At 43.5% G+C, this 72089-nt stretch overlaps 4 protein-coding genes across 5 annotated transcripts; all 4 read left to right on the forward strand.

The window, feature by feature from the left end:
• Window positions 1-13613: 13613 nt before the first annotated feature.
• Window positions 13614-18523, forward strand: LOC127327436 (peptidyl-tRNA hydrolase, mitochondrial). The gene is made up of 8 exons (XM_051354208.2): window positions 13614-13876; window positions 14281-14365; window positions 15161-15228; window positions 15308-15358; window positions 15439-15512; window positions 17738-17796; window positions 17878-17954; window positions 18138-18523. Exons 1-8 carry the CDS (start codon window positions 13643-13645, stop codon window positions 18303-18305), a joined length of 816 nt encoding a protein of 271 aa, XP_051210168.1. The 5' UTR covers window positions 13614-13642; the 3' UTR covers window positions 18306-18523.
• A 474-nt stretch (window positions 18524-18997) lies between these two features.
• Window positions 18998-21300, forward strand: LOC127327437 (glycosyltransferase BC10-like). Of its 2 annotated transcripts, none has more exons than XM_051354209.2 (4): window positions 18998-19120; window positions 19236-19354; window positions 19447-20062; window positions 20487-21300. In XM_051354209.2, the coding sequence occupies exons 3-4, from the start codon at window positions 19454-19456 to the stop codon at window positions 21135-21137; spliced, it is 1260 nt and encodes a 419-aa protein (XP_051210169.1). In that variant the 5' UTR covers window positions 18998-19120; window positions 19236-19354; window positions 19447-19453; the 3' UTR covers window positions 21138-21300. The 2 variants fall into 2 exon arrangements, with proteins under 2 accessions (XP_051210169.1, XP_051210170.1); XM_051354210.1 differs by having other exon boundaries at window positions 19093-19120; window positions 19236-19350.
• A 28785-nt stretch (window positions 21301-50085) lies between these two features.
• On the forward strand, window positions 50086-51919 carry LOC127327438 (threonine synthase, chloroplastic-like). The gene has a single exon (XM_051354211.2). It carries the CDS (start codon window positions 50107-50109, stop codon window positions 51661-51663), a length of 1557 nt encoding a protein of 518 aa, XP_051210171.1. The 5' UTR covers window positions 50086-50106; the 3' UTR covers window positions 51664-51919.
• An 8987-nt stretch (window positions 51920-60906) lies between these two features.
• Window positions 60907-62605, forward strand: LOC127327440 (uncharacterized). Its single transcript, XM_051354212.2, has 2 exons — window positions 60907-61987; window positions 62083-62605. Exons 1-2 carry the CDS (start codon window positions 61292-61294, stop codon window positions 62323-62325), a joined length of 939 nt encoding a protein of 312 aa, XP_051210172.1. The 5' UTR covers window positions 60907-61291; the 3' UTR covers window positions 62326-62605.
• Window positions 62606-72089: the final 9484 nt, after the last annotated feature.

Here is a 72089-nt window from a genome sequence, read left to right on the forward strand (position 1 = left end):
CATGTGTGAATGATCTTGACTTTCATTGCATATATTGGCATTCAAAGCCTAGTGGAGTTTCCTCTAAAGATTCAACTATGCAAAGCAACAAGATGCAATGCAATGAAGGCACATGCTTAAGCACAAAGCAAAGACATAACCAAATTCCCTTAAACCCTCCAAACTTCTCCCCCATTGGCACCAATTGCCGAAATGGGTGAAAAATTTAGAAGGCTAATATAGTGAGAGTTCCTCCATAGCGTGTGCATTTCTCATAATTTGAGTGGAATCAAATGCACATATCCAATTACGAATATTCGGAAGGAATCACACCATAGATAGGATCAACAATTGCAAAAAGATAACAAAGTCAAGACGCTTCAACAAATGAAGCAAGCAACCAAATGAACCACAAAGAAGATATCAAAAAGAAAGATAGATATTATGATAAGATCAAGAAGATTGCTCTAAATAATATGAGGAAGCTCCCCAAGGTTTGTGCACAAAACTATACAATTTGTATTGGAGTATAAAGTGCACAAACATGGAATCATCACTCCCATAATATCATTCAAAAACAAAATATACCAAGTGAATCAAACTCTAATGATCACCACAAGATAGTGCTCTAAATCAAATGAGGAAGCTCCCCAAGGTACATGCATAAATTAAAATGTTGTCTTTGAATACAATATGCATAACATGGAATCCTCACTCCTCATTACCATTTAAAACACAAACATTTGGAATAGATCATAGATAGAGAAATAAGCTTAACACTTGCAACAAACAAATAGTTGAGCAATAAGTAAGAGGCACCATAATAAAAGGCTCAACCAAGAGGATATGTGAAAGGCATGATAAAGCATATTATAAGACTATTATATGGATGAGCAAAAAGCATCATCATAGTCTTCAATGAATTATATTTCTTAGCATGACCAATCAACATGCAACAAATAAATAAGGTATCAAATGGAGATGTATCATCTCTTATGTGTATAAGTTTCTCTAAGTGGACAATATCACAAAGATATTTATCCACAAAGAAACATGCACACACCAAATAGATACACAAGAAAAATAGCATGATATCCAAGACGAAGTCATGCAATATACCAATAAGATTTTTGCTTAATAGCATGGCCAAAGGCTCAATATTATCTTATTGTACATTCATGAACTTCAACCACAAACAACTAAAATACATCACAAATATCAACAAGGGATAGAAGATAGTTGGGATGCATTTGAGAAAGGCAACAAGTATCACAAACGGGGATACCAAAAGAAGTAACTAAATTTGCACTTTCATCTATATTGCACATGTGAGAGCCTTGAGGAATTGATATGCAACAAAATTGCTAGATAGGCATAGTTGGGATGGATGAATCATGAGCATGATTTAAAATACTTCCCAACACATGCACTCATCTCAAATTACTCACATTCACAATAAAGAGGTTTCATTAAGACTTTTGCAAGAAGCACAACATTTGCAAATCAAGAGATTCATGCCAAGATGCAACCATAAGGTTGGATACAAGAAAAGTATGCATGAGAAGATACTTGTTACCAAGATAGCATTGGTGTGGATGTAGTAGATATGTGTTCGTTGATCATCCTAGCTTGCCTCACGTTACCATTGAGTCACCACTTCTTTCCAAGAGTGAGACAAGCATTCAATGCATATCCATTGTACCTAACACAAAGGTAAGTACAAAATGGTCCCCAAACTAATTGGGTCCGAAGTAGTTAGACACACTACAACATATAGGACAAACTCCACAATTCTATGTGCATATAGATATGAAATTGAATTTCATGCACATCTTAGCCAAATTAGGATTTGATGGAGTTTACCCTATATATTGGATCAAAGAAAGTGACACATGCCATAAGATATACATATATTAAATATGCATGCACAATACTTTCAAGAACCAAAGGAAGATACAATTTGGACAAAACACCAAATAAACCAAGAGACAATGGTTGTCCAAATTATATCAAAGAATCAAATCAACACAAGATTGACTCCAAAGACTTATCTCATTATAAGAAGCTAATTAAACCTAAGCACAAAGGAATGAGATAACCAACTCCCAAGAGAGCAAGGTTCCAACAAATAAACCAAACCCTCGACACTTTTTATGATGGCTACAGCACCAAAAAGAAAATTTATGACTCCCAAAACAAAATTTTTATAAAGATAAAGAGAAGTTTATATAACAAATATAGGAGAGCTCCCCAAGATTAGTGCATTATCTAGGATTTAGAATATGGATACAAAATGCACACAACTAGGATCATCACACTACCTATATCTACAAAAAAGAGCTAAGAAAGTTTGAATAGAAAAAAGAACACATGGGAGTCAAAGCACAACAAATTCATGGCAATAAATAAGGCAATTTAAACACAAGATCCATAAGATGCAAGGAAGACACATGGGAGTCAAAGCACAACAAATTCATGGCAATAAATAAGGCAATTTAAACACAAGAGCCAATGTAGATATGATCAATAAATATCTACCTCATAATTGATTACCAATTGTCCTAGGACAAGAGGTATTAGGAAATATTTCGGTGGTAGTTTGTAAGTATACATAAGATCATATTTACAACGAACAAAGCATATGGTAAAAGATAAGAGTTAACCATCATGCAAAGAAAGTTTCTTGATAGCTTCATTTAGTCATACCAACATGCAAGGCAATTAATAGTATTCATACCAACATGCAAAGCAATTAATAGTATTCATACCAACATGCAAAGCAATTAATAGTATTCATACCAACATGCAAAGCAATTAATAGTATGACTTGAAGCACATGGTTTTCCAAAAATGTATTGAGGGACACGTTGTGAAAAACCATGCCAAGAAAAACTTACACAAATAAGATCCACAAAGATATTAGCAATGAAGCCATTTAAGCAAATTGGAGCTTGTTTGAGCAAACATGCCACATAGGAGAGATAATCTACAATATCAATTCTATGTGACACAACCTCAAATGTTCACATTTCCTAGGCTTGTAATATGCACAAAGCTTATTACTCCCCCATAATGTGATAAGGAATTTATTTTCACAAGAGGCAAATAAGATCCAACTAGAGATATTAATGAACATTAGAATTTGAATTTCTCATGAAGATGACATACCACATAGAGACTAGATAATCTTGCAATATCAATTCTAAGTGATATTCCTCATGTACACACATTGTTAGGATTGTGAAATTCCTAAAGGCATATCACTCCCCCAAAATGTTATAGTCCAATAATCTCTCATAAGAGCCATATAAGATACAACAAGATGCAAAGAGGCTCCAACACAAGCACAAATACATGGTGTGCAACCTAACATACATAGCCTTGATTTCTCAAGAAAAACACGTAGGATGCACAACATATACAAACACATGTTAGGAACAAAACTAACACATGCAAAGGGGCGAGTAACTTTCAATATAAATGAGTTGAGCACATGTTACCGCAAGGAGGAACATTGGGTGTATGATAGAAGTAAGATAACCAAAAGACTTGGCTTGAGATAGTATAAATGATGAAGATCCCTTAACTCTTCATGATGTAGCCAAGTCTCCAATGCCCTCCAAAAAGCACCTATTGATCAAGTTTTGGATTGTTGGTCCCCAACTAAGTTGGGTCCTAAGAGGTTAGTCACAATAGGCTTGGCAACCCAAATGGTTCTTTTCTTGACACCACTTTGAGCACCAACATATTTGGCAAACACATTGCCACCCTCATCCTTACAAAGAGAATAAACATCATCAATGGAGATAGAGTTGGATGAGGTACCAATAGTGCAAAAAGAGGAGATGTGGCCCTTCTCACGGCATATGTAGCAAGTTCTTTTCTTCTCCTTCTTCTCACTAGATTTCTCCACAATGGGAGCATTGGCTTGATTCTTCTTGGGAAGTGGAATTTCTTCAACTTGAGGTTGAATATGAGTTTGAGCTTGAGGCCGCTTCCCTTTTTGCTTCTTCTTCAAAGGGCAAGATCTAACATGGTGCCCTTCAATTTTGCACTTGAAGCAAACAATCTTGGCCGGGTCTTTGACTTGTACTTGGCCCTTCTTGTTGTTGTTGTTCTTGGACTTGTTCTTGTTGTTGGATTTGAATCCAAGTCCACTCTTGTCATTGGGGGATTGTTGCACACTTAACATCGTGTCAAGTTTGCATTTCCCTTCATGACTCTTTACCAAGTCGGTCTTCAAAGAAGTGACTTGGGCCTTGAGCTCTTTGATTTCCTCTACATGGTTAGTAACAACACAAGTACTAGAGGAAGTAGAACCTTCATTGTTAGAGCAACAAGGCAAGGAAGATAATTCATCACAAGATTTAGCAATACTATGAGTGGATGAATTACTAGGACTAGCACATGGCAATATAGCATTTTGGGTAGTAGTGCTAGTATCCACATGAGGCTCACAAGGTGTTGCCTTCGATATGATAGTCTCATGAGCTAACTTTAGCCTATCATGGGAGGCTAGAAGATCCTCATGGGAGCTAGAAAGCTTTCCATGATTTTCTTCCAATTTCCCATAATTGCTAGTTAGCAATTCAAGTTGAGCCCTTAGCTCAACATTCTCCTTCAAGATAGATGCTTCACAAGAAGTAGAGTTAGTAGCACAAGCATCATCACAAGACATATTAAGAAGAGAAGGTAACATAGCATGCTCTTTTAAATATGAAGCTTGTAGTTGCTCATATGACTTGGTGAGGATAGAGTGTTCGCTCTCCAAGGCCTTGTGGGCCTTGTCTAGATCATCTAGATCCTTAACAAGTTTATCATGGCCAACACCAACTTTGAACTTTTCATTTTTAAGCAATTTTAATTTAGCTTTAGCATGGTCTCTTTCTTTAGTGAGTTTAGCAAATATTTCATTTTGAGACACCTCAAGGGTTTGAAGTTGCTCCTCAAGAGAGGCTACGGTCTCTTGTTCTTCTTCAAGATCATTCTTTAAAGATGCTACATCATCGGCATACTCTCGTTCAAGAGCACCCTTTTTATCAATGGTGTTCTCATGCATCCAAATAAGTTTTTGGCTCTCAATAGCGGTAGTCAAGATTTCAAAGAAGTGAGAGCTAGCAATTTTATCTTTGTAAAGAACCTTGAATACACTCTCACCTTTATCGCGTAGAGAGACAACCCAATCCTCTTCTTCATATTCATCCTCATTCTTATCACCACGAGACATATTAGGTTCCATGGTAGGAGGTACCGTGGAACCCTTGGCCATAAGGCATATATGAGGACCGTGAAATAAAGATGAGGAGTTACTTGAGGCTCCTTTCAAGATCTTGTCTTGACCAATAGAATCTTTGGTTTCCTCTACATTGTTAGACACACAACAACTAGAGGAAATAGAATCATTTTTATCATGGCCACAAGACAATGCAAGCATATCATCATTAGATTTTTTCAAGCAACTTACACATGATATGCAAGGACTATCAACACAAGCATGTAAATCATTTCTAGTGCTAGATGTGTTTAAGTCCAAAGATGAACCATTGCAATGAGATATAGATGAAGGATCATCAATAGTAAGCTCAATACCAACATTGCAATTTCCATCACCACTCACCATATCATTACCTTGTGTCTTGAAACACTTTGGTGAAGTGGATGAAGATGAGAACTCATCACGGCCGGAAGTGGAAGCAATACAATCATCCTCAATGATATTGGACACATCATATTTATCTCGAAGCTTTGTCCATAATTCATGAGCGCTCCCAAAAGGCATGATTGAAGAAGTAACTACATTGCTCACAACAATGGAAAACACATGAGAAGCAAGAGCATCGAGACAAGAGTTTTTCTTCTCCTCATAAGATAAATTTTGGGGATCCTTAGGAGAAGAAAAACCCATGTCAAGAAATCGCTCCATGTTCGGGGAAATACCCCGCAAAATATTAAGCACATAAATTTTCCATAGATCATAATTTGTGCCATCAAATATAAACAAGTTATTGTGATCTAATCCCCTAACCGACATCTTTACTCTCAAGGCGGTGAAGCCTAAGAATGAGAGACCTTGCTGCGATACCCATTGAAAGGACACGGATGTCGCCTAGAGGGGGGGGTGAATAGGCGATTTAAAACTTTTACGAGATGGGCTTAACAAATGCGGAATAAAACTAGCGTTTACTTTGTCAAGCCCAAAGCATATATACTATGGTTCACCTATGTGCACCAACAACTTATTCTAAGCAAGAGTTCACCTATGTGCACCAACAACTTATGCTAAGCAATACAAGCAAGTATGTGATAGCAAGATATATATAACTTCAAGCACGATGGCTATCACAAGGTAAGGTGCATAAGAAAAGAGCTCGGGTATAGAGATAACCGAGGCACGCGGGAGACGATGATTTATCCCGGAGTTCACACTCTTGCGAGTGCTAATCTCCGGTGGAGAGGTGCGGTTGCTTAGTGCTCCCGAACGCCACAAGAGGCTCACCTTGAGGTGTGGTTGCTCGATGCACACCAACGCCACAAAGGCCTCACCCCAAGATGCGGTACTCACACCACACACCGAACGCCACGAAGGCGCCTCACCTAAATCTCCGGTGACCCTCGCCACAAAGGCCTAGGTCACGGTTCCACTAAGGGATTTCCTTCGAGGCGGAAACCGGGCCTTACACAAAGATTGGGGCACACATCCACAACTTAATTGGAGGCTCCCAACAAATCGCCACAAAGGCCTAGAATCCGTCTAGGGTTCCAAGAACCCAAGAGTAACAACTTCCTTGCTTTCACCTCCACGAATCACCGTGGAGAACTCAAACCGATGCACCAAATGCAATGGCAAGAACACCACAAAGATGCTCAAGTCCTTCTCTCTCAAATTCCAACAAAGCTACAAAAGCTATTGGGGGAATAAGAGAGGAAGAACAAAGGAATTCACAAAGAACACCAAGATCAAGATCTAGAGAGTTCCACTCACAAAGAGATGGATTTGATTGGTAGAAATGTAGATCTAGATCTCCTCTCTCTTTTCCCTCAAATGGGGGCAAGAATCATGGAGGGATTGAGAGATAGAGCAAGCTTCTCTAGTTCAACAATGGAGGAGAGAGAGAGTGAGAGAAGCACAGCCCAAGGAGGAAGAAGGGGGTATTTATACCCCCAAGAAAATCGAGCCGTTTGGGCAAAAACAGGGGCGGATATTCCGGCCCAAGTTGGGGCCGGATTATCAGGGGCCGGATAATCCGGCCTCGGGGACAAAACCTGGACAAAATCCGGCCAAAAATCCGGCCCCTATCCAGAGCTGCTTTTCTTCCGGTCCTTAGACGATTTCGGGGGCCGGATATTTCCGAAATATCCGGCCCGGATAATCCGACCCGGATATTTCCAAAATATCCGGCCTAAGAAAGCTGCAGAAACACCAAAACTAAAACGGGCATAACTTTTGCATCCGGACTCCGATTTCGATGATCTTGGGCTCGTTGAAATCACAACAACGAGCTCTACAACAATATGCATAGAAACATCATAGTCCAGCAAAGGAGGATAGAAACAAATGATGAAAGGTTTGACCTATCTCAAAAAGACATACCGGTAAAACCTCCAATCTTGAAAATGCAACAAGTTGCCCATGGATAAACCATTCTCAATGAACTAGAGCTTGTCATGAGAATAAGCACAAGCTCTAAAACATCACATGGATAAGATCCAAATAAAACCAAGAAAGATGATGAACCAAACTCGAAAACGCAACAAGTGATCTATGCGAAATCCGTTTTCGATGAACTAGAGCTTGTCATGAGAATAAGCACAAGCTCTAAAACATCACATGGATAAGGTCCAAATAACAACCAAGAAAGATGATGCAAGGATGCAAAGGTTTGAGCTCTCTCCGAACGATACGATCGAGTTACTCACTCGAGAGCCCTCTTGATAGTACGGCAACTAAACTATAAACCGGTCTCCAACTACACTATGAGACCGGTGAGAAACAAACCCTATCAAGAGCAAACCTTATACTTGCGCATTCCACTTGAGCTCGATGACGACGATCTTGACCTCAACAAGATGGAACGCCTTTCTTGCTTGTGCTTGCTTGACGAAGTCTTGTGGATTGCTCCCCCATAATCCACCATGGGAGAGCTTCTTCTTCGGCGCATCTTCACATATCCATGATCACCATATGGATGGCAAGACTCAAGCAAAGGATCTCTTCGAGATGGCTCATCTTGAACTTGCACTTCATTTCTTCATTCTTCATCATGTTGATGTCTTGAAGTAGCTTGAGGGCTCACTTCATCTTCATCTTCAAGACATACTTGACACTTGATATCCTTCATCAATTTCTTCTTATTGCAACCTTGAAGCCAACATATGGTTCAAGAATTGCCTATGGACAACTCCTACAAATATAACTCAATGCAAACATTAGTCCATAGGGATTGTCATTAATTACCAAAACCACACATGGGGGCTCCATGCACTTTCAGTGTGCATCCGTGTTAGTACTTGGTTTATGCTATGATCATGATCTCTTGTAGATTGCGAAGTTAACTATTGCTATGATAGTATTGATGTGATCTATTCCTCCTACATATGCATGAAGGTGACAGTGTGCATGCTATGTTAGTACTTGGTTTAGTCGAATTGATCTATCTTACACTCTAAGGTTACTTAAATATGAACATTGAATTGTGGAGCTTGTTAACTCCGGCATTGAGGGTTCGTGTAATCCTACGCAATGTGTTCATCATCCAACAAGAGTGTAGAGTATGCATTTATCTATTCTGTTATGTGATCAATGTTGAGAGTGTCCACTAGTGAAAGTCTAATCCCTAGGCCTTGTTCCTAAATACTGCTGTGTTACTACTGCTTGTTTACTGTTTCACTGTGTTACTACTGCTGCAATACTACCACCATCAACTACACGCCAGCAAGCTATTTTCTGGCACCGTTGCTACTGCTCATATATATTCATACCACCTGTATTTCACTATCTCTTCGTCGAACTAGTGCACCTATTAGGTGTGTTGGGGACACAAGAGACTTCTTGCTTTGTGGTTGCAGGGTTGCATGAGAGGGATATCTTTGACCTCTTCCTCCCTGAGTTCGATAAACCTTGGGTGATCCACTTAAGGAAAAACTTGCTGCTGTTCTACAAACCTCTGCTCTTGGAGGCCCAACACTGTCTACAGGAAAAGGAGGGGGCGTAGACATCAACCTCCACAAATGAAAGGTCTGCTGAACTGGTACAAGGGTTACATAAAACATAAAAACGCCAAAGATTATATTTATGCGGAAGTTGGATATGAGCATCACTTCAAACAATACTCTGTACAAATTCATCTGAGTGAATTGTTCCAGCTTTTCAATCTGCGCGAGCTCGACAAATCTATCATCAGTTGCTACGTTCTGTAAGTGATTTATTTCTACCCCATCTCGTTCATATTGCCTGCACTATATATATATATATATATATATATATATATATATATGTCCTAACTATATTGTTGTGTCCGCTATTATACATGCAGATTGAAGATTAAGGAATGCAGAGTAAGGAGCATCCATGATGTTGGGTTCATTGACCCACACATCGTTAATGGATATACGTTAAAGCATCACCCCGCCGACGTGGAGAAAGACCTGTGGCGGTTTCTTGAAAAGCAGGAACTCAAAAGTGATATTCTATTTCCTTACCATTTTGGGTGAGTGTTTATGTCTTGAGCACATTCTCTTTTGTTTACTCCATGCATGGTATGTGGCCGGCTAATCGATGAGTTATGCATGACATACTGTGCATGTATCGTGTCCGCAGGTTCCACTGGATTCTGCTAGTAATTAAAGTTGACAAATCAGAATGTCTCGTCCACGACTCTCTGAATATGGATAAGGCGGAGTGGGCCGACATGAGACAAATGATTCAAAAGTAATTGTTTTCATTCATTTGCGTTCTATATCGATCGGCCTATTTCGTTCATTTCCTAATTAAGCTTCAAGTAATTAACTAATAACTCTCTTGTTCATTTAATTTTCTTTGCCTCGTAGGGTTTGGAGACGGTTCTCAGATACAAAGGTCGGTGAATTCAAAAAAGAGCTAAATTTCATGCGGTCAAAGGCTAAGAATGGTGGCGATATTCAGCCACCGGGAACCAATCTGTGTGGATACTATGTTTGTGAGATGATCCGGAGATACACCTCTGAGCGCGTTCCGAGTGATCTCAATGCTCAGAGGAATAACCTCCGGATGATGCTTAGTCCAGAAGCTCGCTTCCGACCACTTCAAGAGGAACTAGCTGGATGGTTCAGGAGGGAAGTCCTCGGTCCTAAAGGAGAACACCATTGCGAGGATGTAGAACTATACATGCATTAAATTATGTATGGAAACTTGTTCAAACTTGTATATGGTCATCCGATGATATTGAATATATATTGTATATTCCTCTTGAATTCTTTTTGGTTCTAATTTCAAATTTGTTTGAAATTGTACATTCATATGCATGTATATATGTAGTACCGTAGAATATGTGAAACTCCTTCAAAATTACAATAAAGCACAAAAGAAATAAAACAATATACAAATTAAACAGAAAATATGTTTAGGGGGGGGGGGGGCAGGTTTAGGGGGGGGCCTAAAACCCTAAACCTGCGGCGGCCTTTAGTCGCGGTTGGCCAGAAGAACCGCGACTAAAGGTCCTCCGCCCCGACGGTCGCCTGGCGCCCACGTGGACGGGCCTTTAGTCGCGGTTCGTAAGCAACCGCGACTAAAGGGGGTGGGGGGGGGGGGGGGGGCTTTAGTCGCGCTCATTTGGTCGCGGTTGCGCAACCGCGACTAATGGCAGTTGCGAACCGCGACCAAAGGCCCTTTTTCCACCTGTGGATAAATAGAGAATTGTATTTCTATAGCTATTACAAATTCTATAGCTATTACAAAACATCAATTAAGAGGAGATGGGAAAGAAATGGAGATAGCGAGTTGTTGCACTAATGAAAAATCCAGTACGGGTAAAAACCCATTGCCAGGATCCAACCAAGAGCCAGGGAGAAAGTATCATAGGTTTTATACAATATAAGTATACTTTGCAACACACAGCCACAAACGCCACAGTCCACAGGGAACCAGCAAAAGCTAAACACGGGAAATCCAATAGCCCGGAAAAATACTCAGGCATCACGAGTACGAGAAGAAGATGAGAGAATCAACAACAGCCCGGACGGATCTGACGGCTCACATGCACAAACATACTGGAATGGTAATATGGTACACACGGTACAGAAGATGGGAAATGCACACAAAGAAGACGGCCCTGCTCCATATGGAGATGACAGCATGCATCCGCTTGCTTGCTACTAGCTAGCTGCGACCTGCAGCTAGCTAGCTCGATTTTTGGGCTGCTACGGCTTCATGCACTCTATAAGGCACTGGCTTGCCGTGGACTCGCATGTGGTGACGCAATCGACTAACGTTTCTCCTGAGTTGACTAAACCGCACTTGGGAAGGCAGAGAAACGAGAAATTCCTGTCGCAGAGGCTAAAGCAATCCGCCGCCATCAGAGAACACGAGAGAGTCCGCGTGCAACTGTTGGGGCATGCGGTAGCACAAGCCATGCCTCTGGAAGCCATGCAATCGATGCATGTTTGGTCACGACACACCTTAACCCCGAGGCCGCACTTGGACCTCATGCAGCCGATCTCGCAAAGTCCTTGACCTTCCGCCGTCTGCACCACCATCATCATCACCACCATCATGCTGCTGAGGGCAAGGACAGCGGCGACCTTAACAACGGAGGCACCCATCGATACGATGTGATCGATCCACCTATCAGCAATGAACTGAGGATAGGAAACCAAAGGAAGAGTGAGAAAGCTAGACGGGATGTAAATGGTATTTGTAGGCTTAACCGAACGGCAAATGGAGGTGGATGAAGACGTGGGGTTGAGCTTCAAGTCAAGGGAATACCACTGCCGGCCGGCTCTATGCCTCTATTAGTATGAATGAAATCAATCTACAACAACCGTATCAAATTTGATATGATCCCAATAGACTAACAGATCTCAAACGTGGAGCATGCCCACACAGTTGACTTGCATTGATAGGACATATTATGTACTCAAAAGAATGGAGATCCTTTTCGCTAAGTAAATGAGCATGTGTCACGCTAAGTATTACACGTTTGACTTCAGAGAGGAGATTTTTGACGATCTTATGTTTTCATCGTGCTGCCTGCAACATTCATTGCTCTTAAACCATAAGTTAATATGGTAAAATGAAAAATAGCTATGCCGACGGCACAGGACTGAAATATGTGCCGTCGGCACAGGCCTGGCGCTGTTACCTCGCCGTTACGGTGGAGAGGTTGTGCCGACAGTCGAAACTGTGCCGACGGTTTTCCTGTGCCGACGGCTAACCTGCTGGCCTGGCCGGAACGGGTCCTGTGCCGACGGCCCCGATATTTTGCCGTCGGCACAGGATCTGGCCGTTGGCACCTCGGCGCGTTCCTGTAGTGCAACGTGATAGGATTGAGCTTGAGGGGAATATCACACCTTTCTTTTTTGAAAATAGGGACATCTCGGCCTATAGCCATCTAATAATTTATTAAGGTTCATTCATCCATTACAACTCATGTGGCACATAAGGTTGAGACATGTATCACCCATTTAAATATAAAGAAAAATATGTGTTGCCTTTGCTTCATGTTAACATAAGATCAAAACTTTTAGTTGCACTAATTGTATAAACCATAATTGTATAAACCAAGTGCAATCATTTCTTTATTTTTGATAATGGGCGCTTTCTTACTTAAAAGTATTACACCCGGCCTCTGCATAGGTAGGATGCACACAGCCGCATAGATCTAGTTTTTACAAACCACAAATAGTTGAAACTCTTAACAAAAAGTACTAACAAGAAATGAATATAAACACGACCACAATGAAGGAGGGCCAATCCACAGATCACGCTGCCACCCCTATTGGAAAAAATATGCCTCATCGTAACCTCCAACCGTGTATACATTTCCGTAAAGAGGTCAGGATGTTCCACACACTGTAGAGGCGACCACAAATGAAGCGTAGCTGTGCAACGGTATATGACCTGCAAAAGAGAAGAACATTTATTGTTTAAAACTTTATCATTTCTACATAGTCATAGCGACCAAATATAAGTGTGTATAATAATTTTGTTATATAATAGAATAACTAATTAAAAAAATGTTAACTTATATATTGTGGATGAGATTTATTCTATCTAATCTGGATGAGATTTGATTAAGCTAATATGAAAGGTTAATTTATTCCTTCTATATGATGTGGATGATAGTTTTGTTCCTTTTATATGCAAGCAAAATTAAAACTAAATTAACCTTTAGCTCGAAACTACCCCCAGATCGTTACAAGCTGAGTAGAACCAAGTTTTACAGCTTCACCTTTAGCTCGACTCAGTTTGCAGCCCTAGCCAGAAGACATTGAGGAACAGCAGGCCGCCGAGCTGAAGGACGCTCAGCCCAATAGATGGAGCGTACTCAACAGGTCAAAGAAAAAAAAAACTAGTCAGAGAAAAAAAAAACTGGTGGGATACCGAGTAGGATTCAGACCCGGCAACAAACCTCTTTTATAGGGAACAAACCAAATATAATTGTGTATAATAAAAAAAAAAACGGCGGCGATGCGGCTCCTCCCCGGCGTGCCCGCCTCCGCGTCTGCTGCGTCCTCCCGCCTCAGGCTCCCGCGAATCCCCTTCGCCCGCTCGAGTTCCGGAAGCATGGCGGCGAACGGTGCCGCCGCCTCGGCACCATCCTCTTCGTCGGCCAAGGCCGGCGACGGCGGCGCGGCCCGGAAGCCGTGGCTGTTCGTCGGGCTCGGGAACCCCGGCAGGATGTACAGGGGGACTCGCCACAACGTAAGATTTTTAGGGCTTTCTCGTTTTGAATCCAGCTTCTGTGCGTTTTCAGCTGGTACCATCTGTCCTAGTTAATCACGACGCAATTCGTTAATCGCGGTGCTGAAAGTTGCAATTAATTGACACAGTTTAAACTATTATCCTCGAAAATAGATGTTACATGTTTGGAATTGGAAAGTGCTGCTTAGGCTTGATCCTAACCTTTTCGTCAGGGTAAAGGACTAAAATGTGCTGTCTTTTCTGTTGCTTGGCTAGTGGTTTTCACATAGCTGTGTACTGCCCTGGACCTGTCTAGACTTTCAATTGAGAACGATAAATACCAGGAATAATGTCCTTATTTAGTCTATAGTCCAGATTGCAGTACATCGCTATATCATGCTGTAATAATCATTTTGCTTTTGCAGGTTGGGTTTGAACTGATTGATGCCATTGCAGAAGCCGAGGGGATATCTATCACCAGTAAGCACTTCAAAGCAATGGTTGGAAAAGGTAATTTCAACACAAAATTTGCCGATTTTCTACAGTTGCAGCGGTGCAATACGTATTGCTTTTGAGGTATTACCTGCAAATAAACACTGCAAGAAAGATGGATGTAGACCTGCTCAACTTATGTCTAGCTCATTTCTTATTAGTTGCCTTTAGGTCGTTCTACTAGCAGTGTTGTTATCAGATGGCTTTGTGTTTAACTTGCTTATTAACTTGGCTAATTGTCCGTACACAGCTAATCAAATAAGTTTGCGTTGGTTTAATACTTGGTGTCAAATCGTTTTGTACCCTGGTGCAATTTACTATCAAATGGTGCAACTAAATGTTGTTGAGAATTATCACATTCTTGTTGTTTTCTATATTTTATTTCGGATTTGGGTATAAATGGGTACTAGATGTAAACCCATCATTTGTAATTTTATTCCGTTCTTGATAAAGGTTCTTTAATTACATTCAGGTACTAGTAAGTATTTCCACCCAATTTCTTCACTTAATGTACTAGAAGAAGTATGTGCATCCAAATTGTTTTGTATTACCACCATTACGAATATACATACTCCCTCCGTTCCACAATTCTTGTTCTGGTTTCAGTTCAAGTTTGATTTGAACTAAAACCAAGACCATGATAATTATCAAACGGAGGGAGTACATCAGAATGTAATTAGTTCAGATTAGACTTATGCTTAAACATAAAACCTCAGGGGACACATAAATATAAAGGTCTCTGAAAGAGGCGTTGCTGGTCTGATTGCCTTGTATATATAGGCCTTAATCATTTTCTTTTTCCGTGAATTTTAGGCCTTATTGGTGATGTCCCTGTAATGCTTGCCAAACCGCAGACTTTTATGAATGCAAGTGGTGAGTCTGTAAGTACAACAACTCTAATACAGCTTAAAATCACTGTATCTGATAGTCCTTTTTACTGAATAGGACTGCCCTATGCAGGTTGGCCAGCTGGTTTCGTATTTCAAGATTCCACTTAATCAAGTTGTTGTGGTAAATATTGTTCTTCAGTTGATACGTTGTTATGTTTTCAAGTTCTAATTATTTTTGAAATGTTGTACGATTTCTTTTAGATCTACGACGATCTTGATTTACCCTTTGCGAAATTACGTCTACTGCCAAAGGGGGGACATGGTGGGCATAATGGGTACATATCTAACTTTTATCTCCTTCCCACCGTGTTCAGCATTATGTTGTTACTCCCTCCGATCCATAAAAATTGTTGGGGATTTAGTACAAAGTTAGACATCCATAATAAGTGTCAAGGGTTTAGTACAAAGTTAAATCCCTGACACTTATTATGGATCGGAGGAAGTACCTTCTTATATGAACTAAATAGAAACTAGGTCCGCTCAATGTCTTGTATAATGCAGACATAATTTATATATTATCATGTTTTAAAAAGGTCCCCATTTTCTCATCCTAGAAACATCCATGTCTAGTATTGTAAAATCCTATTTTTCCCATCTTTTGAAAACTTCTGGAAAATGAAACCACCTAAGACTTTGAATTAACTAAAACTCCAATTAAATATATGATTTTTCGATTTTAGGAAAGAAGTCCTCACTTAAAATATCCTTTTGTATTTTCTCCACGGGGAAAATCCTTTCTGAAAAGCCAACTACTAGTTTTCTAGAAAGAAAAACCTTTTCTCGTATTTAAGAACCGGTAGGGCCCAATCCAACCGGCTCATATTTCTTTTTCTTTTGTTTTCGGCCCAGCCAACCTAACTGGATCAGACCGAGCAGCCCAGCTGGCCAGCTTGGCCTTGTCGCGTGCGTGCCCTGGCCTAGCTAAGTCACTGCCTCCCCCTACCGCGTTGCCTCTCGGGAGGGCAAGCCCATTCACCCACCAGGCTGCGCCGCTCGCTTGGTTGGTTGACTGAGCCGAGTTGAGCACGTATTGCCTGATTTTGTTCGAAAAAGCTTGCACAATTCGTTTTTCAAGCCTATGTTTGTTGATACTCCTCTATCTTGACGAATTCTACTCCAAATTGAGTTCCCTTTGTTTCTACTTGTTCCCTACTTCAAGAAGCTCCCTTCCACCAACCTAAACCCCTATAATACCCATGACTGCAGCCCTCCTCGTCCAAAGTCGAAATCCTATTTTGAGCTTTTCAAACCTTTGTTCTTGACGCTTAGAGACTTCTTTGTTTGCCGATGAGCTCTACAAGAAAATTGTAGATCTACTCAAGGTTGTTCAATCCTGACAAACCTCACCTCTTTTCATCCGTCGTAGCCATAAAATTGCGCTTCCAAGTATTCATATCTGACGGAGTAAATCTTAGATTTCTTCCTGATATGAAAGTTGTGGGGAATTGGTAGATTTATCTACACATTTCAAAGCAAACTGGATTCGATGGAGAGAGCGCGAAGAAATCTTACTCTATCAGATCTGAAATCTTGGAGCGCAAAATTCTATGGCTACGGTGGATGAAAAGAGGTGAGGTTTGTCGGGATTGAAAAACCTTTAGTAGATCAATTAAATTGCAATAGAGCTTGTCAACAAATGAAGAAGTCTGGAAGCGTCAAGAGCAAAGGTCTGAAAAGGAGAGTTGAAACTAGAGTTTTGACTTTGGACAAGGATGGGCTGCGGTCATGGGGTATTTATAGGGGTTTAGGTTGGTGGAAGGGAGCGTCTTGGAGTAGGGAACAAGTAGAAACCAACGGAAGTCAATTTGGAGTTGAATTGACCAAGATAGGAGTTTGAAAAATATAGGGTCGAATAACAAATTTTGCATGCTTTTTTGCAACAAAATGAGAGTAGACATGGTCGACTCAGCTCGGTTAACGCAGGTGAGTGGCCTGCCTAGTGGGGCGAAGTGGGCTGGCCCACCCGGGCTTGACCTGCCTTGGCCGGCTCGTCTGGGTTAGGGCATGTGCAACAAGGCCGGCTGGCTGGGCCCTTCTGCCTGGTCCGACTCCGTTGGCTGAAATAAAAGAAAGTTGAGGTGGGCCTAGTCATTCCGGAATTAAAAGAAAGTTTGTTCTTTTTGTGAAAACGAATTGGCTTTTTGTGAAGGATTTTCTCTGCGGAGAAAATGCAGAAGGGTTTGAGTGGGGACTTCTCCCCTTATGCCAAAAAATAATATTTAATTGAAGTTTAATTTAATTCAAATTAGAAGCAAATATATCAAATACCAAATTAAGCTTATTCAATTCAAGGTAAAACAGAGCTATTTTCTCAGGATAAAATAAGTAGGCGATGCTGCAATGCATTACTGCTCTTCTCTTTGAAACAAATTATTTAGGGCACAAATAATATGAGGCTCCAAATAATTACTCTGAATTTAAACCATTTCTGGTTTGATCTAATTTCAAGTATTGTTGGAATCGTCACTTTTGTTCTTCTTTAAGATATGATGTGTTTCAGGATGAGAAGCGTTATCCATCATTTTAAAGAAAGCCGTGATTTTCCACGCCTAAGGATTGGTATGCTAGACGACCACTTGTTTAGTTCTTTTACCCTTTAGGTGACAAATCTGTAAATAACATCTTCTGATTGCTATGCAGGCATCGGACGACCAACAGGAATGATGGAAGTCATTGGTTTTGTTCTACGTTCGTTCACGGAGGAAGAACAAAAGGAGGTCTATTACTACTACACTGCACTGCTCAATTTTTTTAGCAAAGTTTATTGAACTGTATAATTTTGGTGCATGGAAAATCCCGTTAAGCATTCTCTTAAGCACCCTGTGATGTCTGAAACAATTTATTGGTCCGTACAACCAGAACAAGAGCTGACCCCTCTGTCTATCTTCAATCTCTTGCAGCTTGATTCCACCTTCCTCAGGTGCTTGCAAGCAGTGCGGATAATGTTGCTCGAAGGATTCAACAAGAGTGCGATCTTTGTAAACACTCCATGTCCACAGCCACCAGAAACGTTGGATAGACAAAAACAATCTGATATAGACAGCGCAGAGACTCAAGCTGAAGTGTAAATTAGTTTGTTCGGGTTAGAGAATTAGTCGGGTAGCTGCACATAGCACAAAGGACAGTTGTCCACGAGTATACATACATGTAGTATCCCAAACCGAAATTTTATCTTTTTTTACGCCTTTGATTGAAGGCATAACAGGAATATTATGAAATTGCAGGCTGTATCATTATTCACTAGAGGAGATTATCTATTTGTTCAATGAAGCCTGTGTTTCTTCTTGCTCCTGGTTTCAGATTATCTGTTTTCATGTGATGAGCCGCTAATAATACCCTATGTCTAACAATTGAGAGGATATCAGGAAATGCACATACATATATTCTAGCTCAGTCTTCGATTCTCTGGAACGTGGTAAGACTACCATGTGCTGGAGTGAAGAAATTGGGACTGGTGAGACAGGCATCTGCTGCATTTTAAAGATCATTCCGTCTTTCAGGTAGCTTTGAAAATGTTCTCCTCTACTCTGGCACAAAATACTTATTGGGGTTTCAGTACAAAACTTAAACTAAAACCACGACAAGTATTTTGGATCGGAGGGTCTCTATACCCATTCCCAAAAGCAAGTTGTGAAACAAAATCCATTTTGCAAAAGAAGGCTACGGGTGAAAGCTTCTGTGAAAGAAGACGAGGAGAATAGATTTTTTTTTTATGTGGAGAAAACGCTCTAGTATTGCTGGCGCGAGGCAAAATAGAAGCAACAAACCACCAGCGCTGCGTCAGTTAATCAGTTGCCGATTGGTTGGACAAGACGACACCTCTGTCTGTAGACTGGAAGCTCCTCCTCACCAGCAACAAGCCAAGCAAATCCCAAAACGAAAGGTCTGAAAACTTCTCCACCGATTGTTTGTTCCCTACCAGAGTAGAGTAGTAGCATCCACCAACGAGTCAACGTCAATCACATCATCAATTTAACTTGTTGTCTTCTTGGTTCTAGGACCGGCATGGGGAAGGAATAGGATCGTTGCCTACCCCATTAATTTTAGTTATTCCACTGCTCATATTCTGCTCACAAACCGCTCGTCCTCTCCGATCAGTAACGGCTGCTGCTCGTACGTACGCAACCCATCCCAACAATTTTTCGATCGGTGCACGCGAACGATTCTTGTCTGAGTTTCTCTGCTTTTTGCTGGATTCGTTGAGCTCAGGAGCAGCATGAAGGGAGGAGGAGCGGCGGCGGCGGTCGACAGCAGCAGCAAGGACGGGCACGCGACGGCAAGGGCGCCGGCGCCGCCGAGGAGCTTCGTGCTGCTGAAGCTCGTCGTGAGGCCGGTGCTCCTCTTCGCCGTGCTCGCCACCTGCTTCCTCGCCGCCGCGCTCGTCCTCTTCGTCCTCGGCGGCGGGGGCGGGGCCGTCTCCTACTACCGCCTCCCGACGCTCGCCGTGCCCGACGTGCTCCTCGCGGCGCCCTGCGCGGAGAAGGAGGTGAAGGAGGTGGAGGTGGAGCGGTGGTGGGCGCGGCCGGCGGCTCGGAGCGCGTGGCACAACATGAGCGACGAGGAGCTGCTCTGGGCGGCGTCGTTCGAGCCCCGGCGGCCGGGGCCGCGGCGGCCGTCGGGGCCGCGCAGGACGTCGGCGGCGCCGGGCAAGGTGGCCTTCATGTTCCTCACCCGCGGCCCGCTCCCGCTGGCGCCGCTGTGGGAGAGGTTCTTCAACGGCTCCGGCGGGAAGGAGCTGTTCTCGGTGTACGTGCACACCACGCCGGGGTACCGCCTCGACTTCCCGCCGTCGTCGCCGTTCCACCGACGGCAGGTGCCCAGCAAGGTACGCCCTTACCGAGGTCAAAGTTCGTTTCTTGCTCATTTTCGGCCTCGTCGCGATCGGATGAATCAGAAGCGTACACGTACGACGACGTGGCCCCTCTCCGTCGCACTCTGGTCTGAACCACACACGCATGACAAGTCAGAGTTTGACACGAGAGAGAGAGAGGCTGAGAGTGATGGCCAATTGACGATCATGACCCTAGCTGTCAAAGATGCCGTGGCCAAGAAATTTCTCCATGTGATGTGACATATTTCGAAAAATATCATCTTCTTCGATACATTGTTAATTCCGGTAATAACAAATTGCAAAGTGTGTGTACTAGTAACTAGCTAGAATTATTACCATCATTTCTTTCTAATCTGTATTCCTATTATTTACCCAAGACATCTTGATTGCACATTGAATATTCATATATGTTTTGCAGGCGACGAGGTGGGGCGAGGTGAGCGTGGTGGACGCGGAGCTTCGTCTGCTCGCGAACGCGCTCCTCGACATCGCTAACGAGCGCTTCGTCCTCCTCTCCGAGTCATGCATCCCTCTCCACCCTCTTCCCGCCATCCACGCCTACCTAACTCGCTCACATCATAGCTTCGTCGGGGCATTCGATGACCCGAGCCGGCTCGGGCGCGGCCGGTACCGCATCGGCCTTGCCCCAGTGGTGTCCCTCTCGCAGTGGCGCAAGGGCGCCCAGTGGTTCGAGATGGGCAGGCGCCTCGCCGTCTTCGTTGTCGGCGATGTCCGATACTACCCGAGGTTCCGGGAGGCGTGTCTGCCTCCGTGCTACGTCGATGAGCACTACCTCCCCACCGTGCTCACGATCGAGGCGCCCGGCGAGATCGCCAATCGGAGTGTTACATGGGTTGATTGGTCGCGAGGTGGGTCCCACCCAGCGAGTTTTGGTGTCGGGGATGTGGGAGAGGAGTTCCTGGAGAGGCTGGCGGGGAAGAAGGGGGAGAAGGAGAGGTGCATGTACAATGGGCAGTCGACAAATTTATGCTCTCTATTTGCAAGGAAGTTTGCGCCCAGCGCGCTGCAGCCGCTGCTCGAGCTTTCCACCAAGATACTCGGGTACTAGCTTGGTTAGTTATACACACTGGTGCATGTTTCCATCTTACCTATATTATATTCAACTCACCGAACGGACAATAGAGAGATATGATTCATTTTTTGATGTAAAAAAACCATGAGAATGATTGAGTTGACATATTTTGCTTAAATATACATATTCTGATAACTTAGGGCTTAGGTAATCAACACCATTTTTCTTCTCAACAATTTTCCTGGCAACAAACCGAGTTCTTGTAGGGTTACACAAGTACTTCCTCAATTCAGTAGCATTTACCTTTTTTTCTTTTACAATTGCTTATTACAAACTTTCTATGGTTCTCTTTTTTATTTTCCAAGTATCCAATCAATATGTGTGTAAAATTATGATTAGGGAAACTATTTGGTTCAATGGTGGCCTTGTAAAAAATGACATTTTTAAAAGAAGAATGGGCTACTGTACTTCTCAACAAAAAAGTAAACAATAAGTGAAACATTTTGTTGATCATGTCCACGTCCACTTTTGCAATGCACATTTGCTGCTTCTGCTTAATTAGTGATATAAATTGGCATACTGCGAACTTTTCTCATGTTAGGATTTTTATCGAAGCATTCTCCTTTTACATTGCATCCAAACTAATTGCTAAGAAGTACATGTAAAAATGTGTTGAACTACGATGATAGTAGAAACCAGATTTGTAATCCAGATTGGTGATTTGCTACTCTTTAACAGTTTTTTTTTCTACATTTATCAGTGAACTTTAGATAGTTAAACTATTTTTCTAATTAGCCTGCCCCAACTTGCTTTGGAAAAACGGCTTAGTTGTAGTAGTAATTGTTGTTGTAAACTATTCCTAATTAGCCTGCCAATTTACATAATGTCCTTTTGTCACTTTTCTTTGCTTAAACCTTTTGAAAATATGGACATCGTATCCTAACAATTTCAAGATCATCCGGGTGTACCGCAACAGACAAATTGTGCAACAACACCATAAAGGCAGCACGGCGAAGCATGCTTGTCCATATATAGTATTGATGATTATGTTGTCGGCATGCTAGAGAGCCTATTGAATCTGGAAATAAGGACCATCAAATACCAAAATTTGGTTCCTGTAAGAAAGTGGAAATTTAATTCAGCTCCTGCCTAATGATCTTTAAATCTAACATGGCTACCTAGAGGTCTCCACGTCTGGGAAAGCCTTGGCATAGCCCCGTCATACGACATTTGGGCAACTCAGCTTCTCGATGGCCTCGCAAGTGAAAATCTAGATATCCATTGCTCCCATCATCATATGGAAGATGCCCGCACCGTCAAGGTCCTTATAGGTATTACCTCCGTTGTCCGTTTAAAAGAGGATATGGATGTTTTTAGATGTATTTTAATTATAGATACATTCGTATCTACAAAAATTAAGACACTTATTTTAGAAATTAGAACAAATAGAGTATGAACCAATGAAATTCTTGTGTAACAATTTAAAAATTTATCGACCATTTCACTCTTTAGACCAGCCGATGTAAGGTCGATTGAAAAGGGACATGCCGGTCTCTGGCGTTATTATCTTTCCTCACGCCGTGGCTAAAAACTCTAAAATACATTTTTTTTGAAGCAATAACTAAAATAGAAGTTCATTCAGGTGGGAGCCTTTTGTTCCAAAAAAGAAAATTCAGAGCACAAAGTGTAGATTAAGAGCATCTCCAGTCGCGTCCCTGATGCGTGCAGTTAACACACGTCCGTTGGGAACCCCAAGAGAAAGGTGTGATGCAGACAGTAGCAAGTTTTCCCTCAGAAAGAAACCAAGGTTTATCGAACCAGGAGGAGCCAAGAAGCACGTTGAAGGTTGATGGCGGCGAAGTGTAGTGCGGCGCAACACCAGGGATTCCGGCGCCAACGTGGAACCTGCACAACACAACCAAAGTACTTTGCCCCAACGTAACAGTGAGGTTGTCAATCTCACTGACTTGCTGTGAACAAAGGATTAACCGTATTGTGTGGATGATGATTGTTTGCGAAGAACAGTAAAGAACAATTGTTGCAGTAGATTGTATTTTAGATGTAAAGAATAGGACCGGGGTCCACAGTTCACTAGCGGTGTCTCTCCCATAAGATAAATAGCATGTTGGGTGAACAAATTACAGTTGGGCAATTGACAAATAAAGAAGGCATAACAATGCACATACATATATCATGATGAGTACTATGAGATTTAATCAGGGCATTACGACAAAGTACATAGACCGCCATCCAGCATGCATCTATGCCTAAAAAGTCCACTTTCAGGTTATCATCCGAACCCCTTCCGGTATTAAGTTGCAAGCAACAGACAATTGCATTAAGTATGGTGCGTAATGTAATCAACACAAATATCCTTAGACAAAGCATCGATGTTTTATCCCTAGTGGCAACAGCACATCCACAACCTTAGAACTTTACATCCTTGTCCCAGATTTAATGGAGGCATGAACCCACTATCGAGCATAAATACTCCCTCTTGGAGTTACAAGTATCAACTTGGCCAGAGCCTCTATTAGCAACGGAGAGCATGCAAGAACATAAACAACATATATGATAGATTGATAATCAACTTGACATAGTATTCAATATTCATCGGATCCCAACAAACACAACATGTAGCATTACAAATAGACGATCTTGATCATGATAGGCAGCTCACAAGATCTAATATGATAGCACAATTAGGAGAAGACGACCATCTAGCTACTGCTATGGACCCATAGTCCAGGGGTGAACTACTCACACATCGATCCGGAGGCGATCATGGCGATGAAGAGTCCTCCGGGAGATGATTCCCCTCTCCGGCAGGGTGCCGGAGGCGATCTCCTGAATCCCCCGAGATGGGATTGGCGGCGGCTGCGTCTCTGGAAGGTTTTCCGTATCGTCGCTCTCGGTACTGGGGGTTTCGCGACAAAGACTATATGTAGGCGGAAGGGTAGGTCAGGGGGCGTCACGAGGGGCCCACACAATAGGCCGGCGCGGCCAGGGCTTGGGCCGCGCCGCCCTAGTGTGGCGCCACCTCGTGGCCCTGAAGGAGATATGCCCTAGAGGCAATAATAAAGTGGTTATTATTTATATCTTTATGTTTATGATAAATGTTTATATATCATGCTATAATTGTATTAACCGAAACATTAGTACATGTGTGATATGTAGACAAACAAGAAGTCCCTAGTATGCCTCTTAAACTAGCTTGTTGATTAATGGATGATTAGTTTCATAATCATGAACATTGGATGTTATTAATAACAAGGTTATGTCATTGTATGAATGATATAATGGACACACCCAATTAAGCGTAGCATAAGATCTCGTCATTAAGTTATTTGCTATAAGCTTTCGATACATAGTTACCTAGTCCTTATGACCATGAGATCATGTAAATCACTTATACCGGAAAGGTACTTTGATTACACCAAACGCCTTTTGCGTAAATGGGTGGTTATAAAGGTGGGATTAAGTATCCGGAAAGTATGAGTTGAAGCATATGGATCAACAGTGGGATTTGTCCATCCCGATGACGGATAGATATACTCTGGGCCCTCTCGGTGGAATGTCGTCTAATGTCTTGCAAGCATATGAATGAGTTCATAAGAGACCACATACCACGGTACGAGTAAAGAGTACTTGTCAGGAGACGAGGTTGAACAAGGTATAGAGTGATACCGAAGATCAAACCTCGGACAAGTAAAATATCGCGAGACAAAGGGAATTGGTAATGTATGTGAATGGTTCATTCGATCACTAATGTCATCGTTGAATATGTGGGAGCCATTATGGATCTCCAGATCCCGCTATTGGTTATTGGTCGGAGTGAGTACTCAACCATGTCCGCATAAGTTCACGAACCGTAGGGTGACACACTTAAAGTTGGATGTTGAAATGGTAGTACTTGAATATGGAATGGAGTTCGAATATTTGTTCGGAGTCCCGGATGAGATCCCGGACATCACCAGGAGTTCCGGAATGGTCCGGAGAATAAGATTCATATATAGGATGTCATTTTATGTGAATTAAAATGTCGCGGAAGGTTCTATGGAAGGTTCTAGAAGGTTCTAGAAAAGTCCGGAAGAAACCACCAAGGAAGGTGGAGTCCACATGGGACTCCACCTCCATGGCCGGCCAACCCTAGTAGGGGAGGAGTCCCAAGTGGACTCCCCCTTAGGGGGCCGGCCACCCCCCATATGGGAGGTGGAAACCCCACCTTTGGTGGGAGTCCTAGTTGGGCTAGGTTTCCCCCTCTTATGGAAGGTTTTTGGTTCGGGTCTTATTCGAAGACTTGGACACCAACACTTGGGGATCCACCTATATAATGAGGGGCCAAGGGAGGGGGGCCGGCCACCCAAAAAGACCACAAGCTGGCCGCCCCCCTTGAAGTGGCCGGCCACCCCCTCCCAAACCCTAGCCGCCCCCCCTCTCCTCCATATAGCCCGCGTAGCTTAGCGAAGCTCCGCCGGACTTCTCCACCGCCACCGATACCACGCCATCGTGCTGTCGGATTCAAGAGGAGCTACTACTTCCGCTGCCCGCTGGAACGGGGAGGTGGACGTCGTCTTCATCAACAACCGAACGTGTGACCGAGTACGGAGGTGCTGCCCGTTCGTGGCGCCGGAACCGATCGTGATCAAGATCTTCTACGCGCTTTTGCAAGCGGCAAGTGAACGTCTACCGCAGCAACAAGAGCCTCCTCTTGTAGGCTTTGGAATCTCTTCAAGGGTGAGACTCGATAATCCCCTCGTTGCTACCGTCTTCTAGATTGCATCTTGGCTTGGATTTCGTGTTCGCGGTAGGAAAATTTTTGTTTTCTATGCAACGTTATCCTACAGTGGTATCAGAGCTGTGTCTATGCATAGATGGTTGCACGAGTAGAACACAATGGTTTTGTGGGCGTTGATGCTCTTGTTATCTTTGGTTTGAGTACTTTGCATCTTTGTGGCATAGTGGGATGAAGCGGCTCGGACTAACTTTACATGACCGCGTTCATGAGACTTGTTCCTCGTTCGACATGCAACTTGTATTGCATAAGAGGCTTTGCGGGTGTCTGTCTCTCCTACTATAGTGAAGATTCAATTTACTCTTCTATTGACAACATTAGTATCACCGTTGTGGTTCATGTTCGTAGGTAGATTAGATCTCTCTCGAAAACCCTAAACCACGTAAAATATGCAAACCAAATTAGAGACGTCTAACTTGTTTTTGCAGGGTTTGGTGATGTGATATGGCCATAATGTGATGATGAATATGTATGAGATGATCATTATTGTATTGTGGCAACCGGCAGGAGCCTTATGGTTGTCTTTAATTTGCATGTTGAGTAGTATTTCAAAGTAGTTGTAATAGTTGCTACATGAGGTGAACAACCATGAAGCCGGCGCCATGAACCTTGACGCTACGCCGACGATGATGGAGATCATGCCCGTTGATGATGGAGATCATGTCCGTGCTTTAGAGATGAAGATCGAAGGCGCAAAGACAAAAGGGCCATATCATATCACATATGAACTGCATGTGATGTTAATCCTTTATGCATCTTATTTTGCTTAGATCGCGACGGTAGCATTATAAGATGATCCCTCACATTAATATCAAGATAATAAAGTGTTCTCCCCTCGTATGCACCGTTGTAACAGTTCGTCGTTTCAAAGCATCTCGTGATGATCGGATGTGATAGATTCAACGATTCACATACAACGGGTGTAAGCCATGTTGCACACGCGGAATACTTGGGTTTGCTTGACGAGCCTAGCATGTACAGACATGGCCTCGGGACAACGGAAACCGAAAGGTTGAACACGAGTCATATGGATGATATGATCAACATGTTGATGTTCACCATTGAAGCTACATCATCTCACGTGATGATCGGTTTTTGGTGTAGTGAATTTGGATCGTGTACCACTTAACAACTATGAGGGATGTTGTATTAAGTGGGAGTTCATTAGTAATTATATTAAAACATGAACTAATTATCATAAACATAGTCTGAGTAGTATTTTGAATTAATTTTGTAGTATTGACATCCGTTTTCTACCATGCGCTAGTCTTGTAATTGAGATAGAAATACTGTTAAAATCTGATAAGAAACTTTACGGATTGGTACCGTATTGTTAAAGAATCAAGAATTGATTAAGTCCTATTGCAAACTTTTAGTAAACCTCACATTATTGATTCAAAGAGCTATGGTTTCAATTAGTACCTAAATTTATCTTGTCTCCGTGAAACTTGAAGTTCAAATTTGTTTGAAAAGTAAGGAGCTGAAAATTTAGTTTTCAGAAATAATCAAGGTATGAGATATATGTGATATCTAAGACCTTATTGCAAGATGATAGAATAAAGTTTGGTGAGACTACATAAACTCATAAGTTTTATGGGAATGTACGAAGGTTGAAGACGCAAGGCGTCACAATCCTCCAACTATTGGGGCACTAACGATATTCGCATATCCATGAAGTGACCATCCTTAAATATGCACCGTTACTAAGACTCGTCGTTTCGAAGCATCACGTGATGATCGGGTGTGATAGATTCTACGTGTGCATAAAACGGGTGCAAGCTAGATTTGCACATGCAAATACCAAGGTTAAAACTTTACGAGCCTAGCATGTACAGACATGGTCTCGGAAAGTCGTCATGATATGATGGATAAAATTATGAGTGAAATTGTTCATCATATTACAAAGTTACTAATAGTGAAATCTGGAACACTTATCATATGATGATCAACTTCAAAGTAAGAACCTCAAGGTTATTGGTATTTGACCAACAAACCTAGAAGTTATTAATGTTGAAGTGTTTTTCTGAATAATGAGGAAAGCTAAAAGAGAAACTGCAAAAGATATTTTGGCAAAAAGAAAAGAAAAGACTAGAAAGTCTAGCTCAGGTGTATATAAATGATATACATATTATGGTTGTATTCCTAGTTAAGTCACACTATGAAATTCTTGGGTATTAGTACTATATTGGTTGGTATGAAGTGTCATACTAAACAACGCAATACAAGAATACAATGGCCTAAGTGACTGACAAGGAATATGATAAGGATGCACGTCTGGAACAAAATAAAGTGTTATTATGTTCGTCGTTAGCATTCTATCTAGCCCTTAGAATTTATAATAAAGAACTTAATAATTGTTATTTTGCTCTGGTCAAATGAAAACAATGGGTTGTTCAAATTATGATATTACTCCATGTACGATGGATAAGTTATTATAAATCTTAATGGTGAAACACACATACATAACACTGACGCTAAAATGCCATAAGGCAAATGATTTGAATTCCACTTATTTGTGGAACCGCCATTTAGGTCATGTTAGAAAGGAATGCATGAAGGAACTCCATGAAAATGGATTTTGGAGTCATTTGATTTTTGAATCATTTGGCAATTGCAAAATCTTTTCTAAAAGGTAATGACTGAAATACCGTTCATAGGCCGAAGAGTTGAACGGGCAACAAACTTAGTGGAAAAATACATGATGATGTATGTGGTTCACTGGGCATAGTTGTGTGCGGGAGATTCTTCTACTTCATGAAAACTTTCAACAATAAATTGAGTATATATATGTGGATATATTCAATAAGAAAGAAGTTTGAAACATTTGAATGGTTTCAAATAAATTTCAGCATGAAGTGGAAATCATCGTAATAGAAAAGTCAAATATCTATGATTGGATCATGGGGAAATATTTGAATTACGAGTTTTAACGAACATCTAAGAGAGTTATGAAATTATTCTACAACTCACGTTTCTTGGAGTATCATAATGATGATGGAGTATCCGAGAGATGTATCCAAACCTTGTTGGATCAATGATGAGATAAAATATTGATGCCATTATATTTTTGTGGATTATGCTTTAGAGACTACCGCTTTTACACTGAATAGAGCATCATCATGATCCGTTGAAATGACACCATACAAGTTATGGCATGGGTATAAACCCTAATAGTCAACCAAAATCGGATGAATGTCTTTGTTGGTTATCCCAGAGATTTAATTGGGAATTCTTCCCACGAGACAAAGACAAAAGTGTTTGTCAATGTTTCTTATTTCCGAGAAATTGTTTCGAGTGAAGTATTTGAGTGGGAGGACATTATAATTTGATAAGGTTTATGAACCTGAGCATAATGATCAGAGTAGCGCAGCATTGGAATTGGTTTCGAAAGCAGCCACGACGATCATGGCTCTCATGACTACAAAGTGTTTTAGCCATGTAGATCGAAGTACATATTGAACCTTGTAGGTATGGTTTACTTTGTGATCAAATAAATGATTTGTGGACAACTTGTCAAAAAGTTGTTTATGACAAAGTTCAAAGAGTTGACTACGACAAGATTAGATCTTCCGTAGCAATGCTTAAAGTCTATATGGATTATTCTAGTAAACACTACATATTTCCTTTATGAGATATGTTAGTAGGATGGCAAAATACATTACTTATCAGAAGTGTGTATTAAAGGTGTATACAAGATACAACCAAGAGTTTTGCTGGTCCGTGGAATACTAGATAGGTATACGACTTCAAATTGGATGAAGTAAGTATCACGGAGTTGAAATCTTCACCAGATGAAATAGTCAAAGAATTTTTGATTTCATCAGAGACGATGAAGAGGCTTGCATTTGCAAGAAATTAAGTGGGAGCGCTGAGACATATTTATAATACTTATGTAGATGACATATCGTTGATTATAAATGATGTAATTATATAATTGATTAAAAAGGTTTCATTGATAATTAATTTCAATGAAAGGATATGGACTGAAACAAATTTAGTGTCAAGATCTATGAAGATAGATTGAAACACAAAATAAGTTTAAGTCAAAGTACATAGAATGGATATTGAAATAGTTCAATATAGAAATATTAAGAAGATGTTCTTGTCATGTAAAGTTTTAGAAAGACTTGAGTGTATCTGACACTCAAAGAGTAAAAACACATGAGTGATTATAGATCACGAATAATATGTACACAATCAGATATCATGTGCTATAAAGTGTTATGAGAATTTACCAGAATGATTCATATGATGATCATTGGACGACAGTAAGAATATCCTTGAGTACTTTAGAAGAACTAAGGATATATATATATACTTTTGTATGAAGAAATGACAAACAAATCGCTGTAAGGTGTTACACCAATATTGTTTTTGTCACATATAAAATATAATTTCAATCTCAAATTAGACTAAGTATTGTTTAAAAGGTAGCACAATGAGCTAGAAGTTGTCTATGCTAGATTTAGAAGAGTTCTAAAATATTGTGATGGATTCTACAAAAGAAGGCAGAGTATGTCATTGTTTTGACAATGACAAAGGATGTTAAGTCAAGAGGTTCTTTGAGAACTTGGTGTAGTTCCGACAGAGTCAGAACTTTGAAGCTATATTGTGTGTGACAATATTAGTGACATATTTCAGACCGCGGAATTAAGGTTCCACCAGAAGACCAAACATATTAAAATGCCGACTCATTTGGAAATGAATGATGCGTTGAGACGCAAATGAATTACAAAATACATACGTTTCTGAGCGTGTCAGATCCGTCGACTAAAAACCTCTCCCGTGAGCAATACATGATAAAGCACCATAAGGCCAAGGTGTTATATCTTTACAAATGTAAACTAGATTATTGACTTTAGTGCAAGTGGGAGACTGAAGGAGATATGCCCTAGAGGCAATAATAAAGTGGTTATTATTTATATCTTTATGTTTATGATAAATGTTTATATATCATGCTATAATTGTATTAACCGAAACATTAGTACATGTGTGATATGTAGACAAACAAGAAGTCCCTAGTATACCTCTTAAACTAGCTTGTTGATTAATGGATGATTAGTTTCATAATCATGAATATTGGATGTTATTAATAACAAGGTTATGTCATTGTATGAATGATATAATGGACACACCCAATTAAGCGTAGCATAAGATCTCGTCATTAAGTTATTTGCTATAAGCTTTCGATACATAGTTACCTAGTCCTTATGACCATGAGATCATGTAAATCACTTATACCGGAAAGGTACTTTGATTACACCAAACGCCACTGCGTAAATGGGTGGTTATAAAGGTGGGATTAAGTATCCGGAAAGTATGAGTTGAAGCATATGGATCAACAGTGGGATTTTTCCATCCCGATGACGGATAGATATACTCTGGGCCCTCTCGGTGGAATGTCGTCTAATGTCTTGCAAGCATATGAATGAGTTCATAAGAGACCACATACCACGGTACGAGTAAAGAGTACTTGTCAGGAGACGAGGTTGAACAAGGTATAGAGTGATACCGAAGATCAAACCTCGGACAAGTAAAATATCGCGAGACAAAGGGAATTGGTAATGTATGTGAATGGTTCATTCGATCACTAATGTCATCGTTGAATATGTGGGAGCCATTATGGATCTCCAGATCCCGCTATTGGTTATTGGTCGGAGTGAGTACTCAACCATGTCCGCATAAGTTCACGAACCGTAGGGTGACACACTTAAAGTTGGATGTTGAAATGGTAGTACTTGAATATGGAATGGAGTTCGAATATTTGTTCGGAGTCCCGGATGAGATCCGGACATCACGAGGAGTTAGGAATGGTCCGGAGAATAAGATTCATATATAGGATGTCATTTTATGTGAATTAAAATGTCGCAGAAGGTTCTATGGAAGGTTCTAGAAGGTTCTAGAAAAGTCCGGAAGAAACCACCAAGGAAGGTGGAGTCCACATGGGACTCCACCTCCATGGCCGGCCAACCCTAGTAGGGGAGGAGTCCCAAGTGGACTCCCCCTTAGGGGGCCGGCCACCCCCCATATGGGAGGTGGAAACCCCACCTTTGGTGGGAGTCCTAGTTGGGCTAGGTTTCCCCCTCTTATGGAAGGTTTTTGGTTCGGGTCTTATTCGAAGACTTGGACACCAACACTTGGGGATCCACCTATATAATGAGGGGCCAAGGGAGGGGGCCGGCCACCCAAAAAGACCACAAGCTGGCCGCCCCCTTGAAGTGGCCGGCCACCCCCTCCCAAACCCTAGCCGCCCCCCTCTCCTCCATATAGCCCGCGTAGCTTAGCGAAGCTCCGCCGGACTTCTCCACCGCCACCGACACCACGCCGTCGTGCTGTCGGATTCAAGAGGAGCTACTACTTCCGCTGCCCGCTGGAACGGGGAGGTGGACGTCGTCTTCATCAACAACCGAACGTGTGACCGAGTACGGAGGTGCTGCCCGTTCGTGGCGCCGGAACCGATCGTGATCAAGATCTTCTACGCGCTTTTGCAAGCGGCAAGTGAACGTCTACCGCAGCAACAAGAGCCTCCTCTTGTAGGCTTTGGAATCTCTTCAAGGGTGAGACTCGATAATCCCCTCGTTGCTACCGTCTTCTAGATTGCATCTTGGCTTGGATTTCGTGTTCGCGGTAGGAAATTTTTTGTTTTCTATGCAACGTTATCCTACAGGCGCCACTTCGTTTCCTCTTCGGACTTCTGGAAGCTCCGTGGAAAAATAGAACCCTGGGCGTTCATTTCGTCCAATTCCGAGAATATTTCCTTACTAGGATTTCTGAAACCAAAAACAGCAGAAAACAGCAACTGGCTCTTCGGCATCTCGTCAATAGGTTAGTGCCGGAAAATGCATAATAATGACATAAAGTGTGTATAAAACATGTGAGTATCATCATAAAAGTAGCATGGAACATAAGAAATTATAGATACGTTTGAGACGTATCAAGCATCCCCAAGCTTAGTTCCTACTCGCCCTCGAGTAGGTAAACGATATCAATGATAATTTCTGAAGTGACATGCTATCATAATCTTGATCAATACTATTGTAAAGCACATGAGATGAATGCAGCGATTCGAAGCAATGATGAAGACAATGAGTAAACAAATGAATCATATAGCAAAGACTTTTCATGAATAATACTTTCAAGACAAGCATCAATAAGTCTTGCATAAGAGTTAACTCATAAGCAATAAATTCTTAGTAGAAAGCTTTGAAACAACACAAAGGAAGATATAAGTTTCAGCGGTTGCTTTCAACTTCAACATGTATATCTCATGGATAATTGTCAACACAAAGTAATATAACAAGTGCAATAGGTAAACATGTAAGAATCAATGCACACAGTTTACACAAGTGTTTGCTTCTAAGATAGAAAGAATAGGTAAACTGACTCAACAATAAAGTAGAAGAATGGCCCTTCGCAGAGGGAAGCATGGATTACTATTTTTGTGCTAGAGCTTTTCATTTTGAAAACATAGAAACAATTTTGTCAACGGTAGTAATAAATCATATGTGTTATGTATAAGATATCCTATAAGTTGCAAGCCTCATGCATAGAATACTAATAGTGCCCGCACCTTGTCCTAATTAGCTTGGATTAACACGGATTATCATTGCATAACATATGTTTCAACCAAGTGCCACAAAGGGGTACCTCTATGCCGCCTGTACAAGGGTCTAAGGAGAAGGTTCGCATTGGATTTCTCGCTTTTGATCATTCTCAACTTAGACACCCATACCGGGACAACATAGATAACAGATAATAGACTCCTCTTTTAATGCTTAAGCATTCAACAACAGATAATATTCTCATAAGAGATTGAGGTTTTATGTCTAAACTGAAACTTCCACCATGATTCATGGCTTTAGTTAGCGGCCCAATGTTCTTCTCTAACAATATGCATACTCAAACCATTTGATCATGAAAATCTCCCTTACTTCAGACAAGACGAACATGCATAGCAACTCACATGATATTCAACAAAGTTAAAAGTTGATGGCGTCCCCAGAAACATGGTTACTGCTCAACAAGCAACTTATTAAGAAATAAGACACATAAGTACATATTCTTCACCACAATAGTTTTTAAGGCTATTTTCCCATGAGCTATATATTGTAAAGGCAAAGAATGGAAGTTTAAAGGTAGCACTCAAGTAATGTACTTTGGAATGGCGGAGAAATACTATGTGGTAGGTAGGTATGGTGGACACAAATGGCATGGATTTGGCTCAAGGATTTGGATGCATGAGAAGAATCCCTCTCAATACAAGGCTAGGTTAGCAAGGTTGTTTGAAGCAAACTCAAGTATAAAATGGTACATCAAGACTCACATATGAACATATTGTAAGCATTATAAGACTTTACATCGTCTCCTTGTTGTTCAAACACCTTAACCAGAAAATATCTAGACTTAGAGAGACCAATCATGCAAACCAAATTTTAACAAGCTCTATGTAGTTCTTCATTAATAGGTGCAAAGTACATGATGCAAGAGCTTAAACATGATCTATATGAGCACAACAGTTGCCAAGTATCAAATTATTCAAGACATTATACCATTTACCACATGCGGCATTTTCCGTTTCCAACCATATATCAATGAACGAAGTAGTTCAACCTTCGCAATGAACATTAAGAATAAAGCTAAGAACTTATGTGTTCATACGAAACAGCGGAGCGTGTCTCTCTCCCATATAAAGAATGCTAGGATCCAACTTTATTCAAACAAAAACAAAAACAAAAGCAAACAGACGCTCCAAGCAAAGCACATAAGATGTGACTGAATAAAAATATAGTTTCATTAGAGGAACCTGATAATGTTGTCGATGAAGAAGGGGATACCTTGGGCATCCCCAAGCTTAGATGCTTGAGTATTCTTAAAATATGCAGGGATGAACCACGGGGGCATCCCCAAGCTTAGACTTTTCACTCTTCTTGATCATAGTATATCATCCTCCTCTCTTGACCCTTGAAAACTTCCTCCACACCAAACTCAAAACAAACTCATTAGAGGATTAGTGCATAATTGAAAATTCATATATTCAGAGGTGACATAATCATTCTTAACACTTCTGGACATTGCAAAAAGCTACTGAAAGTTAATGGAACAAAGAAATCCATCAAACATAGCAAAACAGGCAATGTGAAATAAAAGGCAGAATCTGTCAAAACAGAACAGTCCGTAAAGACGAATTTTCCAGGGGCACTTAACTTGCTCAGATGAAAATGCTCAAATTGAATGAAAGTTGCGTACATATCTGAGGATCAGGCACGTAAATTGGCAGATTTTTCTGAGTTACCTACAGAGAACCATGCCCAAATTCGTGACAGCAAGAAATCTTTTTCTGCGCAGTAATCCAAATCTAGTATTGACTTTACTATCAAAGACTTTACTTGGCACAACAATGCAATAAAATAAAGATAAGGAGAGGTTGCTACAGTAGTAACAACTTCCAAGACTCAAATATAAAACAAAAGTGCTGTAGTAAAAACATGGGTTGTCTCCCATAAGCGCTTTTCTTTAACGCCTTTCAGCTAGGCGCAGAAAGTGTGAATCAAGTATTATCAATTGATGAAGCATCGACATCATAATTTGTTCTAATAATAGAATCATAAGGTAACTTCATTCTCTTTCTAGGGAAGTGTTCCATACCTTTCTTGAGAGGAAATTGACATTTAATATTACCTTCCTTCATATCAATAGTAGCACCAACAGTTCGAAGAAAAGGTCTTCCCAATATAATGGGACAAGATGCATTGCATTCAATATCCAAGACAACAAAATCAACGGGGACAAGGTTATTGTTAACCATAATACGAACATTATCAATCCTCCCCAAAGGTTTCTTCATAGCATTATCAGCAAGATTAACATCCAAATAACAATTTTTCAATGGTGGCAAGTCAAGCATATCATAGATTTTCTTAGGCATAACAGAAATACTTGCACCAAGATCACATAAAGCATTACAATCAAAATCATTGAACCTCATATTAATGATGGGCTCCCAACCATCTTCTAACTTCCTAGGAATAGAAGTTTCAAGTTTTAGTTTCTCTTCTCTAGCTTTTATGAGAGCATTTGTAATATGTTTTGTAAATGCCAAATTTATAGCACTAGCATTAGGACTTCTAGCAAGTTTTTGTAAGAACTTTATAACTTCAGAGATGTGAAAATCATCAAAATCTAAACCATTATGATCTACAACAATGGGATCATTGTCCCTAATGTTGGAAAAAAATTCAGCAGTTTTATCACAAGTAGTTTCAGCAGTTTCAGGTATTTTTGCACGCTTTGCACTAGGAGTAGAAATATTGCCAACACCAATTATTTTACCATTGATAGTAGGAGGTGTAGCAACATGTGAAGCATTATCATTACTAGTGGTGGTAATAGTCCAAACTTTAGCTACATTATTCTCTTTAGCAAGTTTTTCGTTTTCTTCTCTATCCCACCTAGCATGCAATTCAGCCATCAATCTTATATTCTCATTAATTCTAACTTGGATGGCGTTTGCTGTAGTAACAATCTTATTTTCAATATCCTTATTAGGCATAACTTTCAATTTTAAAAGATCAACATCAGAGGCAAGTCTATCAACCTTAGAAGCAAGAATATCAATTTTATCAAGCTTTTCCTCAACAGATTTGTTAAAAGCAGTTTGTGTACTAATAAATTCTTTAAGCATGGCTTCAAGACCAAGGGGTACACTCCTATTATTGTTGTAAGAATTCCCATAAGAATTACCATAACCATTACTATTAGCAGAAGGATATGGCCTATAGTTGTTACCAGAGTTATTCCTATAAGCATTGTTGTTGAAATTATTACTTTTAATGAAATTCACATCAACATTTTCTTCTTGAGCAACCAATGAAGCTAGAGGAACATTATTAGGATCAATATTAGATCTACCATTCACAAGCATAGACATAATCACATCAATCTTATCACTCAAGGAGGAGGTTTCTTCGACAGAATTTACATTCTTACCTTGTGGAGCCCTTTCCGTGTGCCATTCAGAGTAATTTATCATCATATCATCAAGAAGCTTTGTAGCCGCCCCCAAAGTAATGGACATAAAAGTACCTCCAGCAGCTGAATCCAATAGGTTCCGCGAACAAAAATTCAGTCCTGCATAAAAGGTTTGGATGATCATCCAAGTAGTCAGTCCATGGGTTGGGCAATTCTTTACCAAAGATTTCATTCTTTCCCATGCTTGAGCAACATGTTCATTATCCAATTGCTTAAAATTCATTATGCTACTTCTCAAAGATATAATTTTAGCAGGAGGATAATATCTACCAATAAAAGCATCTTTACATTTAGTCCATGAATCAATACTATTCTTAGGCAAAGATAGCAACCAATCTTTAGCTCTTCCTCTTAATGAGAAAGGAAACAATTTTAATTTTATAATGTCCCCATCTACATCCTTATACTTTTGCATTTCACATAGTTCAACAAAATTATTAAGATGGGCGTGACATCATCGAGAACTAACACCAGAAAATTGCTCTCTCATAACAAGATTCAGTAAAGCAGGTTTAATTTCAAAGAATTCTGCTGTAGTAGCAGGTGGAGCAATAGGTGTGCATAGGAAATCATTATTATTAGTGTTTGTGAAGTCACACAACTTAGTGTTTTCAGGAGTATTCATTTTAACAGTAGTAAATAAAGCAAACTAGATAAAGTAAATGCAAGTAACTAATTTTTTTGTGTTTTTGATATAGAGAACAAGACAGTAAATAAAGTAAAGCTAGCAACTAAATTTTTTTGTGTTTTGTTTTAGTGCAGCAAACAAAGTAGTAAATAAAGTAAAGCAAGACAAAAACAAAGTAAAGATATTGGAAGTGGAGACTCCCCTTGCAGCGTGTCTTGATCTCCCCGGCAACGGCGCCAGAAAAAGAGCTGTTGCCGTGGGAGGCAATTCTCCGTGGTATAGCTTTTCTTCAGTTCCCCGGCAACGGCGTGATACGTCTCCGACGTATCGATAATTTCTTATGTTCCATGCCACATTATTGATGTTATCTACATGTTTTATGCACACTTTATGTCATATTCGTGCATTTTCTGGAACTATCCTATTAACAAGATGCCGAAGTGCCAGTTCCTGTTTTCTGCTGTTTTTGGTTTCAGAAATCCTAGTAACGAAATATTCTCGGAATCGGACGAAATCAACGCCCAAGTTCCTATTTTCACCGGAAGCATCCAGAACACCCGGGAAGGACCAGAGGGGGGGCACTTTGGGCCCCCAGGACCATAGGCCGGCGCGGCCCAGGCCCCGGCCGCGCCGCCCTATGGTTTCGTCGCCCCTTCGACCCTCTGCGCGCCGCCTCTTCGCCTATATAAAGCCCCTGGATCGAAAACCCTGAGACGTTCGACAAAAACCACAGAAACCTTCCAGAGCCGCCGCCATCGCGAGGCCAAGATCTGGGGGACAGGAGTCTCTGTTCCGGCACGCTGCCGGAGCGGGGAAGTGCCCCCGGAAGGCTTCTCCATCGACACCGCTGCCATCTCCACCGCCATCTTCATCACCGCTGCTGCTCCCATGAGGAGGGAGTAGTTCTCCATCGAGGCTCGGGGCTGTACCGGTAGCTATGTGGTTCATCTCTCCCATGTACCTCAATACAATAATCTCATGAGCTGCTTTACATGATTGAGATTCATATGAGTTTGTATCACAATTTATCTATGTGCTACTCTAGCAAAGTTATTAAAGTATTTCTATTCCTCCTGCACGTGTGTAAAGGTGACAGTATGTGCACCGTGTTAGTACTTGGTTTATGCTATGATTATGATCTCTTGTAGATTATGAAGTTAATTATTGCTATGATAGTATTGATGTGATCTATTCCTCCTACATATGCATGAAGGTGACAGTGTGCATGCTATGTTAGTACTTGGTTTAGTCTTTTGATCTATCTTACACTATAAGGTTACTAAAATATGAACATTAATTGTGGAGCTTGTTAACTCCGGCATTGAGGGTTCGTGTAATCCTACGCAATGTGTTCATCATCCAACAAAAGTGTAGAGTATGCATTTATCTATTCTGTTATGTGATCAATGTTGAGAGTGTCCACTAGTGAAAGTGTAATCCCTAGGCCTTGTTCCTAAATACTGCTATCGCTTCTTGTTTACTGTTTTACTGTGTTACTACTGCTGCAATACTACCACCATCAACTACACGCTACTAAGCTATTTTCTGGCACTGTTGCTACTGCTCATACTTATTCATACCACCTGTATTTCACTATCTCTTCGCCGAACTAGTGCACCTATTTGGTGTGTTGGGGACACAAAAGACTTCTTGCTTTGTGGTTGCAGGGTTGCATGAGAGGGATATCTTTGACCTCTTCCTCCCTGAGTTCGATAAACCTTGGGTGATCCACTTAAGGGAAAACTTGCTGCTGTTCTACAAACCTCTGCTCTTGGAGGCCCAACACTGTCTACAGGAAAAGGAGGGGGAAGTAGACATCAAGCTATTTTCTTGCGCCGTTGCCGGGGACCAGAAAGCTACACCACAGGGATTTCCTCCCTCGTCAACCCCGCGCCAGTCCTGGACAGCATCAAGTATTTTCTGGCGCCGTTGCCGGGGAGGAAAGGTAAAAGGTACTCACACTCCGGACCTCGGCTACCAAGCTATTTTCCGACGCTGTAAGTACTCAAAGCTATTTCCTTTAGATCCTGCAATTGCATCTTTTTGTTTCTTGTTTACACTAGTAAGGCATAATGGACAACAATGAGCTTTTTACTCTATTTCCTGATTTAAGACATGGATGGTTTGATCCGAAAATTAAAAAACCCATGGAACATATTAATATGAACACTTTGAATACCATTGTTGCTAATGATATGGAAAATTCTAAGCTTGGGGAAGCTGGTTTTGATGAGCATGATATTTTTAGTCCCCCAAGCATTGAGGAGAAAATTTTCTTTGATGATACTTTGCCTCCAATTTATGATGATTATAATGATAGTAGTCTTTTGTTACCGCCTGTTATGGAGGATGAATTTGATTATGATTACAATATGCCTCCTATATTTGATGATGAGAATAATAATGATAGCTACTTTATTGAATTTGCTCCCACTACAACTAATAAAATTGACTATGCTTATGTGGAGAGTAATAATTTTATGCATGAGACTCATGATAAGAATGCTTTATGTGATAGTTATATTGTTGAGTTTGCTCATGATGCTACTGAAAGTTATTATGAGAGAGGAAAATATGGTTGTAGAAATTTTCATGTTACTAAAACACCTCTCTATGTGCTGAAATTTTTGAAGTTACACTTGTTTTATCTCTCTATGCTTGTTACTTTGCTCTTCATGAACTTGTTTATTTACAAGATTCCTATGCATAGGAAGCATGTTAGACTTAAATGTGTTTTGAATTTGCCTCTTGATGCTCTCTTTTGCTTCAAATACTATTTCTTGCGAGTGCATCATTAAAACTGCTGAGCCCATCTTAATGGCTATAAAGAAAAGAACTTCTTGGGAGATAACCCATGTGTTATTTTGCTACAGTACTTTGTTTTATATTTGTGTCTTGGAAGTTGTTTACTACTGTAGCAACCTCTCCTTATCTTAGTTTAGTGTTTTATTGTGCCAAGTTAAGCCGTTGATAGAAAAGTAAGTACTAGATTTGGATTACTGCGCAGTTCCAGATTTCTTTGCTGTCACGAATCTGGGTCCACCTCCCTGTAGGTAGCTCATAAAATTAAGCCAATTTACGTGCATGATCCTCAGATATGTAGGCAACTTTCATTCAATTTGAGCATTTTCATTTGAGCAAGTCTGGTGCCATTTTAAAATTCGTCAATACGAACTGTTCTGTTTTGACAGATTCTGCCTTTTATTTCGCATTGCCTCTTTTGCTATGTTGGATGAATTTCTTTGATCCATTAATGTCCAGTAGCATTATGCAATGTCCAGAAGTGTTAAGAATGATTGTGTCACCTCTGAATATGTTAATTTTTATTGTGCACTAACCCTCTAATGAGTTGTTTCGAGTTTAGTGTGGAGGAAGTTTTCAAGGATCAAGAGAGGAGTATGATGCAACATGATCAAGGAGAGTGAAAGCTCTAAGCTTGGGGATACCCCGGTGGTTCACCCCTGCATATTCTAAGAAGACTCAAGCGTCTAAGCTTGGGGATGCCCAAGGCATCCCCTTCTTCATCGACAACATTATCAGGTTCCTCCCCTGAAACTATATTTTTATTCCATCACATCTTATGTGCTTTGCTTGGAGCGTCGGTTTGTTTTTGTTTTTTGTTTTGTTTGAATAAAATGGATCCTAGCATTCACTTTATGGGAGAGAGACACGCTCCGCTGTAGCATATGGACAAGTATGTCCTTGGTTTCTACTCATAGTATTCATGGCGAAGTTTCTCCTTCGTTAAATTGTTATATGGTTGGAATTGGAAAATGATACATGTAGTAATTGCTATAAATGTCTTGGGTAATGTGATACTTGGCAATTGTTGTGCTCATGATTAAGCTCTTGCATCATATGCTTTGCACCTATTAATGAAGAAATACATAGAGCATGCTAAAATTTGGTTTGCATATTTGGTTTCTCTAAGGTCTAGATAATTTCTAGTATTGAGTTTGAACAACAAGGAAGACGGTGTAGAGTCTTATAATGTTTTCAATATGTCTTTTATGTGAGTTTTGCTGCACCGGTTCATCCTTGTGTTTGTTTCAAATAAGCCTTGCTAGCCTAAACCTTGTATCGAGAGGGAATACTTCTCATGCATCCAAAATACTTGAGCCAACCACTATGCCATTTGTGTCCACCATACCTACCTACTACATGGTATTTTCCGCCATTCCAAAGTAAATTGCTTGAGTGCTACCTTTAAAATTCCATCATTCACCTTTGCAATATATAGCTCATGGGACAAATAGCTTAAAAACTATTGTGGTATTGAATATGTAATTATGCACTTTATCTCTTATTAAGTTGCTTGTTGTGCGATAACCATGTTCACTGGGGACGCCATCAACTACTCTTTGTTGAATTTCATGTGAGTTGATATGCATGTTCGTCTTGTCTGAAGTAAGAGAGATCTACCACCTTATGGTTAAGCATGCATATTGTTAGAGAAGAACATTGGGCCGCTAACTAAAGCCATGATCCATGGTGGAAGTTTCAGTTTTGGACATATATCCTCAATCTCAAATGAGAAAATTATTAATTGTTGTTACATGCTTATGCATAAAAGAGGAGTCCATTATCTGTTGTCTATGTTGTCCCGGTATGGATGTCTAAGTTGAAGAATAATCAATAGCGAGAAATCCAATGCGAGCTTTCTCCTTAGACCTTTGTACAGGCGGCATAGAGGTACCCCTTTGTGACACTTGGTTAAAACATGTGCATTGTGATGATCCGGTAGTCCAAGCTAATTAGGACAAGGTGCGGGCACTATTAGTACACTATGCATGAGGCTTGCAACTTGTAAGATATAATTTACATGATACATATGCTTTATTACTACCGTTGACAAAATTGTTTCATGTTTTCAAAATCAAAGCTCTAGCACAAATATAGCAATCGATGCTTTTCCTCTTTGAGGACCATTCTTTTACTTTCATTGTTGAGTCAGTTCACCTATTTCTCTCCACCTCAAGAAGCAAACATTTGTGTGAACTGTGCATTGATTCCTACATATTTGCATATTGCATTTGTTATATTGCTTTACATTGACAATTATCCATGAGATATACATGTTATAAGTTGAAAGCAACCGCTGAAACTTCATCTTCCTTTATGTTGCTTCAATACCTCTACTTTGAATTATTGCTTTATGAGTTAACTCTTATGCAAGACTTATTGATGCTTGTCTTGAAGTGCTATTCATGAAAAGTCTTTGCTTTATGGTTCACTTGTTTATTCATGTCATATACATTGTTTTGATCGCTGCATTCACTACATATGCTTTACAAATAGTATGATCAAGGTTATGATGGCATGTCACTCCAGAAATTATCTGTGTTATCGTTTTACCTGCTCGGGACGAGCAGAACTAAGCTTGGGGATGCTGATACGTCTCCGACGTATCGATAATTTCTTATGTTCCATGCCACATTATTGATGTTATCTACATGTTTTATGCACACTTTATGTCATATTCGTGCATTTTCTGGAACTAACCTATTAACAAGATGCCGAAGTGCCGGTTCTGTTTTACGCTGTTTTTGGTTTCAGAATTCATAGTATCGTTATATTCTCGGTATCGGACGAAATCATCTAACATGTTCGTATTTTCAGCGGAAGCATCCAGAACACCCGGGAAGGACCAGAGGGGGGGCACTGGGCCCCCAGACCATAGGTCGGCGCGGCCCAGGCCCTGGCCGCGCCGCCCTATGGTTTCGTCGCCCCTTCGACCCTCCTGCGCCGCCTCTTCGCCTATATAAAGCCCCTGGATCGAAAACCCTGAGACGTTCGACGAAAACCACAGAAACCTTCCAGAGCCGCCGCCATCGCGAGGCCAAGATCTGGGGGACAGGAGTCTCTGTTCCGACACGCTGCCGGAGCGGGGAAGTGCCCCCGGAAGGCTTCTCCATCGACACCGCTGCCATCTCCACCGCCATCTTCATCACCGCTGCTGCTCCCATGAGGAGGGAGTAGTTCTCCATCGAGGCTCGGGGCTGTACCGGTAGCTATGTGGTTCATCTCTCCCATGTACCTCAATACAATAATCTCATGAGCTGCTTTACATGATTGAGATTCATATGAGTTTGTATCACAATTTATCTCTGTGCTACTCTAGCAAAGTTATTAAAGTAGTTCTATTCCTCCTGCACGTGTGTAAAGGTGACAGTGTGTGCACCGTGTTAGTACTTGGTTTATGCTATGATTATGATCTCTTGTAGATTATGAAGTTAATTATTGCTATGATAGTATTGATGTGATCTATTCCTCCTACATATGCATGAAGGTGACAGTGTGCATGCTATGTTAGTACTTGGTTTAGTCTTTTGATCTATCTTACACTATAAGGTTACTAAAATATGAACATTAATTGTGGAGCTTGTTAACTCCGGCATTGAGGGTTCATGTAATCCTACGCAATGTGTTCATCATCCAACAAAAGTGTAGAGTATGCATTTATCTATTCTGTTATGTGATCAATGTTGAGAGTGTCCACTAGTGAAAGTGTAATCCCTAGGCCTTGTTCCTAAATACTGCTATCGCTGCTTGTTTACTGTTTTACTGTGTTACTACTGCTGCAATACTACCACCATCAACTACACGCTACTAAGCTATTTTCTGGCACCGTTGCTACTGCTCATACTTATTCATACCACCTGTATTTCACTATCTCTTCGCCGAACTAGTGCACCTATTTGGTGTGTTGGGGACACAAGAGACTTCTTGCTTTGTGGTTGCAGGGTTGCATGAGAGGGATATCTTTGACCTCTTCCTCCCTGAGTTCGATAAACCTTGGGTGATCCACTTAAGGGAAAACTTGTCTTTGTTCTACAAACCTCTGCTCTTGGAGGCCCAACACTGTCTACAGGAAAAGGAGGGGGAAGTAGACATCAAGCTATTTTCTGGCGCCGTTGCCGGGGACCAGAAAGCTACACCACAGGGATTTCCTCCCTCGTCAACCCCGCGCCAGTCCTGGACAGCATCACGGCGCCAGAAAAAGAGCTTGATGCGTGCAGTTAACACACGTCCGTTGGGAACCCCAAGAGGAAGGTGTGATGCAGACAGTAGCAAGTTTTCCCTCAGAAAGAAACCAAGGTTTATCGAACCAGGAGGAGCCAAGAAGCACGTTGAAGGTTGATGGCGGTGAAGTGTAGTGCAGCGCAACACCAGGGATTCCGGCGCCAACGTGGAACCTGCACAACACAACCAAAGTACTTTGCCCCAACGTAACAGTGAGGTTGTCAATCTCACCGGCTTGCTGTGAACAAAGGATTAACCGTATTGTGTGGATGATGATTGTTTGCGAAGAACAGTAAAGAACAATTGTTGCAGTAGATTGTATTTCAGATGTAAAGAATAGGACCGGGGTCCACAGTTCACTAGCGGTGTCTCTCCCATAAGATAAATAGCATGTTGGGTGAACAAATTACAGTTGGGCAATTGACAAATAAAGAAGACATAACAATGCACATACATATATCATGATGAGTACTATGAGATTTAATCAGGGCATTACGACAAAGTACATAGACCGCCATCCAGCATGCATCTATGCCTAAAAAGTCCACTTTCAGGTTATCATCCGAACCCCTTCCGGTATTAAGTTGCAAGCAACAGACAATTGCATTAAGTATGGTGCGTAATGTAATCAACACAAATATCCTTAGACAAAGCATCGATGTTTTATCCCTAGTGGCAACAGCACATCCACAACCTTAGAACTTTCTCATCCTTGTCCCAGATTTAATGGAGGCATGAACCCACTATCGAGCATAAATACTCCCTCTTGGAGTTACAAGTATCAACTTGGCCAGAGCCTCTACTAGCAACGGAGAGCATGCAAGAACATAAACAACATATATGATAGATTGATAATCAACTTGACATAGTATTCAATATTCATCGGATCCCAACAAACACAACATGTAGCATTACAAATAGACGATCTTGATCATGATAGGCAGCTCACAAGATCTAACATGATAGCACAATTAGGAGAAGACGACCATCTAGCTACTGCTATGGACCCATAGTCCAGGGGTGAACTACTCACACATCGATCCGGAGGCGATCATGGCGATGAAGAGTCCTCCGGGAGATGATTCCCCTCTCCGGCAGGGTGCCGGAGGCGATCTCCTGAATCCCCCGAGATGGGATTGGCGGCGGCGGCGTCTCTGGAAGGTTTTCCGTATCGTGGCTCTCGGTACTGGGGGTTTCGCGACGAAGACTATATGTAGGCGGAAGGGTAGGTCAGGGGGCGTCACGAGGGGGCCACACAATAGGCCGGCGCGGCCAGGGCTTGGGCCGCGCCGCCCTAGTGTGGCGCCACCTCGTGGCCCCACTTCGTTTCCTCTTCGGACTTCCGGAAGCTTCGTGGAAAAATAGAACCCTGGGCGTTGATTTCGTCCAATTCCGAGAATATTTCCTTACTAGGATTTTTGAAACCAAAAACAGCAGAAAACAGCAACTGGCTCTTCGGCATCTCGTCAATAGGTTAGTGCCAGAAAATGCATAATAATGACATAAAGTGTGTATAAAACATGTGAGTATCATCATAAAAGTAGCATGGAACATAAGAAATTATAGATACGTTTGAGACGTATCAGTCCCCCAAAGCAATTTGGGGCGCGCCGGACCAAAAAAACCGTTCCAGCCGCGTCCCCTAAAGGTCATTTTTGTCCGGCGCGGCCCGATACGGTGTCCGGCGCCCCGAGCCCGTCCCCGTCCCACAGGGGACGCTCCGGGCACGCCGGGCACAACGAAAAGCGAGGCGAACCGACGCGGGCCCGACGCGTCAGAGACACAGGGAAAATTCGTCGCCCACTCCTGCCAAATCCCGCCTCTCCCGCCAAATCGCGCCTATCCCGTCGCGCATTTCTGGCCTCCCAACACATATCCCGCTGCCGATTCATTTCTCCTATCCCGCCGATTTCTTTCTCCCCCCAGCCGTCCACCCGCCGCCGCTACCCTCTCCCCATGGCGCCGCCGACAGCCCCCAAAAAGATGGCCAAGAAAGCGGCCAAGAAGCCGCCGGGCAATGGGACGAAAGGGGCGAAAGCGCCGTTCGCGAAGCCGCGGAAGGCGCCGGCTGCGAAGAAGAAGCCGGAAGGATGGACCGACGATCAATGGCAGCAAGATTGTCAACGCCGGAAGCTATCGATTGCGGAGCGGAAAGGACGGAGGGCGGCGGAGAAGGAGAAGAAGGCTCTGGCGGCGCGCCAGCACCAGCACATACTGGCCGGGTGTATCGCCGCCGCCAACGCGAGCCCATGGAGTACGTCGGTGCCGACGTACGTTCCGGGAGGGATCTCTCCGTCGTCATCCGCCTTCTACAACGACGGCCCCTCCGCCACTCCCGGGTGCGTGCCGCCTAACTTGTCGCCCCACTACAAGGATGCGCTGCCGCATGGCGGCTTCAACCCCAACAACCTCTACTCCCCGGCGTACGAGCAGCGCGAGCCAGGACCCGGTCCGGACGGCGACCCTTTCACTGGCCGCAGGGGTCCGCTCGAATTCGACAGCGCCGGTGCTGAGGAGGAGGACGGGGTTGAGGAGGAGGAGGACGAGGAAGAGGAGGGAGTGGAGGATGACGACGAGGACGACGACGAGGACGAAGAGGGCGGCGAGGAAGAGGACGAGGAGGGTGCTGGTGACGATGATCTCGTGGAGGTAGACGCGGACGGCGTGAGGATGAAGAAGAAGAAGAAGAAGGCATCGGGCACACGAGACCCGAAGTGGACGGGTTTGGAAGATCTTTGTCTGTGCGAGTCGTGGGCGACGGTGAGCCATGACTCCATCATCGGCGCCAACCAAAAATACGGGAAGTATTGGGCGAGGATCAAGGCCGAGTTCGATGAGCGCAAGCTCATCAACAGCGACTACAACAAAGTGACAATGAAGAGGAGCCAAAAGGCAATGTCGACGCGATGGGCCATCATCCAGGCGTCGGTGAACTCCTTCCATGGGTACCATCACGACTTAGAGACCGGAGGCGACAGCGGCGCCGACGTCGCCCAACTGGTACGACTCTTTCTTCCATAATCTGTAGCGCCTACATTGTGTTCGATGAAATGATTCTGCTTCCTTTGGTTAGTTTGATAGGGCCATGGATTTGTACCGGAGGAACTCGGAAGGTCACAAGTCTTTCGTGCTCATGCATTGCTATAACAAGCTCAAATTGAATGAGAAATGGCGGTTGACGCGCTTGTCGCTGTCCAAGGGGAAGGACGTCATTGATCTGGACGCGCCGCTGGCAACTTCGACAGGGCGTCCTACTGGCAACAAGGCTGCCAAGGCCGCCTTGGCCGACGCTGCGTCGTGTGAGAAGACGCAGGCGTCGATCACGAAATGCCTCGCCGACGTCTCCTCGACCTTTCTCTCCCGCGACAAGAAGGCCGACGAAAGGTGGGCCGAGCTGTTCAAGAGGCAAGAGGAGAAGTTGGAGCTCAAGAAACGCAGGGACGACATGTCCCTACTGGGAACGTCGATAGAGGGAATGTCTCCCCGGACGCGAGCGGCGCACAACTTCTTCAAATGCCAGATTCTCGACGACATCGAAGCCAAAATGGCGTCGGCCGACGCTGCCGCCGACGCGGCGGCCCCGGCAGCGGCAGCGCAGCAAGAGTCGGCTGGCGCGTCTTCTACTGCTACACATGCGTTGGCCTCTGCGTCGGCGACGGAGCAGACGGAGCATGCACATCAACGGGCAGATCGCGACGAGGTCATCGTGATCGACGGTGCTGCGTCGACTTAGGATACGTCGCCGTCGCCCAACCCCTTCTTCTAATTAGCATGCACCACCGGTTTGTAATATGATCGCGCGTCTAGTACTTTGATCGCCGCTACTCTGATCGCGACGATTCGGCGGGAACGATCTCTTTTGAATGCAACTATTTGAGTTTCTGATTGGGGGAGGCGTTTGGGAGACGCAGCTGGGAGCGACGTCCACCAAACGCGGCACGAACAAAACACGTCCCCAAACGGTCGATCCGACGTGGTTTGGAGGACGTTTTGGGAGACACGGCTGGAGATGCTCTAAACTTGTTGGCGTTTTGCTACTGTTAAATTGTCGATGAGTTGCTGCCAGTATAGCTCTCAGAAATCAGAATCGACATCAGGTTGTCTGCACGACCATCATGACTGAACAGCGTTGGATATTTGGGCTAAATCTAGAGTAGATCACGACCGTATTTCTATGGTATTCAATTAAATCAAACCAGCCATACATGTCGGTCGATTAGTTCTTGCCAAATGCAGATGCTTGTTGCCACTGTGAAACTCTCAGCCATACATGTTTGAGGCGCTCTTGCAGGCGCGGCAGTGAGCTCCGGGCCGGCTCGGGCCCAGATGAGCTTGGGCGGGCCAGCGTTTCTAGCTGCGGCTACATGTATGCGCGGTGGTGGCGCCTGTAGCTCTTGGTTGCGGCGGCTGGCTGGTATGGAGGTGGTGTGGGCGACGACGGTTTAGGCTTCGGTGGCCGTGGTGGTGCCGGCCGTGGTCGGCGCCTTTCTCCTATGCTGGTGTTCTTCTCTTCTCGGTGGTGCTGGCTCAAACTAGTGGCTTTCATCTTCGCCCTCGATCACATAGTCCATTTTCGAGCAATGCTCTAGGCATGGTGTTCGACCGGGGCGAAAGTCCGGTCTTGGCGGAGGCCAAGCTGAGTACGGCGACGCCTACTGGCACCGTTTCCTTCTTGAAGGCGTGTTCATGGTCTTCACTGTACCCCCTCCTATCAGATGCTGGAAGAAACCCCTAGGTAAAGTGACCAAACCGGGCGACGACGACACCACGGTGTCATCATCTTCTTGAATACGTCGTCTTGGTCATCAGGGGAGGGGCCGATGTGACATTTGGAGTCTGCGGGCATTGATGCGCTACCGGTGCTGGCTGCTGCCCTGAGCTTGTGCTTCAAGGGCGCAATGTACGACATGGCGACAGTTCCTCATTGGCGTCTTCCCCGAGTCCATCCGGACCCCGCCTCCTCCTCGTCGACGCTCTAGGCTCATGACGGGATATAGGTTTGCTCAGTTGCCTTGGAGTCGATATCATGCCATGGTGTATCTTGCTTGGTTTGTGACGCGGTTCTTAAGTCATGTGCTTCTCTTCTCGTCACTTGTAGTGGAGTTGGGCAAGGCGAGTCGTTTACCATTGTGTTTGTAGAGGGTGCGTCGTCTACCATTTGGTGTGATGTAGGGTTATATCGTGGAGTGAAGTTGTAGCCTTTGTGACGTTGTTTCTACCGTTTTAATCTATATACTATATTATCGATACACATTTCAAGGTGTATTCTAGAAAAAAAAAAGTTGGCGTGAGTCTGGCCATCCGAATCTACAGATTTGTCTGCAAGAGTAGTATCATGATGGATGTAATGCGTGATGATTGAATCGACTAGTCTGTCAGCCGTCAGATATACATAGGATAAATCGAGACCGTCCATCAGTCCAGCTTCTACCACCTTCCACCAACCCCGCTGTTAAATCCACCTCTCGCTACAGTCTAAAACCACTCCTCCACATCCACCACTCCTCCCAATTCCCGCCGCCACCGCCGCCATGGCGGCCACCACCACCCACGCCCCCTCCCTCTCCTTCCTCCTCTCCCACCCCCACTCCGCCGCCCCCCAGCTCCGCCTCCGCCCATCCCCCAACCACCGCCTCCGCTGCGCCACCGACGCCGCCGCCCCCGCCAAGCACCGGCGCCCGGCGGACGAGAACATCCGCGAGGAGGCGGCGCGGCACCGCGCCCCGAGCAACGACTTCTCCGCCTGGTACGAGCCCTTCCCGCCGGGCCCCGACGGCGACCCGCACGAGCGCTACTCGCTGGACGAGATCGTGTACCGCTCCAGCTCGGGGGGCCTCCTCGACGTGCGCCACGACATGGCCGCCCTCGCCCGCCACCCGGGCTCCTACTGGCGGGACCTCTTCGACTCCCGCGTCGGCCGCACCACCTGGCCCTACGGCTCCGGCGTCTGGTCCAAGAAGGAGTTCGTGCTCCCCGGGATCCACCCCGACCACATCGTCTCCCTCTTCGAGGGCAACTCCAACCTCTTCTGGGCCGAGCGCCTCGGCCGCGACCACCTCGCCGGCATGAAGGACCTCTGGGTCAAGCACTGCGGCATCTCCCACACCGGCTCCTTCAAGGACCTCGGCATGACCGTGCTCGTCAGCCAGGTCAACCGCCTCCGCCGCGCCCCGCTCTCCCGCCCCATCGCCGGCGTAGGGTGCGCATCCACGGGGGACACCTCCGCCGCGCTCTCCGCCTACTGCGCCGCCGCGGGGATCCCCGCCATCGTCTTCCTCCCCGCCAACCGCATCTCCCTCGAGCAGCTCATCCAGCCCATCGCCAACGGCGCCACCGTGCTCTCCCTCGACACCGACTTCGACGGCTGTATGCGCCTCATCAGGGAGGTCACCGCTGAGCTGCCCATTTACCTTGCCAATTCCCTCAATTCGCTCCGGCTCGAGGGGCAGAAGACTGCGGCAATTGAGATACTGCAGCAGTTCGACTGGGAGGTGCCAGATTGGATCATTGTTCCGGGAGGCAATCTCGGAAACATCTATGCCTTCTACAAGGGCTTCGAGATGTGCCGTGCTCTTGGTCTGGTCGATCGTCTGCCACGGCTTGTCTGCGCACAGGCTGCCAATGCCAACCCACTGTACCGGTACTACAAGTCAGGATGGACACAGTTCCAGCCACAGGTGGCTGAGCCGACATTCGCGTCTGCGATTCAGATCGGTGACCCGGTGTCGGTCGACCGTGCTGTCGTCGCGCTCAAGGCGACGAATGGCATCGTCGCGGAGGCCACCGAGGAGGAGCTCATGAATGCCATGTCCCTCGCTGACCGCACCGGAATGTTTGCCTGCCCGCACACTGGGGTCGCCCTCGCAGCGCTGTTCAAGCTCAGGGAAGACCGCACCATCGGGCCAAACGACCGCACTGTGGTCGTCAGCACGGCGCACGGTCTCAAGTTCTCCCAGTCCAAGATCGACTACCATGACAAGAAGATTGAGGACATGGCCTGCAAGTATGCTAACCCACCTGTTAGTGTCAAGGCCGACTTTGGCGCCGTCATGGACGTTCTCAAGAAGAGGCTCAAGGGTAAGCTCTGAGCCTGCCCTCTTGCTGCTGACACTTCCAATTGGCTGCTGGAATTCATTTGTCTTACGCATCTGGTTCAAATGTGATTGGTTTACCGTGGAGCAATGGAACCCTTGATTTGAAATCTTTTAGGTGAGACTCTTCTAGGTGCCCTGCGGAGAATGGTTAGGGAGTGGGGTTATCTCTTGTACTGTGTTGTTGTTTTCTATGGATAATAAACAAGTGTCTTGCTGGTCATTCAATAAAGATCATTCAGTCTGTGTGCTCCATCGTGTATTGGCTTGTTGAAGTTTGTCTTTGGATTGTTAGGAGTATTTGAAATTGCCTTGTAAGGGCTAAGGAGTCTGCAACGACTCATAACCTGCCAGTGGATTCAGGTGATATACGCTTATGCCAGTCTTCCAGTTTCCCTGAGTTAGTTCAAGACTTGCAAAATTTCCATTGTAATTCTCTATCTTCTCGGGTCTGTTTGTCCCCTCCCCCTTTGTCCGTCTGTGAGACTGCCCTCTTGCTGACCTCTCCAATTGGCTGTTGCATTTCAATTGTCGCATCTGATTCAGATGTGATGGTTTGCCGTGGAGCATTGGATGGAAACCTTGATTTGAAATTGTTTAGGCGAGACTCTTCTAGGCGTGTCTACGGAGAATGGTTAGGGAGTGGGTTATCTCGTAGTGTGTTGTGCTCTATGGATATTAAACAATTCTCTTGCTGTTAATTCAATAAATTATTCGAGTCTGTTTGCTCCGTCGTGCATCAGCTTGTCAAAAAAAATCACTGTTCAGTGGGTTGTTTAGTATTTGAAGTTGCCTTTCTAATGAGTCAACCTGAAGGTTTATTCAGGTAGTACATGCCTATCCCAGCCTTTCAGTATACCTGAGTTTGTTCGGGACTTCCATTTTTCGTTATACTCCAGTTTTGAATGCTACATTAGAAGATCTGTATATATATTTTATTGCGGGGGAGATAGGGAATTTTGTTACTCAGGAATACAATTCCAGGTGTGTCTGCGGAGAATGGTTAGGGATTTTCAATCATTCAGTGTATTTGCTCCATCGTGTATTGTTATGAATTGTTGGTACTTGTATTTGAAATTGCCTTGTAAGGAGTTTGCAATGACTGATAACCTGCGAACCTGCCGGTGGATTCAGGTTTATAGGAGTTTGCAATGACTGATAACCTGCCAACCTTCCAATGGATTCAGGTATATACACCGTTTCCCAGAATTTGTCCGAGACTTAAAATCTCCATTAATTGTATTCTCTATCTCTACTCTCTATCTCAACTCTATCTACTGGGAGTTGATCGGTCCGCCCCCTGAACCTTCGTCCTGTCTCCCCGTGGGGCGAGAGAAAAATGGAGAGAATATCTCCTTCCTCTTCATAGCCTTCTCAACGACTTTGTCTTGTGAGCTGGGTATAATGTTGTTTTCAGAACTTCAGATGCATGTCTCTATCTATTTGCAGTCTGTGAAGCCATGGTCGCCGTCGGCCCATCGCCAATCTATAGGGCAGACAGGCAGTGTTGCCGATGCTTGTACGCTTTGACTGGCTGATAGATGCACACCAACTGATATAAGCGGACTCCTGGACACAGAGGGACGGGGCCCGATACAAGATCCTCTTCTCTCAGTCCACCAATAGATCACCTGATACAAGATTTCTATGACTGAGTCTGAGTGGGCCATTGTTCTCTTGTTTCGAGAGCAGCAGCGTCTTGCATTTGCTCCGCTGTTAACTGCAAAACTAACTTTGGTCCAACTGCACGAGTCCACAAGTTTTTTTAGATGATACACATGAGGTAAGAATGCAAATGAGGTTAAAGTACTGTTGATTTACGTGTTTTACTGTTGCCAACTAGTTCCTACAATGATTTGTGGGGGAATGCTATCTCTGGAGTTATCTTCTATTACTGAATTGAACAGGTAGTCCGATCTTAATCAGTTGGGTTGATGTTTCTTTGAGCTTCCTGACCATGGCTTTAGGCGGCGACCGCAGCAAGAGCTCGGTGCTTGCTCTGCTGCGGCTAAAACCTCATCCTCTAGCATGGTCAGGAGGCTCTGTGTGCTGTCCTGGGGGTTCTCGGCTGGAGGTTGAGGGCGCCCTCGCAGCCACCTTAGTTCACCAACGAGATGCCGGCCATCTCAGCGGTTCGTCCTGCGGTGCTCCTCTTGCAGCCTCGGCGACTTCTTCTGATGGTGGTGAGCTGTAATGCTGTCGGGGTGTATATTGTGGCTCTGTGGATGTTCTGCTGATGCGTACTGAAGATCAGCTGAGTGTGGTGCTGGATGGGAACCTGCATATGAGGGAGGGGGTCTCAGACCCTGCACTTCATTGTTCTGCTCAGCTTCATCTTGCTACGTCTGAACGCCTTCAATTTTTTTGCTGCTGGCGTCCTCTTGCTCCTCGAGTGGTAAGCTCCAGTGGAAACTCGGTGCTCCAATGGATGATGCCTGCCTGTTACAAATCAAGCCCGAGGCAAGTTGGTGTGCGTACTGTTTTAGCCATCTTTATGCCGCTCAAGTTGATTCGCTGGAGGCAGGTGAGAGTGCCCCTGATGTTGGTCCTCAGATTCAGCGGAGAAGATTTCATCAAATAGAGCTTGGTGTTGCTCCACTTCCATCTTCAGCTCAATCCTTTAGCTCAAATGTAATTGCCAACGCAACAGTTGGTTGAGCCGCTGACTATATGGTTGGCGGCCCTTGAAGATTACAATTGCAGGGATGTTGAGTCCGAGTTCTCGCTGGACAACCTGGCGGGCTCCAGTTGTATTCTGCCTACACAGTTTGTATCTTCAGCAGCTTATCTGCCATATGTGCTTCCAGGCACCAGATGTTCAATTCAGTTTCTGAGTACGAGTGTAGGTGTGAGCTGCGTTGTAATTCTGCTTCAAATATAATGACAGCTCGGGATCCTTTTGGGCCCTCTTTATATTAAAAAAAGATCAACCTTTTGATGATTTTGCTTCTGAGCACATGTTCATATTTGCAGTCAGATTGAAACTGCAGACGCTTGGGTTTATCCCCACTGTGAGGAATCAGGCGGGGACCCAGCACCTTCAAGGAGAAATGCATGGTCCTCCCAACCCTGGAAGGAAGAATGAAGGCTACTAGAATCCAACCGATCAAAGAGAGGTTTAGAAAGAGGCTCACCATCTGGTTAGAAAAGTTTATGTCCATGGCGGCCAAGAAAACTTTGGTAAAATCAGTTGCCCAAACACTATAACCTATGTTATTGCAGTTTCAAGATGTCTGTCAGTTTTTGTGAAGACTATGAAGATGATAAGAAGATTCTGGTGAGGAGAAAACGAAAATAAAAGGAAAGTGCACTGGGAGTCGCGGGACTTGCTGATTAGCCCAAAATGAAAAGGGTGGTATGGGTTTTAGGAACTCCACGGCTCCACGCCGTTTAATCAGGCCCTGTTAGGCCGACAAGCCTCGAAGTTATTAATCAAGTCAAACTCTCTTTGCTCGGCTGTTAAAAGCCAAATGCTACCCTAATGGCAACTTTCAAAAATGGGGATCATCTGGCTAGTTGAAACAGGGGATGGATACGTATTTGAAGGGATAATTGGACTAATATACAGGACTCTGAAGATCACCAGGAGAAAGAAATGGTCCAGATTGAAATGGGTAAAGAGTCTTTTCAGAAGTGCACAGAATGGTTGGAATGACCAACTAGTCCAAAGCAATTTTCTGCCCCAGAATAGATTCTGGAGATCAAAATCCCATCACACAGCACTGAAGGTGTTGTAGCGAGCCATTCTGCCCCTGTATCGAAACCCCAAATGCCTTGAGCAATGCACCAACTCGGAAAAGGAGGACATGGCAAAATATTTGGACTGCCCCTGTATCGAGCAAGGTTTACATCTTGAGCTCGAGGCTTGCGTAAGACACCCGCCTACACAGAAGAACAAATGGGAATATCTCCACGAGCCACAAAAATTTCAGAAAAGCAATATGCATACTAAGAAAGACCACCACATACAGAAGCGCATCAGATTCTATTTGACTCGTGCGTCGGCGCGTGGCTCCCTCCACCCAACATCTCTCTTGTGTCGACCAACACAAAAAATATTCCCAATCCATTGGTCCATATCCACACGAATCAAATCAAAGCAACACACACACAGACACGCGAGAGGAAAGAAAAGCGGATCGAGAAAGATGGGAGTAGCTTTCAGAAAGATGTTGAAACATTTTACTGACGTGTTTCATGGCTAGTTTTTCGTGACGCTTTGCTCACGTCGGCCCGTTTCTAACTTCTTTTTTTTGCGGGGAAAAGAAACTTTATTAAGCAGTAAGGGTTACAAGATGATCATGGTCTAGCATTTGAAGGACATCTTCAGCCCAGAACCTTTCGTGAAGCTTTGCTAACGCCGGCTTGCTTCTTTATCTTTTTTGTGGGAAAAAAGAACTTTATTAAGCAAGAAAGGTTAGAAAATGATCATGGTCTAACACCTGAAGGACATTTCTAGGCCCATTCCTTAGTTGACTACTAATAAGGCTTCTAAGTGAAGCAGACACAGTGGTGGATAAAGTTTTTTTTTTTTGGGGGGGGGGGGGGGGGGGGCGGGAATGAAAAGGTTAGTACTATTGCATGCTAGCTATTTAGTTCAGAAAAAAAAGGAGACATGATCTGCCTGGCATCGTTTCAGCGCAGCTTCTCCGGAAGAGAACACGATACACACGAAAAGTTGTCGAAATTGGCATCGGAAATGGTGTAAGCAATTGTACATCATCTACCAGTGCTGGAGTACGTAGCACAGGAAGCTGGGGTGCACGAATTAAGGGATCAGTTTGTGACCACTATCCCATGCATTGTGTGAGTGATCAGCATACTTTGATTGCTTGACAAGTTGTGCATATCATGTTCTACCGGCGGCCGTAACTCTATGCACCTTTTCAGCCGTCTCCCGCCGTTGCCTAATTTCAGGTGTGCACCTGACACTGGTGTTGCTGGCTAGTTAGTTTGCTACACGTTTCATGATCAGTGCGTCTTTCTGCAAGTATCTTTTCCCTTCTCCCGGACGAAGTAGGGAATGATCAGATTTCATGGTCCCTGGAGTCCCCAGGGGAGTACTCCACGCGGTCGGTGTACTGTGGACTCCTGCAGGGTGCAGCAGTTACACACTTCAAGGAGGTGTGGCGGACACGCGTCCCACCCAAGATCAAAGTCTTCCTTTGGCAGTTGATACGGGGAAAGCTACCCTCCTGCGAACAGGTGGCCAAGAGGCGAGGGCCGTCCAATGGCCTTTGCGCTCTTTGTGGTGAGGTGGAGGATTACAACCACATTTTCTTCACCTGCCCCATGGCGGGTTACATGTGGGCCGGGGTTAGGGAACTCCTACACTGCACTTGGAACCCGGCAGGGGTCGGGGATTTCATTGCCTTAGCACAGGGTTTGCTAGGACCCCTTCGTAGATTAGTATGGTTTACCTTTGCGGCCCAATGCTGGGCCCTCTGGCATATTAGGAACAAACTAACTATTGAAGGGAAACTGATCGGCAATGCAGCTGACGCATTCTTCCACATGTTGCTTTATATGCAGTCTTGGAGGGTTCTGGTCAGACCGAGGGATCGTGCGTTGCTGGACTTGGCGGTGGACGAGGTCAGGAGGCTACATGCGCGGACTAGGGCGACTTAGCACATTCGACCCGCTTCAGGGCTTTGTATCTTACCGCTTTGTACTTGTGGTGCTGGGCTTAGCACAGGACGTGTCTAGTTGTGGTTTTACCCGTTCTTGGCTGCGCGTGTGTGGCGTGAGTCGTGTTGATGGTTGTAAACTTTGACATTGGTCGCTTGCTTTATTTATAAAGCTGGGTCTACGGACCTTCGGTTTAAAAAGTATCTTTTCCCTTTTGAAAATAATAAGCACCCCTAAATGTTGATGCAAAGTTCGATGGAGGAAGTCATGAGTAGTAGAAGTAGAAATGAGTATGACAAGAACGGGACACCAAACCAGCCTTCCCCTAGCAATAAATAATCGTAGAAAAAAGGCGGCTATATATGTAGAGAGATGAGAAGTTATAGGGAATTCAACATGCCTAAAACAGAGATCTCCTATAGATTTAATTTTTCCATTTTCACCCTTATACCAAAACAGGATGATGCGAAAGAAATGAAGAAATTTTGATCCATTAGCCTGTTGAACTGTGTCTTTAAGATTTGTACAAAAGTTATTACAAATAGGTCCTCCCTAATGATTTATAGATTGATTTCCCAACAACAATCAACTTTCATTAAGGAGAGGTTTATTTTAGAAAGTGTTGTCTCTGCACATGAAATTATACACGAGGTACATAGGAGAAAAGAAAAAGGTTTAGTTTTTAAAATAGATTACGAGAAAGCTTATGATAGGGTTAATCCAGATTTCCTCTATGAAATATTACAGCTTAGGATTTTTGGTCCTAAAATAATCTCTATGATTAAACATATTACCCGAGGGGTTTCTGTTGGAGTAAAAGTAAATGATGTTGAGGGAAATTTTTTCCTCACTGGTAAAGGACTGAGGCAGGGTGATCCTCTTGCACCTCTGCTTTTTAACTTTGTAGTGGATGTTTTCTCTAAAATTGTAACTAAAAGGAGCTTCATGTGGCATGATTACATGCTTATGCCCACACCTAGTTTCTGGAGGTGTCATTAGTTTGCAATATGCAGATGATACCCACCTTTTCTTAGAAAATAATGAGAGGAATGCCATTAATCTTAAATGGACTCTTACTTGCTTTAAATAGGTGTTCAGGGATGAAAATAAACTATCATAAAAGTAAACTAATGGCAAACATGGAAACTCAAGAGATTGCTCCCTTCCTGGATGTTTTCCAATGTGTAGCTGAAAATTTTCCTGTTAAATACCTAGGACTTCCTTTACATTTTAACAAACTTAAGAGAGAGGATTTGCAACCTCTGGGAGATAGTCTGCTTAGTAGAATGGCAGGGTGGAAAGGGAAACTATTGTCTACTGAGGCAAAGAGAATCCTTAACCAAATTGTCATGTCTAGTATCCCTATTTATATGTTGTCCTTTTTTAGATTCCCTAAGTGGTCTTTAGATCTTATTAACACTCAAATAGCTAACTGCATGTGGAATGATGTAGATGGCAATAGAAAAATACACTTTGCCAATTGGCTTCTATGTGTATGAAAAAAGAGTTTGGAGGTCTTGGTATACTAAAGCTCTAGGATATAAATATATGTTTAGTTGGTTCTTGGATTAAGAGATATAATCAAGGTGAGGGGAGCCTGTGGAAGAAAATAGTTGATGCTAAATACAACACTAGAAATCTTAATATTCTTTGCTGTCAGGACTTAAACCCTTCTGTTTTTTGGAAATGTTTGATATGGGCATCTAGGGCTGTTAAATTTGGGTACAAATGGAAGATAGGTAATGATAGATCTGTTAGATTTTGGGAGGATACATGGTGTGGGAATGCACCAATATTGGGATATATATTTTGTAGTTAATCAACAAATGAAAACGGTTGCTGATCTCTGGGATGGGAAACAGTTGAGATGTGATTTTAGGAGGACTTTTACACCAGATATGATGGATATGTAGTTTGAGATAGTAGAGATTGCCAAAACTATTATTTTCTCTGATGAGGAAGATCAGCTTATTTGGAAATATGAATCCAGGGGTGTTTATTCTTCCAAATCCTTGTATGCTGTTATTAATTTTAGAGGTGTGCAACCTGTGTTCCTACCAACAGTTTGGGACTTGAAAATCACCCCCAGAGTTCAAATCTGGATTCATATATATAGGCGGTGGCAATAATCCGTACCGCGGGGGGCTACCGTCCCCTGCACCCCCTTCGCACGCTTCGGCCCAAGCCTACCGTCGACGGGCCTCGCTCCGCTCGTCAGAAGTTAGCCTCCCTTTAGTATATGAATATGGATCACAAATATAACATCTCTTGCCTCTAAATGGCTATGCAATAAGAGGTTGGAGCAATTTAATGTAGTCTCATCTGCTTAGTTTGGGGCATATGGAATAATAGGAATCATCTGGTGTTTAACAACAAAAAAAAATTGGTTGTCCATGAAACAGGTTTGGGGGCTAATCCTATCATATCTAAGGACTTGGCAAATGTCTTTCAAAAACCTGAAGTGGGACTAGGTGAAAAGCTTCAAAACCACCCTGGTGAGAAAACTGAGGAGATTGCCTTCGTTGATGCCGGACTAAGATGCACATCCTTCAACTGTATATCAACCTAAAAAGCTTCTACAACGTCTCCATACGCCGGGCGTGCTTCTGAAGCCTACATGCTGAAGCCACCCGGAGTAATCAGACATTATCCATGTGGTGACCTGATGGCTTCGAGAAGCTAGAAGTGCTGGGATAATGAGATGTGATCTGGGTGTATTTCCTTGCTTACCCTGGAGATTAGTTTCGTTAGGTGGTTCCTTTTGCTATATGACTGTAAGCTGCTAAAGTTTCTGCACTTTTAGTCTTGCTACTTAAGATCCCCAGGTAGTGGTGGGTTGGATCTGTTTAAATTCGTTCTGAAAACGTTGTTATGTTCATTTTTCAAGAAAATGGAGCTGGGGAGCGCTCCCTGTTTTTCTAAAAACGATCTCCTAATTCTCTCGTCTCTGATGGTGTAAATGTGAACTAATTTTCAAAAAGAAAGGAAAAAAGGCAAAATAATTTATCTATCATGAATGGAATGATGTTGGCCGAAAGGTACAGATTGTGCGAGAAAGAAAAAAAAGGGTAGATGGGTGGATGGTTTCACTGTCCAAGCAAGAGAACCAGCTAGAATACATGTGTACAAACCGGCATCCGATGCCATGTATTGTTCTCCCTCCGTCGTCTCATGAAACTTGTCAAAATTTAGATGTCTTTAGTGTCTAGATACATCAGAATTTAGATAACTCTCATACAACTTTTATAGGAGGGAGTATGTATGTATGTTCAGCGCAGCGGCTAGTTTCAGAATTCAGATGGAGAAGATGAGCACAGGAGAGACAGCCATATGCAGCAACACTATGGTGTTTTAACTGAATCTATCTATACATGAGCGCGCACGTTACAGATCGGCTGCCGCCCATGATGTGGCAGCATCGAATCTCTTGGTAGACATACAGACCTCGTGGATGCCATCTCAGCATCATCGTTAAACTGGCCAATTGATGTAAATTTATACTGTATATAAGCACATTAGGTAGTACAGAGAGAGACCGGAGAACTTGCCCGCGGAACGGAACAAAACAAAATTTCTTGTAGTCACATACAGCTCAGGAATCTGTGCGATGTAGATCGTCCAATAACGGGCTGATTCCGACATACATGGTGTGCCTGCACCCCTGCAAGCAGGATAGGCAGGTTCGATGTGCGTTAACAAATGTATTTCCTGTACAATTTGATTTTGTCGCCTGATGTGCAGTCTGCTGGTCTTGTCTGGTAGGCCAAGTAGCCAGTAGCACACTGACTGAACTGACTCCAAGAGCTAGAAAAATTTCGACTTGGAGTAGCTAGTCTCATCAGTTTTGGTCCCTCCTTTGCTTCCAAAGTTGCAAGTTTAAAAGCGCGCTCCTTCGGCGGTGGGCACACACAGACAAGGAGAAGTAGAGGAGAATCATCATCGCCAGCACCTCGCCACCAACCAAACCCAGAGCTCCCAAAGTGATCGACATCCATCCATGGCGTCTATGCTTCTCAAGGGCGTGCACAAGAGGCTGGGCCTGCCGACCATCAACATCTCCTGCTCCTCCGCCGACGCCACCTCCGTCGTCGCCAGCACCGGCCCTGGCAGCGGCAGCAGCAGCCGGTTCATCGACCGCCACTCCCCGCGCCTCCGCGACCCCCACCGCACCTCGACCTCCGCCTCCACCAAGCCGCCAAGGCCGAGGTTCGACAGCGACAACGCCAGAGACTCCTTAGCCTCTTCCCCGAACTCCAACCTGCAACAAGGGCACGGCAGCAAGAAGAAGAAAAAGAGCAGTACTGGCCAAGCTGCTGCTAGTGCTAATGGCCCAAGGTCTTCGGAGAAGAGGCTGGTCAGCCCCGCGACGTCCTCCAGGTTTCTCCTCAACTCCTCTAGGATGCAGTCCGACGACCTCGGCGTCGACATGCTCGCTCTCCCTCCGCCTCCGCCGCCACCGTCCTTTATCGACGTGTTCCCCGGTAAGGACGCGACCTTACCGGCCTGGCCCGTGCACTTCGCCGAGGACAAAGACAAATCATCGGTAGTGCAAGTAGCAGAGACTAGTTCGTCAGGGTCTTCCTCTGCTTCGTCTTCGTCAGAGATCACAACTGCGCCGGTGGACAAAGATGGCCAAGACCAGGAAGAGGTGATGAAGAGGTCGTCCTCCACGAGAAGAACACAGGCAGGACAGGTACATGTTGTTAATTGTTATACTACCATAGTATAGTAGTGTATATGAACTGACGAAATCTCTCCATGATGACTGAAGCAACTCATCTGTTGCAGGTGGTGGTGGTTCTGCGGGTGTCGCTGCACTGCAAGGGCTGCGCGGGCAAGGTGAAGAAGCACATCGCCAAGATGGAAGGGGTCACCTCCTTCGACATCGACATCGCCAGCAAGAAGGTCACGGTGGTCGGCGCCGTCACGCCGCTCGGCGTCCTCAACAGCGTCTCCAAGGTCAAGCCCGCGCAGTTCTGGCCCTCGCCGCCGCGAACAACATGTCCACCGCGCGCATCCGCATCCTTCTGAAGAATCTCCATGGTCGATCGATCTGGATCAGAGATATAATTTAGTGTTAGTTCAGGCGATTTTAGTTAGTGCCAGTGCCTCGAAGATTGCTGCTTGCCTGACAGCCACGTACGTACTGTAATCTGCAGCAGCTCTCTGGAGTATCTTTCTTTCTTTTTTCATTGAAAGAAACGTAACTGCAGCTTTGTGTTGTGTTGTGCACCCATTTCCCAAGCCTGTGTTCTGACTGAAATCAAATCCTGTAGTACTTTGTCTTATCGCCTGTTCTTTTGTTTTCTGAATTTCAAACAGAAGATAAACTACTCGTGCACTCACACAGAAGTCTACAAAACATCTTACATATTCTAAAAGCAAGAAGAAAAGGGGAGTAAAGGTGAGTGGAAAAAGGGGAGAATCGAACTTATCCTGGGAGTGCCTGTTTGTCATTGTTTAGTGCACATTTTGATTCTGTTCCGATGGACGAGATCGATCACATTTTGGATTATTATTCTATTATTTCTATCATCACTAGCAGCAGCATCAGCAGTAAAGATGCAAAAGAGAGGCCATCGATTCCTCCAAATTGATTTAAATCATTAGCCGTGCACATCAGCAGTCCAACAGGAGTGTGAAAGATGAAATTATACGCCAAAACAGACACCTAAACAAACCAGGACTTCCCAATGGTAGCCGCAAGCTTGGACGTGAACATTACTCTGGTCTGGTCTAGCAAAAAAAAAAAAAAAAAAATCTTTTCCCTTTCAGGGTCTATTCGTTTTGTTGGGAAAAAAATCCAGACGTGGAACTGATCCAGGCTTGGATTTGGTTGATCCCGTTCCTTCACCTAATCCCCACTAACCTCTATTCATTCGTTCCCCTAACTTCATATGTATTTCAAAACGGTTCGGTTAATCCTTGCTAGGCCACAAGCCACCCCTGGCTTGCTCGCTCGTGTCAGGGAAATTCGTCCAGACATCATGTGGGGATGATTTCTTTCTAGACAAATCAATGGAGATAGAGGGAATATGAAGGGCAGAAAATTCCCTCCGGGAACAAGCGAAGACCACGATCTTGATGTGCTGGAAAAAAATCATCTCCGGGTTGGGAAACCAGGAGCGGGCTGTAATCCAGGCCAATCCATGCCCTCGAGGGATTAAACGAACATGGCCTCAGAGAGAGATCAACAAGAATTTATTCTGATTAATTTTAGTTAAAGTGGACGTGTCATCATTGATACAACAAGATCGGTCGGGAAAAATCAAGACCAAGCTGTGGAAAGACAAGATTAATCTAAAAAATTAGCATTGTATGTACTTAACAACAAACCACTGAGAAAGCTAAAATCGATCGGCACCAAGTTTGCGTGGTACCTTCGCGGTGTTTGCTACTTGGCTAAAAACATAGCAAAAGACAACGCTAACTAGCAAGCTTCTAGCTAACCGCCGACCTAGTTTGTTATTAACCGCCGTTTAGTCCAAAAAAAAAAATAGTGCATTATTTGACTAGCTATGCAAACATAATGGTCCATGGTTGGAGAGATGAGTCTAGTTAATTAGTAGACCTCAGAGTGAGTAAGATCAAGTATAATAGAGTGTTATGAGCGAGTGTGGTGTTTTGGAGGCCGAGCCACGTGTTGCTTTTTATTGCAGACACTTAAAATCCGTATTTTAAAGTTTAAAAAATCTGAAACAAAATTCAAGTGGTTGCTAATGATATATGCTACAATAGTGTAAAATCTCAATGCAACCAAATTTGTATTATATACTACATGAAACTGAAAATTTTTGACAAATTTTATAGTTTTGAAATATACACTATTCACTATAAAATTTGTCAGAATTTGTCATTTTTGTGTAGCCTAGAATAGGAAGCAGTTTGTATTGAGATCTGACACCATTATAGTATACACAATTAACTATCTCCAGAATTTTGTTTTGTTTTTTTTGAAACTATAAAATACAAATTATGAGTGTTTGCAAATAATAGGCTATGTGTAGCTCGGCCTCCGTTTAAAGTTTTCCTGATGTAAGCGGGCTAATATGATTAGAATAATGTATTTTTGTTGAGTTGGAGGAAAGGGAAGTGGAGATAAGGAAGGTGGGATCTTAGGCCCTTCATAATGCATCCTATTTTAGCGCGTTGTTCTAGGCAGTGGTTTATCTTAACATGCAACCTCCCAATACATTATAATCTTAAGGGTTATATCTACATTTAATGATTTTATAGACATGCATACATGGAATTGGGCTAGCAATGGAGTTTGCATATGTTCTGTGTAAGAGATGTATCCTACATAAGATAAATCACAAATCTCTTTCCTCATTTAATATAGTGCCACGTAAGCAAAATACCTAAAATACAATGCTAAAAAAACCATTGTAAAAGGTTACATGCAAGAGTTAGCTTTATCACGTGATCCTAGCCACTTTGCCAGAGTGTAAGATGAGACATGTAGCACACTTTTATAGCTAACTACTGTACATTTTGGGTACAGAGCTCGCTATAGATGACATACATGTCAATGACTTATAGTCAGTAGAAGCCTTCGGTGTCGATGAGCTATGCAGACGGTAATTCTATGCCGACGGCAACCGGGGTGTGCTGAAGAGGGGGTAAGCCGACGGTACTACAGCCCATGCCAATAGCAATTGCCGTTGGCGTAGATCCTGTTTCCTTGTAGTGGCTCTACTAATAAAGTTGCTCAAGTGTTACTGCCTTTGCAGGTATCAAGTGTCTTGAGAAAAAGTGCACCTGATTTCAGTTATGTTTTATGTGCCATTTGAACGATAATTCTCTATGATTTAAGTTATTATGCCATTGGTAAAATATATGAATAAATATTTATAAATCTAACAAGGTAGACAAACACAAACAACTCATTGGATCCATACCTACAGGATCCTCATAGTGACTTCCTCCTAAAAATAAAGTGGGTGGCTTTGGGATGAGGATGCCCTCGTTTTTTCCAACAACCGCGAATCAATTCGATGATAAGAATGACTCTGAATAGTCGTAATGCCTTTTTTATAAAGGAAATATATTAATATCAGAAGATACCAATTACACCCAAACTTTGCAACAACGCAACACCCTAATGGCAATACGGATGCACACAGCCAAAAAAGAGAAAAGAAAACTAAGAAACAAAAGTCCCGCTACAGTATCTCAGACCTAGCATCAACAATACATCCACCACCAGGACAACACCTGAATACAGACTCTTCAAAAGCGACGCCTCCAAGAAGGGAACAGTGCACATGCGCTGTCATCACCCTATCAATAGATCGTAGGTTTTCACCATGAAGATAGTCCCTGCTCTCAAAACAATGCCTCCAACAAGGTCATTGTCAAGCACAACCAGTTAAGGCCAGACCTTGGGTTTTCACCCTGAAAGGTAGGACTCTGAACTTCACCTGTGCTGCCGCCCCACTATCATACCACTGCTGCAAAGCCCGGGCACCAAGCAAGCCCCTCAACATCACGAATACTTGAACCTCCCTTAGCTAGTCCTCAAATCCGGCCTTCAAGATATTCTCTGCTTCTAACTTCATCATGGACCAAGTCAGTTGATGTCAACACAGAACAGAGCTTCGCGCCGCTCCCTCCAGAACCAAACGATCGGAATAAAGCATGGGTGCGCGCGACCGAATACCACCCGATCCAGCGAACTCCAGACATAAGATGCACTGTTCCATTTGCCGACGGAGCCTTCCGGAACTCATCACTCCGGCTCGATGAAGAAGATCAACATCTAGAAGGTCTTCGTCTTGGCGCGTGAGGAACCCTAGGACCACCACCTTTACACAGGCCGAGCCCCAACACAAACTGCCATCCTGGCCGCCTATCACACCGAAGATCCGGCAAGACGAACGACCCTGGGGTGCGGGAACCAGCAGGCTACACAGCCACGATCAGGCCCTGGTCGGGCCGCCACCGGCTGCACTGTGCCCGCCGCCGGCAGCAACCATCGAGGACCGCTGCTGACGTAGCGCCTTCTCCGCAACCCTCCACCGACTGATCCACCGCCCTACGCCCCTCCGCGCTGCCACAGGACGACAAGCCTAAGTGGGGGACCTAGACCCGCAACGAAGCCACCGCCATCCAGCGAGTAGCGCCGCCGCCGCCAGGCTGGGGACTCCGCCCCAACCTCTGCCAACGCCGAAAGTCACCAATGCCGCCCCAGCTGCACCAAAGAAACGCCACCGCTCCTCCACCCCAGCACCTTCGCGCTAGGGGCCGCCGCCACCGCGGCAGATGCCGGCGGCAGCGGCGGGAGGGAGCCTGCTCGAGGGAGGGGTGTGCGGTGATTGGGCTTGGCCCCCCAGCGGCACCCTAGGGACCGCCACGGGAGGGAGGTTCAGTCGTAATGCCTCTTACTTGCTGCTTGTACTTTTTTCCGAGTACCCAAGGAAGACTAGCGAGTATTATATTAGCTTTAGAGAAACAGGGGTGATTCCCGGAGGGTCGACTACGTCCATGCAGCCACGTCCAACGACCACGTAATGCCTCTTACTTGCTGCCTGTATAGACAATAATACAAACACTGTGATTTGGGATTATTTGTTTCACTCTAACATGGAGTCACCCACCTATGTGTCATAATACTAGTGAAGGAGATATGCCCTAGAGGCAATAATAAAGTGGTTATTATTTATATCTTTATGTTTACGATAAATGTTTATATATCATGCTATAATTGTATTAACCGAAACATTAGTACATGTGTGATATGTAGACAACAAGAAGTCCCTAGTATGCCTCTTAAACTAGCTTGTTGATTAATGGATGATTAGTTTCATAATCATGAACATTGGATGTTATTAATAACAAGGTTATGTCATTGTATGAATGATGTAATGGACACACCCAATTAAGCGTAGCATAAGATCTCGTCATTAAGTTATTTGCTATAAGCTTTCAATACATAGTTACCTAGTCCTTATGACCATGAGATCATGTAAATCACTTATACCGGAAAGGTACTTTGATTACATCAAACGCCACTGCGTAAAAGGGTGGTTATAAAGGTGGGATTAAGTATCCGGAAAGTATGAGTTGAGGCATATGGATCAACAGTGGGATTTGTCCATCCCGATGACGGATAGATATACTCTGGGCCCTCTCGGTGGAATGTCGTCTAATGTCTTGCAAGCATATGAATGAGTTCATAAGAGACCACATACCACGGTACGAGTAAAGAGTATTTGTCAGGAGACGAGGTTGAACAAGGTATAGAGTGATACCGAAGATCAAACCTCGGACAAGTAAAATATCGCGTGACAAAGGGAATTGGTATTGTATGTGAATGGTTCATTCGATCACTAAAGTCATCGTTGAATATGTGGGAGCCATTATGGATCTCCAGATCCCGCTATTGGTTATTGGTCGGAGTAAGTACTCAACCATGTCCGCATAGTTCACGAACCGTAGGGTGACACACTTAAAGTTGGATGTTGAAATGGTAGAACTTGAATATGGAATGGAGTTCGAATATTTGTTCGGAGTCCCGGATGAGATCCCGGACATCACGAGGAGTTCCGGAATGGTCCGGAGAATAAGATTCATATATAGGATGTCATTTTATGTGAATTGGACTCCACCTCCATGGCCGGCCAACCCTAGTGGGGGAGGAGTCCCAAGTGGACTCCCCCTTAGGGGGCCGGCCACCCCCCCCATATGGGAGGTGGAACTCCCACCTCTAGTGGGAGTCCTAGCTTGGGTAGGTTTCCCCACCATATGGAAGGTTTTTGGTTCGGGTCTTATTCGAAGACTTGGAGACCAACACTTGGGGTTCCACCTATATAATGAGAGGCCAAGGGGAGGGGGCCGGCCACCCAAGAACCACCAAGGTGGCCGCACCCCTTAGTGGCCGGCGCCCCCCTCTCCCAAACCCTAGCGGCCTCTCTCCTCCACTAAATCCCGCACGCTTAGCGAAGCTCCGCCGGACTTCTCCACCACCACCGACACCACGCCGTCGTGCTGTCGGATTCAAGAGGAGCTACTACTTCCGCTGCCCGCTGGAACGGGGAGGTGGACGTCGTCTTCATCAACAACCGAACGTGTGACCGGGTACGGAGGTGCTGCCCGTTCGTGGCGCCGGAAGCGATCGTGATCAAGATCTTCTAGGCGCTTTTGCAAGCGGCAAGTGAACGTCTACCGCAGCAACAAGAGCCTCATCTTGTAGGCTTTGGAATCTCTTCAAGGGTGAGACTCGATACCCCCTCGTTGCTACCGTCTTCTAGATTGCATCTTGGCTTGGATTGCGTGTTCGCGGTAGGAAATTTTTTGTTTTCTATGCAACGTTATCCTACAGTGGTATCAGAGCCGTGTCTATGCATAGATGGTTGCACGAGTAGAACACAATGGTTTTGTGGGCGTTGATGCTCTTGTTATCTTTAGTTTGAGTACTTTGCATCTTTGTGGCATAGTGGGATGAAGCGGCTCGGACTAACTTTACATGACCGCGTTCATGAGACTTGTTCCTCGTTCGACCTGCAACTTGTATTGCATAAGAGGCTTTGCGGGTGTCTGTCTCTCCTACTATAGTGAAGATTCAATTTACTCTTCTATTGAAAACATTAGTATCAACGTTGTGGTTCATGTTCGTAGGTAGATTAGATCTCTCTCGAAAACCCTAAACCACGTAAAATATGCAAACCAAATTAGAGACGTCTAACTTGTTTTTGCAGGGTTTGGTGATGTGATATGGCCATAATGTGATGATGAATATGTATGAGATGATCATTATTGTATTGTGGCAACCGGCAGGAGCCTTATGGTTGTCTTTAAATTTCATGTTGAGTAGTATTTCAAAGTAGTTGTAATAGTTGCTACATGGAGGACAATCATGAAGACGGCGCCATTGACCTTGACGCTACGCCGACGATGATGGAGATCATGCCCGAAGATGATGGAGATCATGTCCGTGCTTTGGAGATGAAGATCAAAGGCGCAAAGACAAAAGGGCCATATCATATCACATATGAACTGCATGTGATGTTAATCCTTTTATGCATCTTATTTTGCTTAGATCGCGACGGTAGCATTATAAGATGATCCCTCACTAAAATCTCAAGATAATAAAGTGTTCATCCTTAGTAGCACCGTTACCAAGTCTTGTCGTTTCGAAGCATCTCGTGATGATCGGGTGTGATAGAATCAATAAGTACATACAACGGGTGCAAGACAGTTTTGCACATGCGGATACTAAGGTGGCCTTGACGAGCCTAGCATGTACAGACATGGTCTCGGAACACGTGATACCGAAAGGTAGAGCATGAATCATATGGTTGATATGATGAACACTTTGAGTGTTCGCCATTGAAATCACACCTTTTCTCGTGATGATCGGGTTTAGGTGTGGTGGATTTGGTTCGTGTGATCACTAAGACAATGCGAGGAATATTGTTTTGAGTGGGAGTTCACCTAGATTTTTAATTATGTTGAATTAAAATTTGAACTCAATTTGTCATAAATCTAGTCTAAACTTTTGCAAATATATGTTGTAGAGATGGCGTCCCCAATCAATTTTAATCAGTTCCTAGAGAAAGAGAAACTTAAGAGCAACGGTAGCAACTTCACCGACTGGTTCCGTCATGTGAGGATCTTCCTCTCTGACGGAAATCTGCAATATGTGCTTGATGCACCACTAGGTGACCCTCCTGCAGAAACTGAAACCGATGAAGTAAAAGCTGTTTACGAGACTCGGAAAATTCGGTACTCTCAAGTTCAGTGTGCCATCCTGTGCAGTCTGGAATCCGATCTTCAAAAACGTTTGAGCACCACGATCCTCATGAGTTGATGAAAGAGCTGAAAGCTATTTTTTAGACTCATGCGGCCGTGGAATGCTATGAAGCATCGAAACAATTCTTCAGCTGCATGATGGAAGAAGGCAACTCCGTTAGTGAGCACATGCTCGCCATGACCGGGCATGCGAAGAAACTCCGTGACTTGGGATAGTGATTCCTAACAGACTGGGGATTAATCGTGTCCTTCAATCACTGCCACCAAGTTACAAGAACTTCGTGATGAACTACAATATGCAGAACATGAACAAGGAGTTACCTGAACTCTTTGGTATGCTAAAAGCTGCTGAGATTGAGATCAAGAAAGAGCACCAAGTGTTGATGGTCAACAAGACCCCCAGTTTCAAGAAACAGGGCAAGTCTAAGGGAAAATTCAAGAAGGGTGGCAAGAAAGCTGCCACGCCTCCTGTGAAACCTAAGAACGGCCCTAAGCCTGATGCTGAGTGCTATTACTGCAAGGAGAAGGGACACTGGAAGCGTAATTGCTCCAAATATCTGGCTGATCTGAAGAGCGGCCTTGTCAAGAAGAAGAAAGAAGGTATATCTGATATACATGTTATAGATGTTCATTTCACTGGTTCTCGTTCTAGTACCTGGGTATTTGATACTGGTTCGGTTGCTCATATTTGTAACTCAAAACAGGAACTAAAGAATAAACGACAACTGCTGAAAGATGAAGTGACGATGCGCGTTGGAAACGGATCCAAGGTCAATGTGATCGCAGTCGGCACACTTCCTCTACATCTACCTTCGGGATTAGTTTTAAGCCTAAATAATTGTTATTATGTACCTGCGTTGAGCATGAACATTATATCTGGATCTTGTTTAATGCAAGACGGTTATTCATTCAAGTCTGAGAATAATGGTTGTTCTATTTTTATGAATAATATCTTTTATGGTCGAGCACCACAAAAGAATGGCTTATTTCTGTTAGATCTCGATAGTAGTGATACGCATATACATAACGTTAATGCTAAGCGAATTAAATTGAATGATAATTCTACTTATATGTGGCAATCGCTGCCTTGGTCATATTGGAGTGAAACGCATGAAGAAACTCCATACCGATGGATTACTTGAATCACTTGACTTTGAGTCACTTGATAGATGCGAAGCATGTCTAATGGGAAAAATGACTAAGACTCCATTTTCTCAGGTATGATGGAGCGAGCTCATCGACTTATTGGAAATCATACATACCGATGTATGCGGACCAATGAGCGTAGCATCGCGCGGTGGTTATCGTTATGTTCTAACCTTCATAGATGATCTGAGTAGATATGGGTATATCTATTTCATGAAACATAAATCCGAAACTTTCGAGAAGTTTAAGGAATTTCAAAGTGAAGTAGAAAATCAACGTAACAAGAAGATTAAATTTCTACGATCTGATCGTGGAGGTGAATATCTGAGTTATGAGTTTGGCATGCATTTAAAGAAATGCGGAATACTTTCACAATTGACACCGCCGGGAACACCTCAACGTAACGGTGTGTCCGAACGTCGTAATCGAACTCTCTTAGATATGGTTCGTTCTATGATGTCTCTTACTGATTTGCCGTTATCATTTTGGAGTTAAGCATTAGAGACAGCGGCATTCACTTTAAATAGAGCACCATCAAAATCCGTAGAAACGACACCGTATGAACTATGGTTTAATAAGAAACCTAAGCTGTCGTTCCTGAAAGTTTGGGGTTGCGAAGCCTATGTAAAGAAGTTACAACCGGACAAGCTAGAACCCAAAGCGGAGAAATGCGTCTTCATAGGATACCCTAAGGAAACTATAGGGTACACTTTCTATCACAGATCCGAAGGCAAAATCTTTGTTGCTAAGAATGGAACCTTTCTTGAGAAAGAATTTCTCACTAAAGAAGTGACTGGAAGAAAAGTAGAACTCGATGAGATTGATGAATCTATACTCGTTGATCGAGTAGCGAAGATCGGAAATTGTACTGCAGCCTACATCGGCAACAGAGGAAG

Source organism: Lolium perenne, chromosome 1 (genome assembly GCF_019359855.2).
Source record: "Lolium perenne isolate Kyuss_39 chromosome 1, Kyuss_2.0, whole genome shotgun sequence".
NCBI classification, from domain to species: Eukaryota; Viridiplantae; Streptophyta; class Magnoliopsida; order Poales; family Poaceae; genus Lolium; species Lolium perenne.

What these genes read in the sequence shown, in the direction of transcription:
- LOC127327440 (XM_051354212.2), top strand. Translation starts at nt 61,292, where the DNA reads ATGGCGTCTATGCTTCTCAAGGGCGTGCACAAGAGGCTGGGCCTGCCG. An exon ending in GAAGAACACAGGCAGGACAG is followed by an intron (nt 61,988 to 62,082) that starts GTACATGTTGTT and finishes CATCTGTTGCAG; the next exon opens with GTGGTGGTGGTTCTGCGGGT.
- LOC127327436 (XM_051354208.2), top strand. Translation starts at nt 13,643, where the DNA reads ATGCGGCTCCTCCCCGGCGTGCCCGCCTCCGCGTCTGCTGCGTCCTCC. An exon ending in CAAAGCAATGGTTGGAAAAG is followed by an intron (nt 14,366 to 15,160) that starts GTAATTTCAACA and finishes CGTGAATTTTAG; the next exon opens with GCCTTATTGGTGATGTCCCT. An exon ending in CGGAGGAAGAACAAAAGGAG is followed by an intron (nt 17,955 to 18,137) that starts GTCTATTACTAC and finishes AATCTCTTGCAG; the next exon opens with CTTGATTCCACCTTCCTCAG.
- LOC127327438 (XM_051354211.2), top strand. Translation starts at nt 50,107, where the DNA reads ATGGCGGCCACCACCACCCACGCCCCCTCCCTCTCCTTCCTCCTCTCC.
- LOC127327437 (XM_051354209.2), top strand. Translation starts at nt 19,454, where the DNA reads ATGAAGGGAGGAGGAGCGGCGGCGGCGGTCGACAGCAGCAGCAAGGAC. An exon ending in GACGGCAGGTGCCCAGCAAG is followed by an intron (nt 20,063 to 20,486) that starts GTACGCCCTTAC and finishes TATGTTTTGCAG; the next exon opens with GCGACGAGGTGGGGCGAGGT.